The sequence below is a fragment of the Hakea prostrata genome, chromosome 2, assembly GCF_041222555.1.
Source record: "Hakea prostrata isolate BN-2017 chromosome 2, UWA_Hpros_2, whole genome shotgun sequence".
NCBI lineage: Eukaryota > Viridiplantae > Streptophyta > Magnoliopsida > Proteales > Proteaceae > Hakea > Hakea prostrata.
This window is the reverse complement of record NC_142601.1, coordinates 53,343,323-53,414,648: the sequence shown is the minus strand read 5'-3', so window position 1 is coordinate 53,414,648 and position 71,326 is coordinate 53,343,323. Positions and strand designations below refer to the sequence as shown.

At 36.5% G+C, this 71,326-nt stretch overlaps 5 protein-coding genes and 2 pseudogenes across 6 annotated transcripts; 1 reads left to right on the top strand and 6 right to left on the bottom strand.

Annotated features, from left to right (window-relative positions):
• Positions 1-1,520: 1,520 nt before the first annotated feature.
• On the top strand, positions 1,521-2,673 carry LOC149024880 (uncharacterized; annotated as a pseudogene).
• Positions 2,674-3,924: 1,251 nt separating this feature from the next.
• Positions 3,925-5,183, bottom strand: LOC149024879 (putative aquaporin NIP-type). The gene is made up of 5 exons (XM_089143015.1): positions 5,061-5,183; positions 4,759-4,980; positions 4,423-4,620; positions 4,256-4,317; positions 3,925-4,135 (listed from the first exon to the last, which is right to left on the bottom strand). The coding sequence occupies exons 1-5, from the start codon at positions 5,181-5,183 to the stop codon at positions 3,925-3,927; spliced, it is 816 nt and encodes a 271-aa protein (XP_088999141.1).
• An 8,627-nt stretch (positions 5,184-13,810) lies between these two features.
• LOC149024878 (U-box domain-containing protein 17-like) lies at positions 13,811-17,899 on the bottom strand. Of its 2 annotated transcripts, XM_089145073.1 has the most exons (4): positions 17,754-17,884; positions 17,463-17,539; positions 16,968-17,263; positions 13,811-14,797 (listed from the first exon to the last, which is right to left on the bottom strand). In XM_089145073.1, exons 2-4 carry the CDS (start codon positions 17,514-17,516, stop codon positions 13,921-13,923), a joined length of 1,227 nt encoding a protein of 408 aa, XP_089001199.1. In that variant the 5' UTR covers positions 17,517-17,539; positions 17,754-17,884; the 3' UTR covers positions 13,811-13,920. The 2 variants fall into 2 exon arrangements, with proteins under 2 accessions (XP_089001199.1, XP_089001200.1); XM_089145074.1 differs by lacking the exon at positions 17,463-17,539 and having other exon boundaries at positions 17,754-17,899.
• A 13,472-nt stretch (positions 17,900-31,371) lies between these two features.
• Positions 31,372-34,113, bottom strand: LOC149024877 (uncharacterized). Its single transcript, XM_089143014.1, has 5 exons — positions 33,055-34,113; positions 32,811-32,915; positions 32,660-32,725; positions 32,447-32,512; positions 31,372-32,363 (listed from the first exon to the last, which is right to left on the bottom strand). Exons 1-5 carry the CDS (start codon positions 33,673-33,675, stop codon positions 32,235-32,237), a joined length of 987 nt encoding a protein of 328 aa, XP_088999140.1. The 5' UTR covers positions 33,676-34,113; the 3' UTR covers positions 31,372-32,234.
• Positions 34,114-44,990: 10,877 nt separating this feature from the next.
• On the bottom strand, positions 44,991-47,650 carry LOC149024876 (auxin efflux carrier component 3-like). Its single transcript, XM_089143013.1, has 6 exons — positions 46,515-47,650; positions 46,140-46,439; positions 45,958-46,043; positions 45,589-45,746; positions 45,150-45,226; positions 44,991-45,057 (listed from the first exon to the last, which is right to left on the bottom strand). The coding sequence occupies exons 1-6, from the start codon at positions 47,648-47,650 to the stop codon at positions 44,991-44,993; spliced, it is 1,824 nt and encodes a 607-aa protein (XP_088999139.1).
• Positions 47,651-59,847: 12,197 nt separating this feature from the next.
• Positions 59,848-61,795, bottom strand: LOC149024875 (auxin efflux carrier component 4-like). The gene is made up of 5 exons (XM_089143544.1): positions 60,858-61,795; positions 60,676-60,761; positions 60,192-60,349; positions 60,023-60,099; positions 59,848-59,914 (listed from the first exon to the last, which is right to left on the bottom strand). Exons 1-5 carry the CDS (start codon positions 61,793-61,795, stop codon positions 59,848-59,850), a joined length of 1,326 nt encoding a protein of 441 aa, XP_088999670.1.
• A 1,388-nt stretch (positions 61,796-63,183) lies between these two features.
• Positions 63,184-64,136, bottom strand: LOC149024874 (pentatricopeptide repeat-containing protein At2g36730 pseudogene; annotated as a pseudogene).
• Positions 64,137-71,326: the final 7,190 nt, after the last annotated feature.

Below are 71,326 nucleotides of genomic sequence, written 5' to 3'. Positions count from 1 at the left end.
ATTTTTTGTTTTTAAAAATTATTTTTAATATTGGGGGGAGACAAATAATAAAATTTCACATGCCGAGTGAGAAAAATAAAATAAAAAATAAAGAAAATAATCCAATTGAAAGAGGGGAGGGGGCAAATAATAAGTATGAAAAAACAATTAGTTTAGTAATTAAATTGGAAAAAAATCAATTGGTTCATTCCTTCTTGGTTTTCCAAGATTTTCTAAAAAGAATACTAGAACAATTGAGAGAAATTTAGGAGAACTCCAACGGTCTACTGTTTTTCCAAATTTTTCCTAATTACCTGAGCCATTTGTGAGAAGTGTGAGGAAAGAAGAGAAAAAATAAGAAATAAAAGAGGAGACTCAAGGAGAATAAATGAGAATAAACAAGAATAGAAATATAAGAAAATAAATAGGGAGAAATTTATGGACAATTAATCCGTTTCTAATTTAAATTTAACTTTTTGTTCCTTGAAATTAGGAGTTTAATGATAATGATTGAGAATAACATATATGTTATTCATTTAAATCTTAAAATTTATTTTAACATTGGAGGAGGTAAATAATAATATTTCACATGCAAAGTGAGAAAAATAAGAAAAAAAAATAATCAAATTTAAAAGGGGGTGGTGGCCTCCTCGGCGGTGCCACTTCATACAAGGAATGAAGTCTCTGCACTATATACACATTTATTTTTTAATTAAATCCAACAATTGATTGATGAGTTAAATCTGAGTTAAATCAGTTGCTTGTTTATTCGTTTATTATTTTTTTGGTTTTTATTTTGTTTTTGTTTTTATTTTTATTTGTTTTTAATGGGTTAGGGTTGCTTTCTAAGTCAATATCAAGAGGTCAATTTCAAACATTGAAATGATGCATGAGGCGCCATTTCCTTGCTTGACAATGAGTGAAAGAAAAGAAGGTACAAAGTATGGAGTGATGCAGATTCAAATTTAAATCTCATACCTGTGCAGTCTCTATATAAGATATTGCCATCTCCATGCAAGGACCGTCACTTCTTATTAAATCAACAAGATAAATATCTTCAGCTTTTTGTTTTTAAGTTTATCTACATAATATAGAAGAAAACAAGGAAAATAGGAATCTAAAGCTAATAAATGTTTGTTTCCACAACCCCAGCAAAAAAAAAAAAAAAAAAGAAGGCCCAGTTGGATTCTTTTTCTTCGTAAAAAACCCATTTACTGTAGTTATGAGATATTATTGTGTTGGTTTCACATCCTCTACAATTCTCACTCATTGCAATTTTCTGTAATTCATGTCTAGGATTGTGGCACGTGACAATCAATAATCTAATGGTTATAATTAAAACCCAATTAGGAACTAATAATCTAATGGTTATAATTAAAACCCAATTAGGAACTGAATCTAATAAATCCTTAAAATTAAGCTTAAAAAAAAAAGAGGAGAGATGAAATTGGGAGAAATTTTAGGAATTCATTAGATTTATTTTTAATGCATTTTGATTGTGATTGTTGGATTATTGATGGCCACGTGTCACAATCTTAGATATGAATTACAGGGAATTGCAAGGAGTGAGAATTGTAGAGGATGTAAAATTGATTATGTTTACCATTGCAGGGTTGCTCGGTTAGTAAGATCAACACCTCTTAGTGAAGAGGTTGTGGATTCGATCCTATATGATGGTATATTATGTAATATCCTACCCCTAATATATAAAAAACACCTATTCCAATAGAGAGGGGGGAAAAAAAAAGAGAGAGAGAGAGAATATAATCACGGTTATCTTACTTTCGGAGCTGAGGGAAAGTATAGAAATCCAGTAATTTGATGGCATATATATAACTGTCAATTACAAGCTGAATTAGCGTGTAAACGAAAATGAACTTTGAGCTTTCAATCCTGCTCGATCTTGGATTGCTATGCCTTTATCTTTATCCTTTGATTGCCTATTTGTATATAGTAATTAAAGAGGTATGAGTTACATTAACTTAGTGAATATTATAAAACAACTATGTTACAATGAAGGTCCGACAGGTCGGTTGGTGTCGCCGTGTCGATGGCTGGCGACACCACCTGTCGACTAAAGTCGCCATGTCGGATGAAACATGGGAACCAAATCCTAGTAGTAGCAGAGCAGAGCAGAGACAACTTCAAGAGTAGTAGTTGCAGTGGTAAAGAAACATAGGAACCAAATCCCAAGCAGAAGCAGAGACAAGGGAGGAAGAAAGGTTAAACACAAGATCCACAATGCCACCAAAGCTCTCTCTGTTCTCAAGAATTCCGCACCGTCATCTGAGCCTTCTGCACCAACAAGCATGTTAACCCCACCACTCCGAGCTCGTGCTTCTGTTCCTTTTTGTTGGGAAGAAGAACCAGGCAAGCCCCTTCACAAACGTTGCTGCCATAGTTACTGCTAGATGCTTGGAGCTCCCACCACGGCTGCAAATGGCGGATTCTTCTGCTTTCAATAGCAAATTGTTCAGCAGCAGCAACCGCAATCTCTCTCCGACTATTGTTCTTGATGGCCCCTATGTGGGTCATGGTCGCTGCTCCTCTTTCACTTCTTTCTCCTTTAGCAGAGACCCTCTTCCTCCTCCTCCTATAGAGTCCTTTCGCAGAGGAGAAAGCCTTGATGATACTGAAGGTAATGGGAATCTCCTCCAGCTTGGTTCCTTGGTTCATGGGCAGAGAAAAAGTTGAAAAAGTCGATGTCGGCGATATATCACTGACTTATGGTTCTGTCGGTGTCGCTGGGGGGTGTCGTGTAGCCCTCCAGCGACAGGTCGAAATATCGTCTCATGTCCGCGATATATTGCCAACACGAGGAACCATGGTTACAATTGAAAAAACATTACATGTATATACTTCAATAAAATATTCAATTTCCTTTCAAAACACATGTTAATCGATTGGCCGGATTTGTACATACCAATAACTTCAACCTTTTTGACAATTTTTTGGTCGTTTCTGGGAATTTTTATACATGTACAAATGTAGGTTTTCGAGTTCTCTTTTCAATTTATCTTTAATCATCCAATTCCAAACCATAACGAAGAAGTTATGGTCATTTAGTACTGCTAGTTCCCAAAAAAATAATCAACCGTAGTTGGTCCAAAGAGGAATTTGGTTCAACATATTTGGACAAGATTGAGAAAATTAAGTTGAATAAATAATCAGGATAAATAAGTGTGAACCGTAAAGAAAAATAACTAGTAAAATTTGGAAGATTGATCCATTCCCATGATAGACTTTTTTTTTTTGGAGGTTTGCTCATGATGCTATTCCAGTTCAACATCTTTCGTTTGATAGGAATGTAAGTCCTTCACCTATTTATATGTTTTGTGACACATATATTGGAAACCCCATCCATATGCTCTTCCATTATGTGTATGCCCAACAAGTTTGAAGATATAACCATTTTCGATGGGGTTAGTTTTAAGAAATGGTTTGATTTCCTAGATGTGCAGTTCAGCAATTCCAACCAATTGGAGTGGGTGATGGGTCAATAGCATTTCAAGTGTTGTTATTTGGGTAATTTGAAATATGTTACCAAAAAAAAAAAAATAAGCAAAATAGGTTTCTGTTTAATGGCATCTTGCCATCTCTTTCTCATGCTATGGTCTCTCTGAATAAACTTTTAGATGACATTTCAACTCATATATCTTTAAATGTTGTAAATACAGATCCCAGATGCACTTTCATTTATGTGACTGTAGAAATTAGGACTTTTCTGCTCGGGCAGAGAGGATCTGTGTTTCCATCCTTTTTCATTTGCACATTAATTAATTGAACAAAAGCTAAGATGACAAAAGTGAATGCAAAGACAAAATTGCCGATTAACTTGCTGTAAATGTTTTGCTAGGACTAGCTATACATGCCGCATTGCAATTCCGCCTAAATGGTGGATCCTAAGCTTAAAGGAACATAGAAGGAAAGATTTTTGGCCAAAAACTACTTTCTGGAGAAACTCTTGAGAAATGATTTACTGGATGCTATCTCTCGCAACGGTTTGTCTGTGAACCTTATTAGGTTATAGCATAGAGCTCCAAAAATGGTGCCCACAAGGGGTCCCACAATGTAAACCCATATCCCTTTGTAGTTGTGCATCACAATTGCTGGACCAAGACTTCTCGCTGGGTTCATCGATGCTCCAGACACCGGCCTGCAATTAAATTTCCATGCATGGGCAAGCATGCATGCCCAGATGGCTTTTTAGGTGACGAAGGGAGATAAAAAAAAAAACAAGAAGAAGAACAATAAGAAGAAGTTGATGAAGAATTACCCTGCAACAAGTACATTTAACAATATTGTCATTCCAACCGCAAGTCCAGCAAGTTCTCCAATCTGCAAATCAATGATAAGATTCAGAGTTCTCTTTTAACAATTTGAGAATTATTAAGAGAAATAAAATCCCAGTTGTATTAGCTAGGGTTGTGGGGAGTTGCTAACCGCTCTGGTATCTGTGGCAACGCCGGATATGACGAACATTAAAAGGAAGGAGATGATAATCTCAATCACTAGAGATTGAACATCAGAACCAGTAGGATTAGTACCGAAGAAATGCTGCGATTTGACGGGTAGAAGTACAATCAAGGTAACGCTTGCCAGCAGTGATCCTAATAGCTGTGCAAATATGTAAACGGGCACCTGAAAACGTATAAAAAACAGCTTCAATTCGACATCAAAAATAGATCCCATTTGTTTGGCTACCATCATTGAGCGTTCTTGCTCAAAGTGTTGCAGCAAAATGCAAACTTCCTAGTGAAGACAGGAAGAAGAGCCGACCTGAGTCCAGGGAAAGTGTTTGAAAATGGCAAAGGTGATTGTAACGGCGGGATTGAAATGTGCACCGGAGATGTGACCAACGGAATAAACCATGACCATGACTATTAGTCCCCAAACCACACAGATCCCAGGAAACGATACCATTCCATAGATCTTATTAACAGCCACCGATCCACATCCGGCGAATATCACATAGTAAGTCCCGATAACTTCTGCAATAAACTGAAAGCAAAATTCATCAATTTTTGACTATTCAGACAGAGCTGCTAAGGGGATATACACACATATATATATATGCCTACCTTTTGAATCAGAAGCACAGTTGCGCAAGATGAACCCGGATCAGTATTTTGTTTCTGGGTCACAGCTTTAGATTGCTTTCCTCCTTCAACATCGTAATTATCTTCTTCAATACGATCGGCCATTTTTATGAGTTGTTGTTCCAAATATGATAGACAACTAGATACAAAGACACCTATAGATATATCTCTGACACCCTCTCTTTCACTTTCTGCGTCTTTGTGAAAGGTTGGGTGGAGATGTGAGAGAAGCAGAACGGTTGGTATTTCTAGTGGATATTTGTTTTTTTTTTTTTTTTTTTCAGATAAAGAAAACAAGATTGGATGACCTGGGCAGAGCTTTTAACCGTTTAATGCGGCGTAAGACTTTAATGATCTGAGAATGTAATCCACAGCCTCAAACAACTTTCTTTTATTAGATACAGAAATGGAAAGGTGGAAATACATGTGGTAAGTGTTCATAGATCTAAAACGGTGGCATAAACTCAGGATAGTGCTTGGGAGTAGCACTTCTCACGTGGTCCAGATTCAATTTGGGGTCCAAAGCAAATCTGGACAGTTGAACAAACACTTTATGCAACGGTCCAGATTTGTTCAGGACTCCAAATTAAATCTGAGCCTTTGACTATTGGGAGGAGCGCTGCTCCCAAGCAAAAATGAAGTCATACCAATCGTCATTTATTACACCCGAAGTCAGGGCTAATTATTTTGCAATCCAAACCCTCGCTTCAGGTTAAAGAGTCGGACCGGACTTGGGCCAGGTTGGCTATAGGGTTTAATTAACCACATGGAATGGACACCACAACTACCACCTTGGCTTTATTAGGCAGGTCATGAATAGTATCAATATGCCTTGACGAGTTCAAATTCTCTTCTTGATGTTGAACAATTCCCAGCCACAACTAGCCTTACAATGAGAGAGTTCAAATTCTCTTATTGAGGTTGAAAATTATCTCTTGAAATGTGAGAGGGTTGAATGGAAAGTTCACTATGTAATGCATTAAAAAAGTGGTAAAAAAAATAAAATTAGATGTCATCATTCTGTGTGAGACAAAATGCACCGAACATCAATTTATCATCTCAAAAATAAATTAGAAACATTGATCTCATTACCTTTTCCAACAGCCATGGGAAGAAGGGCTGAAAGGGGGGGGGGGTGCATTCATAAGACCCTCTCTTCAAGCTGCCTTAATACACACAGACCTATCTTTCATCGCGATCCAACTCTCTACACATGTGAAAGAATGGATTGCTATTTTTACCTATGCCCCCTTCCTATTCAAATAGAAAAAGTTTCTGGGATAAAATTCTCTCTTTTGCCTCTCCTATTCAAAAGCCCTTCATTCTTATGGGAGATTTTAATGAATTAATCAAAAATGAATACAAGCTTGGCAATGTTTTTAAGCCCCACCCCCTCTCTCACCCCTTTTCTTGATCTAACAACCTCTCTAAACCTCCATGAAATCCATGCCCATGGTGCCTACTTCACTTGGTCCAACAAATAAAAACCTCCTCACCTTGTTAAAGAAAGAATGAACCACCTTTTTGGGTGTCCTCTATGGGTTGCTATACACCCGAATGCCAATCTGAAAACTCTTCCGGCCATTGGATCGGATCATAACCCTATTCTCCTCACCACCGAACCACTAGTAAAGAATAGAAGAAAATTATTCCAAATCCAAATACTTGGTGTTAGCATCCATAATTTAATATTGTGGTTCACATTGCCTGGATTGAAATAGTGACCAGCCCCCATGGAATCCAAACTTATCAACCTCTTTAGATTCTTACTATGAAATCCCCGAGATTTCTACCCCTTTAACCCGTGGTTTTAAGACCGAGAACCTGGGCCTTGATTCGGCGACAATTGTGGACCATTCAATTCGAACCTGAAGGATTGGAAATTAAACAAATGTTGGTAGATGACCCTTATAATGACTCAAAAACTCTCTTAGAGTTTAAGTGAAGAGAGAAGATTAGTCTCGATAGTGTAAAAAGGGTAATTTTGTAATATCTGTAGATCAGTGATGAAGAATCCGATTGACGTAAATAAGATATCAAATCGAAGATCGTCGAAAGACCTTTCCAACGAGCCAAAGATCATCAAAATCGGAGTTCGTTTGGGGGTCCAACCACGAGCCAGAAGTTTGAGCCGTTTAGGTGAACCAACCCCCACCCTATTTTCTATTTAGGGGCAAAATTGGAAATTCGGATTTTAAAACCCTATTTATGCTTTATCTCATCCGTAAACGCATTTTTGGAGGCTAGAAAGAGGCGGAGGCTTTGGAGAAAAGGAGAAACAAAAGAGAGGAGCGATTTCCATTCTTCCGAAGATGTCTGTGATCTGAATCTTTGCAGAATCATTACGAAAGGTTAATTTTCTTTAATGCTTCTCTTACTCACAATTTTGTGAGTATTTTCTCTCCTTTCTTTTTGAGGAATCTTGAAAGGGAAGGTCGTTAGGTATCTTGGTTGCTTTCCTTTATTGTATTAATGTCCCTTCCTAATTTGTGGGAGTGATATCTTTTCTCTTCTATTGTGGGATCTATAAAAGGGAATAATGATAGGTACCTTAATGCTTATATTTTCTTATATTAATGTTTCCCTTGAGTTTGGGAGTAATGCTTTATCCTCTTGCAAAAGATTTTAGAATTTGATTCTCTAGGTCACCCACGGGTGATTTATGAGAGCCAAATTTGGGGCATTTTGATTTTGGTCAAATTTAATAAAATTGAACGTACCCGTAAGATCCTTTTGTTGTCAATTAGTTTTCCCCAAAATTTCGTTTCGTTTAGACTTCGAATTGGTGACGAATTAAAAACTATTCACTAGTGAGGTTGAGAACTACCTCTTTTTAACATAGTTTTCAGATTTGGGTTTTTTGTGGGAAGATTTTAAGATATCATTTGAAACCCAAATTGGTTCTAATTTGTGATAATTATTTCTTTTGCATAAATAGGTTAATATATCTTTAATCACTAATTTGTGGGAGTAGATTCTTGGATTTGGAGGAAGAACAAAGTAAAAGGTGAGGAATATACTTAACTTTTTATTACATGTGTAATGATGTCAGTTACTTTTCATTATTGATATCTTGTATTGCTTTAGTATTATCTTGTGGTTATTTTATGTCTTTTGTTACATATGAATTGCTATGATTTATGTTTATTATTACTTCTGATGTTGCTCCTTGCTTTGAAATCAATTATTGTTGTTATGAAATGGAATGTGATTGTATGAGAGGAGAAATATTATTATTTCTTCTACCTTGTATTTTCTACTAGGGTTGTGGGTTCACCCATTGCCCTACTGATATTATATGATTGCTTATATTGTGGTTGGGAATGGGGAATGCCCTTTGGGCATTTCTGCCATAGGATACCAAAGGAGGCGGTATGGGACGCATTCCTATGGTGCCCTTGGCTCTTTCCCGATTACTAATTTACATATTTAGGGCATGTCTAGAAGTGTTTGGTTAGATGACCTCATGAGTACTACTACCCTTTCGGCGGGGGTATTGAAGCCGGTTAACCCGTGATGTTAGTGGTGGGGCCCGTGGATGTCAAGCAGGCCCACTATCATCATAGAGAGGTAGGGTTGCATATAATAGATAAGGGCTCATGGACACTCAAGACCGGTGAAATGACCCGGGGAGAGGACATGGAGATCATCCTGTCCATTATATGTGGATGACCACTGGGTTAATGAATGGGGTCCAACAGATGTCTCCATTAAGGATTCCATTCATAGGTGGGAAGGTATTGAACCAACAGAGCACTAGGCGTGAGGGGAAATATCCGGACCATATGTAGTACGAGACTATATGACTTTGCATTGGGCCTAAGATTATCCTTGACACGCGCCAGATCTTATACCAATGGTGATGTGAGAGAGTGGTGACCTAATCCCCAACCATGGCTTGACAGGACATTACACAACAACCGCGGAGAACCCAACAGATGTGCTTGAGTGCCGTGAGGGAAGAGTGATGAGACCGCCCAAAGAAGACTGGTGTATGACTTAATGCGTGTCTACCATAGAGACTTCATGATAGAGTTAGGAGCATAATCATTCACATATCATATCATTGTCATTAATTACATTATTGATATTCATGTTATATGTGTGGTGTGAAATCTTAAGAATGAATGTGTGATATGATGTTGAGTTGACCTCACCGGAGTTCCTGGTTGAACTCATTCCTTTTATATGTCTTTTTCTATTAGATTATACTGCAGGTTATGAGGACTTCTTCCAAATGGAGGATTCGTTGCTAGTATATATTCTTGAAGGAGTGACCGAAGAAGAAGTGGACGCACATGGAGCTTCATGCCAGTATCAAGACTGTTCTTTTGGATTGGATTCCATTAGAGAACAAGTTTAGTTTATTTTTCCGCTGCGAATAAAACTACTCTCTTTTCTTTTCAAAACTCTGATGTTATACCTTTTATTTTGAAGTAATGGATGACTGTAACCATTATTTCTATTTTGATAATTTATTACTTGAACTTGATTTATTCTTGTCCATTTAATTATGCTATATCATGTTTTGTATGGATTTGTCACTGAACCTAGATCTTGCGGTGTATCACCCCCACGGGCATTCGGGTATGACCGGATCCGGCTGGGTGGGGTGTGACACTTACAACACTGGAACATAACCTCTTTTGGCAATATTGACAACCTTTTTGACAATCTCTCAATACAAATTGATGCTCTTGAATCTTCCCCCTGCCCAAGCCGAGAACTCATTGCATCTATATACTTATGCCTAAGTGGGCTTTACAAGCTGAAGAATCCTTTTGGTTCCAAAAATCTAGACAGATGTACATCTCAGATGGTGATAGGAATACATGATACTACCATGTCGGATGCTCTCCACACTGTCTTTCACTTTCAAGGAGTATTCTCTAACAGCTTTAGATCATAATGACACATTTTAGAACGAAAACACATTAAATAGGGTTTCAAAAATTAAATTTCCAAAATTGCCCTTTTTCACAGAACTAGGTTGGTCGCTTGGAGCGACCAGGGCCGTCAACCAAACCCTAGAACTTTTGTTCTAGGAGAAAAACCAAGGCCTTGAAAGCCCAACTTTTGTCCTAATTCCTATTCTAAACTATAGAAGGTCCTACTTGATTTTCGGGACCTTCTACACGTGTCATCACAATAAACTTGATTCATCTACCAATTCCGCCTACGTTCGAGTTAGATCTCCTTCCAAACGTGACAAAACTCCCAACTTAGTATCATCTCCATCTAATCCCATTGGTTTGGAATCCAATCCAATGGTCTCTACCTGGATGGCCCACAGTTGCTTTCTTCCCCCACTCCGGATTTTTGGATCTACAATAAAGATTTCCGAATAAGGATTTTGGGAGATTTATTCACAAGTGAGCTCTTTGATTTTGTAAAGAGTTTCTTCACTCCCTATCTTTACCATTTGGAGTCAACCATACCCTCCTTTGCTTCATTCTTAAGAAAGACCAACCATACCCTACTTTGCTTAATTCCTAAGAAAGACCAACCAAAAACTGTGTCTGATTTTCGACTAATCAGTCTTTGTAATGTCAGTTACAAGATTTTGGCAAAAATTTTAGCTAATTGCCTCAAACCATTTCTCTCAAGTGTATTTTCCCTTTGGTAAGGAGCCATGTGCCACATAGGCAAATCACAGATAATATCATGATGGCTCAAGAAATTTTCCACTTTATGAACAAGATAAAGGGAAAGGTTGGCTATATTGCCCTAAAACTTGACATATCAAAGGCATAAGATAGGGTTGAATGGAGCATAATCACTAAACTATTTGAATTATGAGGCTTTGATGCACATTGGTGTAACATGATCCACACAATCATATGTTTTGGCTCCTCTATAAAATTAAATGGTTGTCCCCATATGTGGTTTACTGGAACTAGAGGGCTACGATTGGGGTGCCCACTAAGCCCCTATCTCTTTCTTATTGTGATGGAGGTCTTCTCTAAATTTCTATCATTGTACATGAGGCTAGATATGTTTCATGGTATTAAAATTGCTAGAAAAGCCCCAGAAATCTCTTATCTTTTCTTTACAAATGACAACTTTCTTTTTTGTTGAGCTGAAAAAAAAAAAGATTTGTTGGCAATAAAAGCTATCATTGAGCTCTTCTTAGACATCATAATACAACAAATAAACTTTGAGAAGAGTGGAGCTTTCTTCTCAAAAAATGTAGAACCAGAGTCCTGTCCATATTGGGTATAGCAGAAATGAATAAAAGTGCAATCTATGTTAGTACAAGCTTATTATTCCATGGCAGGAACAAACAAAAAACCTACAATTTCTTCTTATAAAGATGAACAACAAACTATCTACTTGGAAGGCCGCAACCCTATCATATGCATGAAGAACTATACTGATGAAAGTTGTACTTCAACCACAGTCACTCTACTACATGCAATGCCTCTGATTCCCCAAAATCTTTTCGAGAAAATTGGACTCGATATGTTAACAGTTTTGGCTTAGAAAACCTACGAAGACCAACCCATTAACTCTCATCTCGTGGGACAAATGCTACAAACCAAAAGAAGAGGGAGGTCTGGACTTCAAAGAATAAAGGATATAAATTGCACTCTATTGCTAAAACAAGGTTGGAGGATGATCAATAATCCAAAATCTGTATGGGTGAAACTCTTGAAAGCTAGATACTTCCCTAACACATCACCTTTGATTCCAAAGTAAAGAAGAAGAGAGGGTCCTAGACTTGGAAAAATATACGCAATATACTAACTATGTCCAAACTATGATCCTAAGAAAAATTGGGAATGACATAACCACATCTTTTTGGTTTGACCCTTGGGACAAAACAATCACCGACTACATAGTGGGTCAAACAAATTTTCGAATTGGCTCTACTAAAGCAATAGTGGAAGATGTAATCAACTCTGAAAGGCAACAAAACATGGAGTATCTTGTCAACTTTAAGTCTTTAACTCTTCTAATCCTACTTCTTGATCTACTTTTTTTCAATTCTTTCATAAGCACAGTCCACTTGACTCAAAACCCATGATAAATGACAGTCTTTAATTTCATCCTTATCAAAAAACCAAGGAAAGCCTTGGGAAAATTAAAGAATCACAACATGCAGAATGTTTAATTAAGATGGTGGAAATTCTTTTGAAAATTACCATTTCATCCTAAGTTTGAAAACTTTTTTTGGCGTCTTTTGAATGCAAGGCTTCCTGTGAAGACAGTCATTTCCAAATGGACGGCAACCAACCTAGTTTGTGAATTTTGTGATGCTTCTAATGAATCAACTTAGCACATCTTCCTTTCTTATGAATGGACAAAGAGGATTTGGGCGGTAGGACCATTGGGACTTCGAACGGAGTTCATCTCCAATAACTCCTTCATTCAACTTTGCAATTCTTTCTTTTTAAACTCAAACTTGGATACACAATTTTAAGAAATGGTTCTTCTTTGTTTTCGTAATAATCTGCTACTTTATATGGATTGAAAGAAACTCTAAGGTTTGTAACAATAAATGACACAATCCCACTAGAATCCTACATAATGTAAACAAGTGGATAATTGATTTACATCTATACCATGACTCTACTACAAACCTTGATGATAACCACATGCAAAGCACAAATTTATGTATATGTGACTATGTAAAATCTTTTTGCTCACCCACTTTTGGCGGCTTTACTAAGCTGGACTAACCATAGTTGCACTTGTATTGCCACCTCAACAGATTTGTGCTGTGCATTTGGCAATTGGTATTTGGTTCAACAGCATTTGATTGTGTCCAAGGCTACATAATGAACTTCTAAACAAGATAGATTGGAGTGTGGGACTTTTTTGGAATGGCAAAGTCATTTTTGTAAGTTTAGGGAAAATAGAGGCTAGATCAATGCAAGAGGCAATGGCGGGATTTTGTAAGGCATGAGCAACGTGAAGGATCTATGAGTACAAATCAAAGAAATCTGGAGCTAGGAAAAAGAAAATCTATCCCCACGCTCAAAGACAATAACCGCAACATATGGCCTCTAAATTTGATACCCCTTTTTGTAGAATTGTTAAGCGTACTAGAAACCTCAAGATGTGCAAACTTTGATCCCACCCCCTGGAAAAATGGTTACTAGAATAGTCCAATCTACAGAGCAGGTTTAGTATCCCACGATCGCCCCATGACCCGCCGCGCATCCGCCCCATGAATCACTAACATTGCCGGCGTCATCCGCGGTCCTTAAAATCCCCGCCGATCTCATCCGATCTTTAACCTGGTTGAGAACAACTATATAGGACTTTTCACTCTTAATTGTAACTGTAAGCACTATTTTAACTGAATGTATTTTCTCCTTTTAGCATAAATAAATAAATAAACAAAACAAAACTAGCCTTACAACAGAAATGAAGACAGGGGAGACCGAGGGAACTAAGCGGTTTATAAAAAGCTTCAGATATCATAAGCTAGGTTTCCCATGAAGACCTCTAACCTCTTTCAATTGTACTCTTTTGCTTTGACAGTTAGTGCGTCTGACTTAGTTACTAGATAACATCATCTCATTTGTCTTCCATCTCTGAGACTTTACATGTTTAATGAATGTAATCCAATGGATAAGATATGGCACCTGGAGAACCAGACAGAAAGAAAAGAAAGAACCATTTAACTACTTGATAAACACTTGATACAACATTTTTTTATTCTACACATAAGGAAAAATAACCATGCTTACACTTTTTAGGTATTGACAATTACCAGTCACCAGATACCCTCCTGGCCTGGACTGGCTTTTTTTTTTTTTTTTTTTTTCTTTTTTCCTATTACCATTCTTATTTCTCCATAATGGGAAACTTGATCTCCCACACAATGAAAAACTCAAATGTGACTACCAGAGCAATCATTTTGAAGAAACTTTGGAGGTACAGCCAGAGAGACACCTCGACTGCTTGGAGTAAACACTAAAGCCCTCTCCTCCAAATGTCTCAAGCTCTGTTCCATGCTTACTTGCACCATCTCAGCTAGCATCTTCTGTGCTTTTCCTCCTCTGTCTTCACCATCAATCTGAGAGACAATATTGCTCACAATGTTCTCCAGTGTGTCAGCTTCAAAGTCAGCTCTGCGGTTGGGAGAATCTCTCAGCAACTCCAATAGGGTCCGGGCTTTTGCCTGAGATTTTAGTGTCCCCTGGATGGTGAGCTCAAGAAGACCAGGAATGACACCTTCCCTAAGAATTGGGTCTCTATACCTACACCGATCGCTCTTACACATTGTCAGAAGTGCACCAACTGCGTGTTCTCGGCTTTGTAGTGAACCACCCTCTAGTACTTCAACCACAGCAAGGATTCCACCTTCTTCAGACATCAATGCAGTTCTCCCCTCATCATAATTTAACAAGGATTCCATGAGTGCACTACACTTCTCTACTGCTTTTGAAGATTTTTTGCAACATTTAAGCAAGTTAACGAGAGGAGAGATGGCCTTTGCAGCAAGAATGATGCTGAGATTCTCTGGATTGGTGGAGAGGTTATACAGTGCCATTAATGCTTCCACCTTCGCTTGTGGACTGCCATCTCTGAGGATATCAACAAGTAGAGGGATGGCACCAGAAGCACTGATTTTCGGCTTGTTCATGGCAGAAGCAGAGAGGGTGAGTAAAGCCGCAGTTGCATACTCCCGCAGATTTGAATCATTTGATTTTAGAAACCCAATAAGAGGTTGAAGGGCCCCAGCATCTACAATTGCAATCTTATTCCTGAAAAATGAGAAAATCACATCTTTTAAGCATAAACTAAGTTCAACGAGTATTCAGTCTATCATCTCGTTATGATGAGGATCAGATAACACAGTGAAAAAGGGAATGAAAAAGGTAGCTGAACACTGAAGAATTAGCAGCTCCTACATGGAAACATCCTATGGTTTTATTACTCAAGGCCTCAGGATAACAAAAGATGTATCCTTGAAGCAGGCTTTTGGTTTGAAAAGTTTTACAAGACCAGAAAAATATTTAAAACATTATAAATCAATTCAGTTAGAACATGTGTTTCACCATACCAAGCTGCACTTTCCACTTCAAAATAAAAAGAAGGGAAAAAACAAAGGAAAATGTTACCACAATCAGATAAAGCTGACAATAACAGAAGTTGCATATTTTAGTACAACACGGACTTCTGATTAAGTAGTAATGACAATCCCTCTACATAAGCTTTTAGGAATTATAAATCTGAATGGCTCTCATAATTGATGCAACAGATGAATTGCTACATTGAATGACACACAAAATTGGTGAAATGCATTCCAAGGCTACTTAAAGTTGCTTAAAATTTTGAAACTAAAAGATAAATACATTCTGAGTCAATACTATTTGCTAAGCTCGTGCCAAATACCCTCCCAAGCACTAAAACAGAAACCATTCCACGTACATTTTTGTCATAAAAGTGGAAGGTTTGGGCGGTTGGGCCACCAAGGTCAATGCCCATGAGTCTTGAAGGTGGTCACTTTGCACAGAGAAATCAAAGGTTTGGCCTCCCACAATAAAACATGTCTTTGTCCTCCTTATGGAATGTGCTAATCATTTGAATCCTAAGCAGGACACTGTGACTGAAAGGACAAGAAGGATGGGCCTATATATGAAATAACCAGGTCTGCACACTCGAGATCAATTTACACAGAAACAGAACCTAAGTACATGGTGGTTGTCAATTTCATGGGTTATGATACCCCAAACAAATATAGGACAAATTAAGGATGGTACAGAACCCAGAACACTCTAAAACTAGCTTGCTTATATGATTTTGCGACTATCACAGTCAGTAATTGTTTCAACGGGGAATACACCCTGTATTACAGAGCTGAAGATTACCTGTGGATGTCATCCAAACACTTTGATGCAACCAATATAAAGCAAATAGATTAGCTGCCTAATCATTCAACTTGAAATGAAAAAATAGATCTCAGTTCTGATTATTTTCTTCTTCTTCTTCTTCTTTTTCTATTATAAAATCTAAAACCAAACAAAATTATTGGCTACTAATCTGGAAGATGAAAGCTGGCACAGATCATATATGATGTAGGAACTGGTTATTGATATAATAGACCCCATTGTACATTTAGTAAGTTCATTGGCCCCAGAATCTTGATACCAGACAACTGCAGTTAACCTCCAAGTCTAAGTAACAAATTTCATCAATTCAATAATGCAAACATTCGGATTCACATAGAGGCCTATGCACATGGATCCAGACATTGCCTCTGCACCCAGATTCGGACATGGCCTATGAAAGTAAGCCAGTTATGGATATTCAATTATTAGTTGCCATGAGAAACAGGGTAATAACAACTTTCCTTTTCATGGTCCCCGCACCACACACCCAAAACCCTGGGGGAAAACTTCCCCAGAAATCTAAATAAGGAAAATGATTTCATCTTCATATGTAATTCAATTTACTTAAAGGTTCATCTTTCCAATGAATTCTCTCTGAGTTCCAAAGAACCAAATCACTGCTAATCAAAATATATCGGTTAAACTGAACTGACTTCTGATGGTCGGATGGAACAGGATCAGCCGCTGATTATTAGTTAAGAAGAAAAAGAAGATTAGCAGAGAATCCCCCTACTTCGCAAAGTAGAATTCCAGTTAGACCATATAAATCCACCAAAAGAAGAAAATTTATTTTAAGGGAAAAAAAGGCCGAAAGGGGCTTAAATTGAAAAAGGAAAAGAGAAAGAAGATAAAAGAAGTAAAGAACAACAACCTTTGAATCTCAAAAACCCAATACTAATAAAACATCGATTTTCATTATTAGATACAACCAAAACCAAATAAAATTGCTCATAAATGTAGTTAGTATTAATCAGCAACAACAATAATTCAAATTAAACAAACCGAAACGAATTGAAAGAGGGAAGAAAAATGAGAAACTCACATCTCATCCTTGACGGCAAGATTAAGCAGCGCAAGAAGGGCAGCTTCGAAACAATCCGGTGATTCAGATGTAAGCATAGCAACGAGACTGTCGATTGCGCCGGAAAAGTGACGACGGTGCTTCTGAGATGTCTTCGTGAGGCGTCTGATTTCTCTCGCAGCTTGAGTTTTCAAAATCGGCTCGTCTGATTGAATAAACTCCAAAATCTGCTTTACATTAGCAGGAACTCTGGTGGAATTAACACCAGTATCATTACCGGAAAACTCGCTGTCTGGCTCCATAACGTCTCTTCTCACCTTCACGGCCACCAAAGGAACAACCAGAGAGATGGGTTCCCGAGAAAAATCAAAAAGCCAAGTGGGTTATAAAATCCATAGAAAAAAGAGAGTTGGGTTTGAGAAAGAGAGAAAACTGTGGCTTCAAGCAAGAGTTGAAAACTGGCCTAGTAAGAAAGAGAGAGACAGAGTTAGTTCGATTTTGTAGAAAATACAGAACCTCTCCTATGTTCTTGTCTACAGAAATCAAAAGGATACGACATGAAAGAGCCATTGATGAGTCACGTCACCCGTTACCTGTAATTATTTGTATAAGAAAAGCTGGAAGGGAAAGGATTAAAAAGAAGAATCTCTATAATCAATCTTCTTTCCTTGGCTGCTACGTGAAAAAACATTTGTGTGACTTTCTATAATGGATATTACCTAACTGTAGGTTTCACCAACTAAATTACCTAACTATAGAAATTGAAATATACTAAGAACAAAATTAACAAATTTGTTAATTGCTTACCTCAAAAACATCTACTTTTTTTGCAGTTGATGATGAAGGAAAATCCATTGATAAACAGGTGTTTATAGAAGATCCACAAACCTTACTTTAAAGCTTCAGGCCTACAGATAAAAATGTATCTTGTGATCTTCAGATTTTCTCATAGGCACCGACACTCTTCTATTTAATTTCTTTTTACATTATGTGCCAAATCAACCAAGACCACTCTTTTGATTCAGGTTCCCAACAGAAAGGAGCCTCTTATTCAAACCTCCCAAGTTGAGCAGCAAGGGAAAATGATTACTTTGCAAAGGCATCGATCCTTAGAAGGGAAACATTTCCAAGTGCCTTTTTTTCTTTATAATTACAGAAATAAGGAGTGACATGGCTAATCAAGAGTTCAAAATTAAAATCCTAATTAGGGTTGGCTCAGTTGATAAAAGACTAATAACTTTAAAAGAAAGAGGTTATGAATTCGAAGCATCAGAACGCCTCGAGTTCCTTCTTCAATTAGAATTCCTCACCACCCACAAAAAATTTACTTTAATACGATACTTTTCTGTTCAAAAAATACCTTTCAACAAAAACTTAGTGAAAGGTACATGGCACGAAAGTAGCTTGAGAATTGATTAAACACGTGAAGATAAAAGTAACATCTAACCCTTTTTTTTTTCTTGTATGAAAGTGAGACTTTAACCTTAAGGGGTTGGCTCAATCGACAACACTAACATTTTATTAGTTAAAAGTCAAGAGTTCTAATCTACTTCGTGCCATAATTTTTCTCCTTCAAAAAAAATCTCAACATAAAGTTGTTCAAGGTGCATATATATATTTAGTATTCAAAGATGTATATACATACAAATATGTGAAAAGTAGTCTTTTATCATATTCTTTTCTTTTCTTTCTTCAAATTTACTGCAACTTAATGACATCTTTACAAGTAAGTGGACAATTTTCATATTTCTTCTATTTCCCTTTCGAGAGAAGTGAAATTGTTACATCACATAATTTCTAGTTGAATCTTTCTCAATAGTAGCTAATGAGAAAAGATTTAAATACATAATAGATATAGATATGATTGAATTTAAGAAAAATATTGATAGCATATACCAAGATTCTCACTTCACTTAAATCTATTTTTAAATAGAAAATAAGAGATAATTTGAACACGTTTATTTTCAAGTAGAAAACTTGTGAAGTGTCACAGACAGGATTTTTTTCTTCTTATTTTATACTAATAAAATACATAAAGTAATCAATTTTAAAATATAATTTCTTTAAATGATATTTACACCCAAACAAATAGAGTTTTTGTGAATACTGTATGGAAAGGTGCCCAGTGCTTGCTTTATATAGAATTTTATATTTCTTTTCTTGTTTGTGATTTCATTGTCCACGAGGCTCTCTATAACATCTTTTTTTGTTCCATCTACCTTTCTTCAAAATAAAAACCAATTGTCAATTAATTGGTCTACCTACCTCTTGTTCCTCTATAGCTCATGAGGTTCTATGAAGCTAGTATTTTTCTTATGTCTTTTGGATTATTATAAAATTTTTAAAAATTATCCTCAATTAGTTTTCATGTTTTGCAGGGTTATGTTCGAAATATTAATCACTCTGTTGTCCCTAATTGAGATTATGCTATAGATTAAAAATTTTAATATAATAGTAATGTGACAAGGGAGGTATGAATACCAACAAAAATACGAATAAAAATAAAATAGATCAAAGTGATCCGTCAATTTGAGGTAATTCATAACACTAGTAATGCATTGGTCAAAGTGACTCATTGATTTGAAGTGATTCAGTCGGTCGAAAGAGACTTTTCTTTCGTAAAAAAAAGAAAATTTAATAAAAATCTCTCAAGAATACCTAAAACAACCTTTCATGTTGTAATAAAATCCAAATTAAGCAGAAAGATCTAAAAGACAAAAGAACATATAAATAATCCCCCAACTTAGTTTATTTGTTAATATCATATTATAGATGCAAAACCCATTTTTTTGTGTTCAATCAATAGATATTCTTTTTTTCTTTTCCGTCAAGAAACAACTTATGAGAAAATTGACCCAAAGGCAATGGAAGAGACATTTAGAATAAAGAATGGTGGAGACACAAAGAAAGAGTCATAATTTTCAAAACGGAAACACAAATTTGATGCAGAGACTAAAGATTTCTCTTCCTATCATTTTAGTCGATCAACCGTTAATTTAGTGGTCGGTGAGTTGTCTTTATCTTTTCCTTTCCAAAGTTTTCTTATGACTTTCTACGGTGTGGGTTGAGAGAATAACTCATATACATAATGAATAAAATTAGCTGGAAAAGCATCTGTTCAACTCCCAGAGCTTTTGGACATACATAATCAATTTAATGGTAGAGTTTCAAAATGAGAGAATCTTCTTCAACTTGCAAGCCCTAATGTGGATTCTTGTTTCCATTCATTTGGAATTGTTTGAAACCCTAGAAAATGTATTCATAACTTACACAAACATATATATAAAACACCTCCATATATACATCTCTAATCTTTTGGGAGAAAGATGCATGAAGTACAAGAGCTCACCATCTTTCCATTAATGTCCAATAAAAAAGCAGTCAAACAGTCATAAGGGTGAAGACTGTCTGTTTGTCTTTGTTAAGTTGAAGTGGATAATTTGAAATTAGCTTCTGGTTGTGGGAATAGAGAAAGCGAAGGTGGCTAGAACCCATGCCAAAAGTTGAACGAGTGGAGTCGGCTTTGCCATCTATTAGAGGAACGCCCATTAATATTAACTTTACACACCAGGGGTCATGGTTCAACTTCAGTACTGCGCATTTAATGCACAGCACTGTGTTGTCTATGACAAGACTTCCCCTGAGTGGTCGAGGTTGAAATTTCGACCACTCATTTTTTGTTGAAAAAGTAAAAAGCAAAAATACAAATTGGGTAGTCAAGATTTCACTCTTGACCACCCATTCTATCTTTACTGTACATAGTTCAGTGTTACGCATTTAATGAGCAGCAATGAAGCTCCGTCCCGAGGGGTTATTATCGGAAAACGATATGTCTCCCCTAGATGGAAATACGTGGCAGTTTAGACCCATTTTTTATTTGTTTGGCAATTTTCCTTGGGGGAGTGGGACCCCATTTTCAATTTACTTGGTTTCTTCTTTTCTGGGAAACCCACCCCATTTTCTAATCTAGAAGCTCTGTCTGTGTATTTGAAAACCTTAAAAAGGAGAAGGATTTGAATGATAAGGTTGTGTGTGATGTGTGTTTTTTTCCATCATGTCTATCCAGCAATTGGGAATTTGACACATCGACATAATTAACGTGTAACGTTGCCGTTGCTTCCCCTTCGCTTCGTATCTGTCACTCTTATTATCCCGTTGGGAAACATCAAGCGAGTCCAAGAAGTGTCCCATCGAATGATGGTGACAGGATAAATAATTTACTTACAACTCTGAAGAAGATGATCAACTCAAAAGATGATTAGGCGAGACAACCGACGCGAGAGTCTATCCAGAGCTGATTGGATGAATCCGGATCATCACCCCCATTGGGGAGCACGGATAGGCGAGACAATCGATGCGGGAGCTTGTCCAGGGCTGATTGGACGAATCCGGATCATCACCCCCGTCGGGGAGCACAGATAGGCGAGATAATCGACGTGGGGGGCCTTCCAAGGCTGATTGGATGAATCAGGATCATCACCAGAGTGCTCCTCGACGATTTACCACCACAAAATTGGTGGGCCCCACAGCTGAAAAATATTTTAAAAAAAAAAAAAAACCTCATCACCCATCCCCTGGGCTCCCTGTATTCTGGGGTGGAAAAGCCGTCGGGACGCAAATCTGGACTCTTGGACCGCCATTGTCGGAGAAACCTATCTACCATCATAAAAGATAACCTGTATTTTATTTAAACAGAGACTCACTCCTCCGCTAAGCAACGAACTTATTCTTAGTAAACTCCTGTGTAGCTCTTGTACGAGATCTTAACTTGATCATTGTTTGATTTAGCCATCGGAGGCGGTTACTCGGCATCCTAGCCGGCCCGCGTCTGACTTTTTTTGCAGGACTCATCGTCTCTGGACGGGGGAGGGCATTCAGGTATTAGTGCGACTTAGTTGGAACTAGGATCAGTATTGAGACAAATCAGTCCGAATGAACCTTGGATTAAAAAAAAAAAAAGAAAAAAAAGATAAATAATTTAGTTAGAGCTGTAAATTGCATTCTTATTTATTGAAGTGAGTTCAAATTCGAAAATTTTCTTGCTAGAAAATGTTTGCATCCATCCAACAACAAGTAATCGAGATTTGAATTTGGATAATTACTTATTTTGCATAGGATAAAATTGTATTTAGAGTATTTAAATTTTAAATAGTATCTCACCAAGTGACATTTTAATCCTCACAAAGTCTGAACTAATTAACTCTAATGAATATGTCAAACTCACCCTAAACCCATCATTTAATCATACATTCATACCCAATTAGCCAACCTAATTTTTCAATTCATTTAGGTAAAATTGTTTGTTATAATCTTTTCCTTCCTTTATGAGAGACATTTGAAAGCTTCTTGGTTACTTGATTGATTTGAACTTTTTCATTTTGTCTTCTGGCAACTTGTTGATGAGGAATGGTTTCATCTTCTTCGTTGAAAAAAATAAAAGGAGGAGTCATTTCTGTAATCAAGTTCTCATACCTTGAATTGTAACCGAGTAAACACTTTGACAATTAAGAATGAATTAGAATGTTGATTTTAGACTTCAATTTGACTTTGGAACAATGAGAAGTATTTTTCATCGTTTGGGTTTCTAGTTTTTCAAACATTGCAGAGTCAGTTTCGTTTAACCGAAATCAGTGGTGGTCAATCTTGATTTTAAATCAAACTTATGTTAGTTAATTGCTACATTTAGGTTGAATTAAGAATTTCTGAAGTAGAAACAGAAGTTGATTTAAGTTTCTAAGGATGACAAGTTTAGAGTTAGGCCTCTTCCACCATTAGCCATTAGCATTAGCAGGAAAACTTCAAAAGAGTTGGGAGATCTTCCATTATAGGCCAGAGATTGTTGAGTAGAATGGAAGTAGTCCCGAAACATGGATTTCAAATCGAAAATCTTAATAGGTACTTGTACTTGGTAATTTTACATATAATTTTTTATGTGTGAGTATATTTAGTGGACAACAAAATAATGTTGGGTCCCCTTTGTTAGGGATAATTGATGCACAACCACGACGAACAGAGAATGAACACAAGCAAAGCACATAAGGAAAATTTAAGGTGGTTCGGCAAAACCATGCCTACGTCCACCAGAGAGAAAAATAGTTTCACTATTTCCAGGAAACCTCACATCACTCTCACACCCACAAAGTGTTATTCTTTGTTTGCCCTCCATCCTTATCAGGATGGGTACCCCAATTTCCTACAGGGATTGATTTTCCAATCTCCTACAGTGATTGATACCTATAAGTTATCCTACAGAGACTATTTATAGGGAAACCTTGTTGGGTCCCTTTAGTGTAATATATTACGTATAGTTCCTAACCAAACTAACACCGTTATTTGCCATTAAGTATATTCAAATTTCAAAGCTAAGGGACCAAAATGCCCCTCAAAGAGGATTGTTCGCTTATGGAAATATTAATCGTATTGGAATTTTCAATTACATGAAGGATTAATGTTGGTGGCTTTAATAGAGGGATTGGGCATGGTGTTGGTTGATAGTGATTGCTCATCTTTAATATAGATGCTTTAGAGCCAACAGCAAGTGTCTCATCAGCTCGAGCATATTTGTAGATTATATTCTTCACCTCTCTTCTTATCATGAATATCTTTCTTTTGTTGTTCATTTTGTAGCTCGAAAGGCCGTTACTTAGTAGGAAAGTGTGACTCGCTACATTCCAATCCATGGTTGTGAGACTTTGTGTTTAGACTTTGGCCGTAGTTAACAACGTCCACAGAGAATCTCTCCCAGAAAACATCTAAGAGAGGGCTGATTGGTATATCAAATCAACCAAAATAATTAAAGTGGATGTAGGATTATTCTCCTTGACAAGCTATATCAAGCATCAATGAATCTAAAGTGGTAGAAAAAATAGAGAACTTAGATTTCTATGCATTTGATACCAAAAGTCCTAAATGAAAGAACACTTACTTTTAACGATACCAATTCCCAGAAAGAATGTGTAACAATGGCTGTTTGGGACATCTGTATTATCTTTACATGAAAGTATGAAACTGAAGCCTTGGGATTCTTGGAGTGAAATGGAAGACTCGTATGGTACTAGAATTTTTGGTAACCTAGCTAACCCAAAAGCCCCACAAGAAGAAGAAAAGGTAAAGAATAATGTAATTATTTATGGGAATCGCCCTTTCATGGGATATGGGTCCAATAATATATATACATACCCTAAAACTTAACATCACACCTAATTTTGCCCTAAAATATGGATTGACTTGCCTTGAAGTTTATGCCAATTATAAGGAATGATTTATGGATCCATTGATATCTTCCAAAGAAAGATTTTGTTGAATTTGAATTTTATAGATTTTCGTTTTATTATTGGAAATCATATCATATTTTACAACTCAGGTAGAAACATAATGTATTGATGTATCTTATTTTTCGATATTTCTAAGCTAAAGTAATCTTTGGTTCTGTCATTTTTAAATTTGCTCCTTGGAGTGCCAACAAAATTCCTGACTTCTTATTTAGGTTGTTAGGCCTTTTTTATTCAACTTTTGGAAGTTTGGTTGTTATCTAATATTTGACTTTATAATCTTTGCGTTGATAAAATGTTTTCCTAAATCAAGGGTTGATTCAACGGTTCAGTTTGTTGTTGTGGCCATGCCAAGACGCGTCTTCTGGTACAAATCATGAGATTTACTGGTTGGGGGGAAAACATAGTGCAACTTTGTAGGTGAGGGAAAAAGGAGCAATTTCATTCAGTGTCTTTGGATTTAGAGGAAGAAAGGAAAATCTCACAAAGTAAGCAAAAGGAGATGGCATTTGAAACAATGACAAAAATTGATCGACTCTTCTTGGATAGAGAAGCAGGGGCAGAACCAAGATTCAATATTAGGGGGGCGAAAAATGGAAGTCCAGATTGGAGAAACACCAATGGTTTTTCGCCATACATATTGTGTGGGTTCTTATAAGATCCATGGGGGATCCCACCTATGAATTATTTTATTATATTAAAAAATATGCTCACATATATTTTGTAGGGCCCACACCTATTTGATATAAATAAGTAAATTATTGATAATGATATTTTTTTCAACAAAATAAAAAAAAAAAATTTTAAGGTAAGAGATGCAAACCAATGATACTTAGTTACCTTACTAACTATAGACATTTTATTTACAATATAAAATCAAATAGCAAAAATTATAGACGAAATAAATAAAAAAAGAATATAAAATCAAATAAAAAAATAACAAAAAAATGAAAAAAGAGAAACAATAAATAAATTGATAAAAAAAAAGAGTACCTAATTATGGGGAAGATTTTTTCCCAAATTTTCTTTAACCCAAGTTTATAAAAAGGGAAGAATAAATAGGAAGAAAAAAATAGAAGAGAATTAATAGGAAAAAAAAAGAGAGAGAGAGAGAGAAGAGATATGAGAGAATAAATAGGGATTGAGGAGTAAGTTTCTAATTATAAATGACATTTTGAATATCTAATAAGATTTTATTTTCAAAATTTTCCTTTAATCCACGTTTATAGAAAGAAATGAGAATAAATAAGAAGAAAAGATGTGAGAGAGAAGAGTGGGGAGAATAAATAGAAATATGGGAGTTAATTTTTAACTAGAGATGACTTTTATACCTATTATTTTACATTTAAAATTTGTTCTCAATATTAGGGGGCCAAATAATGACATTTCACATGTGAGAAGAGAAAAAGTGAAAAAAATGAAGGAAATTAATATAAAAAATTCAAAAATTAAAGGAATTAATAAAAAAAATTCAAAAATCCGGATAATAAAAATTCAAAAATCCGGAGGGGGGCATGGCCCCCGCCCCCCTGGAGAGAAGACAATGGAAAGAAAAATCAAATTTAGATCATTGGCTCTTCTGATAGGAAATGGTTTTTTTTTTTTTTTAATCTTTAAGTATTTTAGGTTGATTTTTTTGGAATATTAGAGCTGTGAGGTAGAAGCCAGAGATGTACCCTGCAAATGATGTCTTGTTAATGCTCTTATCTTTTTTTTTTTTCTTTCTTCTCAATTTAGTAAAATCACCTTTTTTAGTGAAAAAAAAATTAAGAGAAAAAAATCTTTGTAATTCATATTTGTAACAGCTCAATTTCTCATTGAATTTGCCTCTTACCCAAAAAAAAAAATGTAAAAGAAAAAAAAGATAACACTGCTACATGCAAAACATAAAACACCTACCTAACAGTAACTTGATGGTGATCAACATCCTCCAAAGCATGAGTTTGGATCACCGGTCTCTACGGAAGAGGAATGGCTTCACATTACACGATGGGTGAGGATCCTACTTCTAAGACCATAGGTCCCACATATAGAAGTGGGACCCCACCTTTGTGTGTGATAGGGAGTTGTCCCTCCTCTCCCGCTGTGTTAGTTATCTATATACCTATATTAATTATAAAAAAAAGCTTCTCTGAAGATGTAGTCGAGATCGCGGAAGCTGGCCCGAGGTTTATTAAAGAAAAAACCCCGTAATCTACCTATTGTGAAACTGGGCGTGGACTATATGGGCTTTAGTTAGGGTAGAGTGGAGGGTTTTTTTTGCTTCACATATAGGCCCAGCCCAGATCTTACATCGAGGTGATTTTGATCGGCCTTTTGGGTTTTGGGAAATTAATGAAGTCACGCTTGGCAATTACTCTAATAAAAATTGAAATTAGTGAGGTTGTTATTTAACCTAGTATTAACAATTTTAGATCTTCGCAATTATACTAAGATATTAACAATTTTGGAAGCAAATTGTGCAATACTTGAGGTGCATTAGCATACAATGGACATAATTGTTTTTTAACATTTTAATACTATGATAAGCATGTAGTATGTAATGAGGATTTGCTATCAAGATTTTTCTAAGCCATGTACTAGAGGCGAAAATGCGCACAATCCAAGAAGGGGTAAAGGTAACGTTGGATATGGCTTATGGGAGCATGGCCACTCCAAATAGAACTAGATTCACTAAAGGCCATAAGGTTATTAGACCCAGAAGTTAATGAACAAGGATCGATGGAAAAATTAGATGCTGAAATTCGTAGCCTATATGTTTCTCGAGGCCATGTTAGATTTGATCTTGTGAGGCGTCAAAATAACATGGGTGTTGATTAGTTGTCTAAGAAGGGGCTCTTTGGAAGAGAGGGTCTGATTTTTTTCAATGAACCTTGTAAGAAACGGCAGACATCCTCAGAAAGGATTTTCTCAAGAGTTGTGTTTTAGTTTGATTTGGTTTTGTATTCTGGGTCTTTTGACCCCGTTTTGTAACAAAATAAAAAATTAAAAAAAAATCTTAATTAACTATTTACTAAAATATTCTGGACATACTTGATATATATTATTAAAAAAAAGAAAAAAAAATACTTAAGTTAGTTGTAGAATTAATTATAGGTGAGCGATGAAGAAATTTGGGTTTAAGAGGTTTTAGAATTGAGTGAGATTGCCAAACTTATTAGCAATTTGTATCTAAAAAATAAATGATTTTTGGATTGGACCATGTTGTTTTATTATTATAGTGATATTGTGCATGAGTAATTCATTAAACTATTATTGTCGTTATTATTTGAATAATATTTCAATTGTTTACACTTATTTGATAAGTATTACGATTTCTTAATGGATGTATAAAATATTTTTGAATTTCAAAAAGAAATTTTAGGAACTTATTTTTTTTTACACAAGAAGTAAATAATGTTCAATTTGATTTACATTCAATATATGAATATTGGTCCCATCTAACTTATACAGTTGAAGCCACCACACCACTTTTTATTATTTATTATTATTTATTTGATGCAGGAATTTTTATTTTATGTTCAATAGAATTGTATTTTTGGATGTATTCGAAAGAAAAAAAAGAAGAATTGTATTTCTGGACCATTAAAAAAAGTCAATTTAGGCCAAAATGAATGGCTTCTTACGGCTTTACCTCAATAATTCTTGCTAATAAATTCTTTTGAGGCCTTAACCTCGAGCTACAATTAGTGGTCCACTGACTACTGAGTCAAGACTCGCATCTTTTTTATGAAACCCTGCTAGATTTAAAATTTAAGGGAAAATATCATTATTTTTTTTTTGCGAAAAAAAAAAATCACGACTTTTCTAATTCTTAAAATTAAAAAAAATAATAAAAAAATTATATAGTTATACAATATTATTAGTAGTGTGCCAAGGTCTAATTGCAATTCCATACTTTTTGAAGGTGCTATATTCTCAATTTAATTGCGAGTCTCAGCCACCCAAACTGACTATATAGAATGACAAGTAATCTTGGTTATAATTTTTAATTTTTTTGTTAAAGAATCCAAATCATAATTGAAATGGGCCTAAACCAGCATTAAACTAGCTACGTGCAGGTTGTTTAGGAACTAATTATCTCCTTATGAATTCGTTGTTTAGATTCCAATTGCAGCTTAAGTGGTTAATTAATCGAGTTAGACTTCATTCTTAAAAATTGATTTACAGTGGTCCAACTCCATCTAATCACTAGTAGAGAAATCAATAATACTGGAAACCTAGCTATGAGCATTGCTTGCTTTCAGGGTTTTGTTTTTTTAAATCTCTGAAACATATGTTGGAGTCAAAAGTTTTAGGGATTAATTAATGTATATTTAGAATATAATAATAGTCTTGTTTATCTAACTATAATCTCTAAGAAAGTGACCAACCCATTCCTTTGAGGCTCTAGACCTTTGTAATCCATTGGGTCTCATTTGGTTGTTAGAGAGATTAAAGGGGAGGTAATTAGTGAGATTTTCATATTAAAGAATTTAAGAGAATTTTATTTAAATAATTTTCTTAGGTGTCCACTGGGGTAGTATGCAAATCAATCTCGGCAAGTACTCTTATCTTTTCGAGATTCCATCTCCATATGTATTTGTTTCGTTATTATTGACACTTCTGCCTTGTTATTATTACTCTATTGTCTTTTGTCTTGGTAGAAGGCAATTTCATGCAAAAGCAAGACAAGAAAAACACAAGGCGTCCTGATGTCATAAGTCCAGAAGTCAAGGATCGGAAGGAAGCTACAATGTCCCACTTGCCAAGGACAAGGCTCTCCTAGCTAGAGCATCTGCAGTAACATTTGCAACTCTAAAAATACAAGAAAAAGTACAAGATGGAAGGAGGAACAAAAGCTTCTAATATCTTTCAGATGCCAACCAACTCCAAGCGGGGTTCCACTTCCAACTCGGAGAAATTAGGCCCCTCTGTCTCAAAGATAAATTTCATCCTTTGAAATGTTCTACACTTGTTTTGGGGCATACATATTTTCGGATCACAAAAACATAGTGTTCACTACGATAATTTTTTACTTCTGTTCCTTTTTAACAATTCAGTGCTATGAAAAGAGAGTCTAGATCACCTCTCCATCGTGAGAGTAGTATAAAATTTCTTGGCATTTTCTCCCACACATATTATACGGTGAAGAAACGTCATCCTCCGTCAAGAAAGTCATTCAGACTCGTGAAAAGAAGATGTCGAATTGTGTAGGTCGGAGACCTAGATAAGAATGAGTAACATCATCATTATATCTAAACAAAATAAAATTCATCTATATTAGCTCACATTGATGCAAAGACGATATAATAATTTGCCGATCTGTTACCCTAAAATTGATTTACAAAAATTTTAAAAATGCTAATGGCACCACCAATTAGTGCTGTTCTAAGAGGTCCCCGAGTTCTTTTCTTTTGGGTATAATATATATGAGTTCTCCGAGTTCATTGGCACAACACATGCATCTTGGTTATTCAGATTATAATGAATGAAAATATATATATATATATGAAGGTTTCAATCATTTCTCACAAGTCACGCAAGAGTGATCACCTCAACATCGTCTTTGATTGCCTCTGCATGGAATTCCCAAATACATAATGAAGATTACTGAAATCAAGAGGTCAACCCAATGAAATGCCAATTAAAATATAAAAGTATCATTAAACAGCTCTCTTAATTAAATAACATTATATATTATATCATCCCCTCCACATGTCGAAGAAATAATCGTGAAAGCTGGATTTCCTGTAGGTCTGCACTGGCATCCACGGCCAAGAACACCTACTTTCTCCTTGTGGTTACACCCATATGGATGGTGTGCTCTTTGGGTTCTCATTTGCTTGAAGGTGAAGCAATGGGTATCAGAGAGGCTCTTTGGTAGCTGTTGCTGAAGGAATTGCCTATTTGTTAGTGGAGAATGATTGTTTAGAGCTCATCAAGATTCTTCAAATGGAGTCTCGGGCTCTCACTAGTTTACTGAATATTATAGAGGACATTAATCATACTTTTTATTTTCCTAATTTTAGTTCTTGTAATTTTGTTGTTAGTCTTAGGAAGTGCAACAATGTTGCTTACTTGTCGGGTTATGAAAAACCCAAAAACCACAGGCAAGAGAGAAAACTCTACTATAGTTAAATAATCATACAAGAATGAAGATTTTGGGATTAATTACATGTGGAGGGGAGGCATCCTTTTATAGCCTCTCTTCATCCTACCTTCTTCTACATCTACTCGAATTGGGACTAAAACTCTCAACAAACTCTCACTTCTTTTCGATGTGGGATAACAACTCCCGCTTCTACTAGATATGGGATTAAGACTTTCAACATTACTCGCTAGTTGGAAATGCAGTTATTTTGGTAGGAAGGGTTAACTAGCTAAGTTCCACTCCTTGGTTGTTAGATTTATGTACGTCTGACAACTTGCTGTGTTCTTCCAGAAATTTATCCGGTCCATTTCTGATAATTATAGATGTGTGACATGTGTTCCAACATCACACTAAATGGTTGAAATCCATTTATAAGTCACATCAAAGAGTTGTGATTAAATAAATAAAAATAATAATGTGACTTGTAAATAGACCACAATCTTTCAATATGATGTTGGGACACATGTTACACATCTACAAGAAAATTGGACTGGATATTGGTCCGAGTTCTTCTTGTTCTCTTTGAATAATTGAACCAATTTTTTTTATCAGCCCCTCTTCTTGTATTTAGTTTAGAGTAATAATGGATAATGTTACATCTAGAAACCCCTTCATTGGATTGTCTTTAGCAATTTGCATGGGTCTAGGCATGTGGTTCACCATGTAAGTCTGTGAACCTTCATTAAAGTCACAATGATAGTTAATTTCTAATTGATTTTTCTATTAACTTTTCACAATTAAGTAGATTCTGATTGTTTATAGATAAAAACTATATAAATTGAAAAATGTCAACTAGCCACCTTATCTATCTCATTTGAACTAAATAAAAAAAAAAAGAGTAAATTAATAAATTCTTCTACATAGTTTTAACAAAAACAGCGGACCTGGAGCAATGTAGGTTCACTCTACTGGTTATGTTAATTTCTATACTTTACTAAAGCGGTTGATTTTTTTTTAGGTAAAGCGGTTGACCGTTCACTTGCAGATTACTCTATACAGGAATGAAATTTGTAATTGTATTCAATATCTTAAATATTAGATTTGAATTATGGCCATTCAATTGGCATCTTTAAAACATAATTAATATATAGGATGAGATTGGGTGCTCAAAGATTACAATTTGATTGATACACTGTTCATTAAGCATTCTTATATTTAAATTGTATGTAAAATCTATACTAGAGGATGTAGTCAAGGTGCACCTAAGGTGATCTGAACAAATCTTAGTTTCCGAAAAAAAAAAAAAAAAATCATTCTGTTTTGCAATCTTTCACTTATTGATCTGAATCTTCCATTCAGTATTTCAATCTTAGTTTGAAAAAAATGGAAGCCTAGTTTATGATTAAATCCCACTTGCTTACTACATTTGAATCAGTGAGTTGAAAAAGCAACATTAGTGGCCTTCTTGCTAATGACATCATTAAGTAACCCTAAGTGTGGTTTTATATCCTCAAATTGTACTTTATGGTCACAGAAGAATTGTAAATTGTAATACTGATCACAAAAGCAACTCGAGAAGGACCCAAAAGAGAGCATAATAGAATCTAAAATTGGAAATGGAATAATGTGAGAATTGAACCTTTTGTCTTCATCATTTCTGTTACACAACAAACTGACAGCAGATCTCCATAAAGATAAACTTTGGCCTTAGCTGCAGCCTTAGATGTCCACACATTCCAGAAGTTTCAAGGAAAACTACTACACAATTACAGATCTTCAGAGGAAGAAGATAAGAACAGCTGAGAACCTTCTCTCACTAAAGTCAAAAGCCAAAAAACATTTTTTTTTAGGCCTGTGATGTTAGAGCTAGGATCTTCCTTTTTTCTTATTTTATTTCTTGTATTTGATTTCCTTCTTCTGGGTTTATGTCTTAACATGGATCTCTTACTTTGAGCTTGAGCTTGAATTTCTGTCTTTATTTGATGAGAGAATCGCATCAATCACATCCTTTACTTGAGAAGCCTCAGGAGCTTTTCCACCTTGAGCAGGCCAAAATTCATCCATAGCCAAAACCTGAACCAAAGAAAATCTTATTAGATTGCTATAGGTTGAGTATGAGTGAGTAGTCTTTTGAAATAATGGAGTTTAGCACTCACCTTCACTTGCAATTGAAGAAACTTAACATAGCTGATGGCTTTCTCTAACATGGTAACCAAATCAACCTAAAGTGATAGGATCAAAGAAAGGGAGAAGTGCAAAAATTATCATCACCTCCAAAGACCTAATGCAAAAATTAAACTTAAAAAAGAAGAAGATGATGATGATCTGCAGTAGGTAAAATTAAAGAGCCAGACAGCTAGTAATCAAACCTTTGCTCCATTGGGAACTAGATCCTGCAATATCTTCAACCTCTCACTGATTCTTTCTCTCCGATTCTGGAAAACAATTTAAGTATTGTGAGTTTCTGTACATGTGAATATTGTATGAAATTTCATTTTGGTTTGAAGTAAAGAAGCAGACCTTAGCTGCAATACTCTGTGGATCCTTGGATGGAACTGATGACTTGAATTTGGGCTTCTTTGGCACACCACTGCACTGCCTCTTGAGATCTTGCATTTCATCACCCTGCAACAGTTTTATTGATTTAATGTCACAATTGCTTCAAGTAACTTGGAAGTTTAAAACACAAATTACTACTACTAAATAAATAAATAAATAAATAAAAGAAAAAAAAAAAAGAGAGAGGAAATTCTGCTTAATATACCATGAAAGGACGTTTGTGGGAGCCTATATCAAGCCCTCCAGATTGTTCATGAACACTGTAACTACTTGACATCTCGAAATAACTAGGATCCTCAGACATGCGAGATTCAATGCTACAGTTTGGATTAAGTTGATTCCACATGTTACTCTTGTCCATGGCATCTGCCCAAATCGAGTACTCTTCTTGCTGATGATTAATTTTTGGGTAAGTACTGTGGTTGAAAATCCGGTCACCGGCTTGTTCGAAGCTGAGCAAAGACTCACTTGGTCGTCCCAGCCAATTACCATAGCCAGTTTTGAAGTTGATAACAGATTGAGCCTCTTCTGGTAGAGAACTACTTGTGGGTCCGAAAGCAAAGCTTGTGCTACTTGAAATTGAATTGCTGGGAGCAGAAAGAGAAGGAAGACGACCGAAAGCGAAATTCTTGACAGAATCACTGCCACTTGTATTGTCTGAGCACTCCCCTTGATCTTCAAGCATACTCTGACCATCACTCTCCAAATTGAACAAGCCTTGAGAAGAAGGAGCAGTAACTTGTAATGAAGGTCCTTCCCCTCCTCCATAGATGGAACAAGCTTGAAGAAGCGCCATATGGGAATCCTGCTCCTTTGCAATTTCCATCAAAGAAGGAGCAGCTAGAGCTTCAGGTGCACCTACACCAGCTAAAGAAAAGCTTAGGCTCAGGAGAAGTAGATGTCTAGGAGGAAATTCTCAAAGAGGAGCTTGCATGAGAGATGGGTTATAAAGAGCTAGCATGAGAGAGAGATGGGTTGAGTTAAAATCCATGGCTTGGATTATGAGATCAGGAGATAGATAAAGATAGATATGGGAAGTTGCAGAAAAAATAATATATATATTTTGTTTTCCTGTGGCTTCTGGGGATTGTTAGCTGGCAGAGTTTAATGGGAGGTTTGAAGAAGAAGAAGAGATATTAAGAGCAAAGCAGCAGAAGAATCGCCGGATCTTTCGCACACCCACGTCTTAGATTCCTCACATTAGAGAAGACTCTCTCTATAGCTTCACTGGAAACTGGACCCGGCCATTTAAGAAGACTGAAGCATCTCTAGCTTCTCTCCTCTCCTCTCCCTGGTTTCCTTCTAGCTTCCAAGCCTTGAAGCACGTGGAATTCTTATAAGCTTGTGTCATGCTTGGAACAGTAGTATACTAGTATTAATATTAATTAATCTAATCTTAAGCCATTAATTGACTTGACTTCCATTAGAGGTCCCCTCAAACCTTACACAACTTAGAGTGGGTCTAACCCCTTGTGCTTCATCATTAGCAACAGAGTTAAACTAAAATAATGGAGTACTGGAATTTGAACAGTTATTATTAAATGATGCTATATATTCCCTTTTTAGTAACCTTCTGTGCTTGCAGTACTGTGTTTTTGAGATAGCTAGCTAGATTGGTTTTTAATGAAAGCAAAATATATATATTGCTGAGGAGTAGATATAGATATATTCTTCTAAGTCCAATAAAACTCAACTTTAACACACAATCTCATATATATAATTTGGGCTCTATAGGCCCTATAATACCTAGTATATAACCAATTCCTATCTAGGGTTATTAATTACTCACAGGACTCTTGAAATTTTGAACCTAATGACAATAGATATATCGGTGGTAGTAGAAGGGACACGTATGCATAATAGTTTTTTTTTTTTGTAAGGTAAGAGCATAATAGCTTTTTTAGGGTTCTTTCATTCATTAATGCTTAATTTCCATAAGTAAATGTATGTGTGTGGCACCATGCATGATTGAAGAATATTCTCAATAGTATAATTTTTCCATCTCAATTCTCCTATCTTTCACAGGCATTTGATGTATTAAGAAATGGAAGAGGAAGTTGATAGACATCAAAGTTTGACATGAAAGGCCTATAATTGAATGGAATGATTTTTACTTTTTTATTTTTATTTTTTGGTTAAGTGGGTTTTATTGTGACTTATCTGTAATAATAAACAACAACAACAACAAGTTTTGTTCCAACTAAATGGGTTGGGTTATATGGATTATTATCTTCCAATCAGTTCTATACAAGCTCTAAGCTATGCATGTTCTTTCTCATCACTTCTCTTAAGGTTATCTTAGGTCTGCCCTTAGTTCTTCTAGTTCTTTTTTTTTTTTTTGATACATAAACGGGGTTAAAAAACTCAAATCAATTTAAAGAGACTGGTCAAACGATCCACCGAAGGAACTCCTCTATCCTTGAGGGGGTTCCGAAGAATGCGTAGGAGACTCCAATGTTGTTGTTCTCTTGCCATCCAATCGGCACCATATTTGCTTCTCTATTAGTATGAGTAATGATGATATTTCCATGCAAATCTACCAACTCTCGAATCGCCACAATAATCCTTGTCATCCTTCCTTGATTTTGAGCACTCAGTTTCAAACAATCGATTGCTTGTGAAGAGTCGACTCACGTAACGGTGCATATTTATTTCTCCGCATAGCATATGCCTACACAAATAGCATGGAGCTCAGCTTCAAGAACACTTGTCTTGGGGATTCTATGCACAAAACCTCCCAAGTACACCCCTTCTGAGCTGCGAAAAACCCCTCCAATTTGATTGAAATCTTCTTTACCAACTGCAGCATCTACATTGCATTTTAGCCACCCTTCCGTTGGTCTTTTCCACTTTGCCTTTCTTCTAACACTTCGTGATAATGATTGTGGATTATTTTCCGGGTCCAAGCTCCCCCTCGTGTGAGTAGTATTCTTTTATCATTTCCACCCCTCCCCGTGGTCGAGTGAAGTTTTCTTCATGAGTATCACGATTTCTCCAACCCCACAGTAGATTTCATGGCCCTTAGCTCTTCTAGTTCTTTTAATTTGAATTATATCACTTCTCCATACATGAGCATTTATAGGCATCCCTTGAACGTGGTCGTGCCATCTCAAATGACTTTCTCGTAGCATATCACTTAAGAAAGCAACTCTCAGACCAATTATAATATAATCATTCTTTATCTTATTTATTCTAATTTTGTCACTCATTCATGTAAGCATTCTTATTTATGTTATACTGAATTTATCTATATGATTCTTTTTAAAAGTCCAATACTCTGCATCATACATCATAGTTGGTCGGACGATGGTCCTATTAAAATAGGTGTAAACCGTTATATTGTATTAACTCTAATTCTTATAAATTTCTTATTGATGATATTCTTAGGATATCTCCAGGAAATTCTACAGTGAGAGACCATCTATCCCTGTCTTTGTTTGTTCTATGTTTATAGGTCTCTAGTGCTATCCTCTAAAACTAAAACTGCAATATTGACTTGTACTAGTTAGAATCTAAAATATAGTTATCCCTTTGATACCTTGCTGAGTGGATATCGAAAATGCCCGTGTTGTTGAAGAATCCTTGGTATTCTTTTCAGATCTACCTCTGGTTCTTGAGGGCCGATACTGCAGGCAGAATTCCCTGGTGCTTTCTTTGAGTAGTTTGTTTTTCTTTTCTGGACAAATATAAATACACATCCCTCTTAGACATTAATTACTAGTTGTAGATGAATGCTTGGTGTTCTTTGATGTGAAGCTATTGGGGGTTCTAATTTGAAGGAACATCTTAACAAGTAGATCAGGAAATCAACGTGGTTTTTGAAGGAAAAAAAAATAAGAGACTCAAAAGACAACACGCGTGAAGGGGTTGTTTTCTGAAGAAATGCATGCATGAGTGTAATATATTTTGCTTTCTATAACTAAGTGGTTTACCATTCAGTGGTGCATATTCTTCCATACATGTCCAATAAACAAGGCCCACCTATAACCCATTTTCACTTCCAATTGGATGAATTGGAATATAAACACTATTTATTATTGGTTGTATCGTTTGATCGAACCAGTTTTAAATTGCTTTCCTTGGTTAATTCAGATTTGAAATAGCCTATGATCTCCTCCATCAAATTAAGGATCATCAGTTCATCACCCCAAAAGACTTGTCGATCGAATAATTAATGACTCAAGACCTTCTTAAAAGGTTCTAAACACCAGCATTATCTGCAGTTTATCATTCCCTATGCCCGATGAAGATCATGAACCACATGTTTGGTCTCTTTCAAATAGAAAATGGGAATAGAAAAGTACATTGAGGCATTGAAATGTGAGCGATTCACTGTTGAAGGAGATCTCCTTGTTCCATGCTATGAACTTGGAGAACTATTCAACCAGAAAACCTGCATGCTGTCGTGGCCATTCTCTTTGTCCTCTAACTAATTTAGTAATAGTAACTGGTTTTTTCTCCTTAATTAACATTAAATTAAGCACTGTTCTAATCAATAACAATCACCATTTTTCCTACAAACACCAGTTTCAAGATCCTTTCCAGTTAACATGGACAAGAAGATCTCAAACAGGTGCGCACAACAGTTGTGATGAAGGGGCTAAATATTTTGTAAATGGATTGCATATGATCTTATGGACTAATATTAGTACATACATACATGTTGTATGATTAATGTGAGCCCCTTAAGTATATATTTCATTCCAAGTCACGAGTTCATGAGAAGAATATCATAATGTTTTTTGAGTCTTTCCAAATATATAAATTTTTTGTTATAAATTTAACGTAAGAATTCTTTTTCTGTTATGCAGTTGAAGAGACGTGAGGATAAATGAGTGGCTATATATAATTTCATTAATGATAACATGCAAGACAAATTTTCTCACATCAACATGGACAATCTTATCAAATTATATATTCCATCTCCTTTTCCTTCTACAAGAAACAATAATCCAATTTTTTCTTCTTTGTTGTAGTTTTCCATACTTCACTTGCAAAATGCATCTCTCAGAACCAATTACTTGACTATAGGAATATTACCAAAGAAAAAAAAAAATAGAAAAGAAAAAAAAAAGAAGGGTTTGAAATATATAGACTCATGAGAATGGGTCGTCTTATTTATCTTTACTTCCAATGGGTTTAGATATTTTTTGGCAAATTCTCTAATGTTTACCGCTTTTGCTTCAGTGCAGCGGTTGCACCTGCAGCCAATGGCTGAATGGGCAGCTGTATTCTCACATTAATCCGAGCCATTTAATTCAACGGCTCAGATGTTGTATAGGTGTACGGTTGCCCATCCTGTGGTTGGCTGCAAGTGCAGCCGTTGCACCCAAGCAAAGCCCGATGTTTACAGTATAGCCACTTAGACTTGCTAGTATGCAAATTGGAATCAAAATATATGTAATATAATGTATTCTTCTCACATGGATAGAGACATACCCATATGGTATTTTAATTAATAACTGCTGAAATATTATTTCCTTCGTATTAAGTATAGGGAGCTGACTTGATGAGGATATGGCATGATTCACATGATTCTAAAGTTGATTAAATTACTCAAATGTAAGACCTTACATGCATATTTATGATAAAATTAAGAATATATTACTTTGACACTTCAAAATGAAGGCCTTAAAATACTGACACCCAACTTTATTTTTGGAAATTGAACACCTAAGTCCGATCGATGTACAATGGTAAAGTTTATTGTACCCATGAAGAGATTGTGGGGGTGAAAAAACCCCATTTATATTTTTTCATTAGACTTACTCTCCAAGAACTTTTGACCAATCTTCTCCTCAAACACTATCTTGTTTTGAAGCTAAGAACTCCATTGTCGAAGCTCAAATCATATCATTAAGCAACCACTAAGAGCGGTGGCAACAACCACCAAAATCGAACACTATCAACTTTTTTAGCAACCGAACACCAACAATTCTTCTTCTTGCCGGTAATAAGCGAACCTGCAAATCTTCAATTGGATTAAACACGGTTGAACCTTGAAGTTCAAATATTTCTATTCCAAGTTTTTGTCTAACGAGGACAAAGAGAGACTAAGGTTAGGGCTTCAAGCAGTTTTAGCCAATTGATGAATTTCTTTCATCTTTTTTCAGCTCTTGTGCTCCCCTAATCACATATCACTAGAATGGTTAGCTTTAAAATTTTAAAATAAAATAAAATGATGGTTTAATGGCATTGAGCAATGGCGTGGACTAATGTGTTCTAGCCAATTCCAACTTTGGGGTGTCTTTACTTATAAAATGCAAGATGAACTGTCAATGTTTTAAACCTCCATTAATTTTAGGGTGCAAAACAATTTGCTTAAAATTAATCTTATTAGTTACATAGTTGGAAAATCAAATTTAACAATTTTTGAATGGTCCCTCTTCAAAACTTGGGAACTAGGCAAGTCAAACTTGACGAGAGAGAATTATGTGAAAAAAATATTCAAGCACATTTTAAACCATAATATTGGAAAATAGAATACTAACTGGTCGAATGGTTCTACACAAACACTCTGACATGTAAAATTACCATCATGCCCCTCCCTCCAAAAAAAAATAATAAAAAAATTGATATACAACCGTGAGGCCCACAATCATTTTCTTACCCGGCAAAAAAGGCCCACAATCATGCATGTGTAAATGAATTGTGTGGGATGTGAAATGAACATGGCAGAATGGAGAAGCAATTGGTCCCCGGCGCGGCTGGATTTTCAGCTAAGCACAGCAAGGCATGAACATATGCTCCTGGCCGGCTAGCTTTTGTCTATCCTCCGAATCTTTTCCTTCTTTATCTTAAATATTAAGTTTCACCACCACTGCAAGTTTGATATTGATGGCCCTAACTTGCCCAAAGCCCGTCCTGAGCACATGTTAGGGTCAAAATATTCTGGCCTTGACTAGGCCAAGGGCAGGTCTAGGATTATTCTTTGGCCCTCTAGGCTTGTCCTAACATGTTCATAATTTTTGGCCTTGACCTTAACCTTGATTTTGGCTCTAATTCTGGCCCTAATCTTAGTCTTAATTTTTTCTCTGATGCTTGATCTCAATGAATTAAGAATATGAATAAGGATATGACCAATCAATACCAGGGCTAAGTATAGGGTTAATTAGGACAAGGGCCAATTAGCGCTAGGGCTTGAGATAGGGCCAATCAAGGCTAGGGCTTGGGACATGGCCAATCAAGGCCAGGGATAAGGCCAATTAGGGTGGGAATGGACTTGGCTTGACCCTATAGCCGCTTAACAACAATAATCCTTGGCCCTGAATTAGGGTCAGACGAGAATGGACTTAGATTAGAATATACAATATTGGGCTTGGGATTGCAAAAGTCCAGCCCAGCCCAGCCGTGTTGCAATCCTACCCACCAGATCTTTTAATGGCCATGTCTCCACTTGACAATTTGTCTTATGGGCTTTAGAATGTAAATCTATATACTCGTGATTCATATGTTTTAAAATATAAATCCACATGCTTGTCACAATCATTAATATTAGAGCACCAAAATAGATGATCTAATGGACTAACACCCCATTTTAAATTTCCCTTTTTCTGTTAAAATAGTTGGTGTTAGAAACGAAAGTTCCAATACACCCTTTCAGAATTAAATGAAAAAGACATTTATAGCCATTCACAGTCTCACATCTTCTTTTTTTTTTTTTTTTTTTTATGAGGTTCATCCTTCAGGGCTAGCTTATGCGCACCACAATTACATCCTCAAGGGAGATTTTATATATATATATATATAACCGGCGAAGGGTGCGAACCCAAGACCTCGCCTAGGAAAATTGGACCTTTAACCGCTCTAGGAAGATTGCAATTAATCTCATCATGCCTTCTGCAAATCTCATCTCTTCCATTCGCTGGGAAGATTTCCATGTTATACCATCCTAAAACACAAAGAAAAACCACGGCCACTGGCTCTTTATCAAACAGTTGAATCCCTTCTCTCTCTTTCTGGGTTCGGGCAGGGGGGCACAGCCCCCCCCGGCCCTGCTTGGGGCCAGATGGCCTCCTTCCTTTTGGGTCCCCGCTAAATTATTTTATTTCTTTATTTTTTGGGGCCCACCCATCATTGGCAATTATGATAAATTATGATATGTTTTTTTCTTAGGTAGTCTCTCACATCTATTGCAATTAATCTCATCATGCAGTTCCACTGTCTGAAATCATCATCTCTTCCATTCGAAGCTGGGAAAGATTTCTGTTAAACATGTTATACCATCCTAAAAGAAAAAAAAAAAAAAAAAAAAACCAACGGCACAAGTAAAGAGCTCCTTATCAAACAAGTTGAATTCCATTACTCATCGCACTCTTTCTTGGGTTCTTCTTCTCAACTCCAGAGGCAGCAGCGGGGGCAGCAGCAGCACTGCCTCCAGAACGGCAGCACCCCTTTTGTCTCAGACAGTAGGAAGAATGCCAAATTTATGCATTCCACACACCACACTCTGAATACAACAATGTCAAAAATTTCGTATGCAAGATCAACTCCAAACTAATTCAGATTTAGACGGAAAGTGGTTCCCACCAATAGTGACTTCGTACAAATAAAATTCAGTCATAAGAGCACTAACAAAAGAATACCTGTTGCATTCAGCAACACCACCACTGCCGCCGCTTTCCACCACATTAACGATCTTCTCCGCCGTGACGGAATCCTCCTTCTCCTCTCTCACTCCCCTTCATGCACTAACAAAGAACTGCAGTTACACAAATTTTTCTTATGCTTTAGACTTTTTGTCTCTATTTTAATCTGGAGAGGAAAACAAAATGAACTTCTCTTCGTCACTTAATTGAAGTTTAATTGTCTTTATTTTATTTGTAAAATAATTAAAAAAATTCTTCAAAAGTAATTTATGAAAAAAGAAAGGTAATTTTCATCTGGACCCCTAAGGTTTGGTCCATGTCACTTTTAGTCCAAAAAATGTTTTCCTTTCCATATGGTTCCCCTAAAGGTTTCTAGAAATGACTAATTAAATACAAATTATAATTTTGATGACCAAAATACCCTTATGGTGCAATGGTCAAGATTGTATCATAAATGCCGTTTTGATTTAACGGTGTACGTTAAAAAGACAAATTATAATTACAATTTTAACCTTTTATTTTATATTCAAGGGTTTTTAGATTTCAAATTTACAAATTTATACCCTTATTGAAACTCAATAAAATCCCATTTCCATTCTGAAAGAAAAGAAGAACTACACTTCCAAGAATATTGAGATCTACAAAATATTAAGATATTTCTTGAAGGTTCACCGCTTATTTCGTCATAAATTTATAATACTTCTTTTTAGGGTCGAGATTTCACATACTTCCTGGTAGCAATTGTGTCTTTACTCTTTGCATGTCTTAAAATAGTATGTGAAATCTCTACCCCAAAAAGAAGTATTGTAAATTTATGACAAATTTTGTTCTCACTGAAAAAACAATGTTTGTCATATGTGATTAGTTTAACAGAATTTATTGAATCTTAAGTAATATTTTTATGAAAAAATAAAAATTATTTAAATATAATTTTAGTGGTCGGAATGTGTTGGAGACAGATGCACAATGTGAACAAGAATAATAACTACATATAAGAATTACGTGGAAAATCCCAAACCGACGGCCCTTATCAAAAGACAACTAGAAAAAATCACTATGTAAAAAGTAGTTGTTTTTTCTGGGTACTTAATAAAAACTTCTATTACTTAGAGAAGCAATTACATAGTTTGGTAAAGTCTACATCAGCAGTAGTATGCTGATATTCTATGGAGGAGATTAATGCAAAATGATTAAACCAAAGTTAGAGTGTTGGTTGGTCAAAGTCCTTTAGGTTAAGGTCTTTAATATTACATATTAATTCTACCAAAATCGGGACATAGTTTATTGGCCATTTGTGTTGGTTTTCTATTAAAAGTATAGCTAGCACATTCTTGTCATTGCACCAAACTTCATCTAGAGTGATGTTCCTTTGTTGTGCTTGTTCTAATCCATCTTTCATTCCAACAAGTAATGCCTTCATTAGCTTTCCTTTCCCTATGCCTCCAGTCTTGACATAGTTTAACCTTCCTTTCAAAAAAAGGCCAACACTCCACCCGACGCTATTTAGTAGTGAATTTTGTACCCCTGCACATATCAAAAAAGACATTTTAGTGGGTTGAGTTATCAATTTACAAAAACAAGTGTTTGGTTAGTTACTTGTTAGAGGAAACTCGCTTTCTGTTGATTCAAAAGAATCTGAATTTGAAAGCTTTAAATCATTTATCCAATTTAAGGTGTTATGTAACACTTTATGGGGGTTGGGAGTTATTTTGTTGAAAACTTTTTTATTTCTTTTTTCCAGACAAAGTAACATGTCATAATAAAGATCGACAACGTCCACTTTTTAGTAGCTCTGTCTATCCCTGGATCTATAATGAAAGAGCTGCAAAAATCTGTAATAGACGAGTGTCTCCAACTTTCAGTTCTTCATCGACCAGCCGCCCAACTGCGATTCTTTTTGCCCAGTCGCACGAAATGAAGACATGCGATAATGATTCAACAGTTTTCCCACACATTTCGCAAGTTGGATCCATCGGCATCCATTTTGCGAGTTCCTTAATTGGTAATCATGCATTTAAGAGATGCCAGAAGAACATCTTAAATTTGGGATGAATGGATAATTTCCAAAAAAAAATCCCACCATCTTTCAAAGTTGTTTGAAGTTTGAAAGTGTCTATTCTGTGAAAGATGTCTCCCAACCAATTTCACAAAGAAGTCTCCATTGCTAGAAATAAGAGATATCCATTCATCAGACTCAATATACAGGTTTATATTAGCAATGCCATAAATTTGAGAGACTTGAGGAAGGGGTAACTCCTCTGCAGTAGGCCTGTGCAACTATTGAGTTTCTTGACCAAATCTCTGTTGAAAAGTTGTTACAATACAATTCTCTCACAATCCACATGCCCAATATATCCAGTTTAGTACAGAATAACTCATACCTCATATTTCTTAAATAATAAAATAAATAAATAAATTTAACTAGAGTCAAATACAATACTTATAACGCGTACTGATTTGGATGTGTAAAACTAAAGGCTTGATATTCTTATATATGGAGTTCATTCTTGTCTTCTTTTCTTACGCTTCTTATGCAATATGGAGGAGAAAGAAGAAGGAAAAAAAAAAACAAAATATCTTCTATTTTTTTAATGAAACTCAACTAGGTGAAGAGATTCTTCCTTCATCCATCTTCTCAAATAATAAAACACTACTAAAAAAGATGATCATGAGTAACAACACAAGCTTTTAGGAAAAGATATGGCAGGTATTGTACAGATAAAAGTTCCACCTAAAGAAAATCCAGTGGTTCTTCTCTTCCCCTTTGGAAAGTTTTACCACATCAAAATTAATGTTCTACAAATACCTGATCACCGATGGAAGAATCACAGATTGAATTTACCGATATGAATGTCTCATTAAAATATTAAATATTACAAACATGAGATATTGGGGCCTGACATACATCTACTTTCTAGATTTCTAATTTGTACTACCTTCGACATATCTTGATCATACGTTGTAGAGCTGCATCTACCAAACCCATAACAAACCTTTTTGAATGTAAGAAGCTCATGTTTCCAGATTATTTTTATTTATAAATCTTAAAATGTATTCGTGTTATAATACTGTCTCTAAATACGATCATTACAAAAAATCTTACCAAAAAAAAAAGATCATTAGAAAATCCATGTATATGGATATGGTTTAAAATGTATTCAGGTTATAGTACTGTCTCTAAATACGATCATTACAAAAAATCTTACCAAAAAAAAAAGATCATTACAAAATCCATGTATATGGATATGGTTAAGTAGTGAACACCTTTTTTCTTTATTTCTTTCTTTCTTTTCTGTCTTCCACTTTGCGTCTTCTTCTCCCTACTTGTTTGGCCATTCTCTCTCATGTCTTCCTAGATCTCTCTGTTTAACGACATAACCAAGTAAGAATCTTCTATGGGTTTTGTCGTGGATTTCAATCCATAAGATAAAACACTCTTCACCTGACTCAAGCGTGCGGTGACTCATTTAACTAGTTTCAAATCTTCAAACCCTTTTTTTGACGTTTTGCACTATTCGTGTTCTTTGATTTTCCTTCTGGAACTCTTCAAGACTTATAGTTCTAGAAGAAAGTAGTAAATAAGTGTGATCGGCAATGCAACTAGCATCCCAAATATAACCCTACAGAAAGAAGCAAGCCAGAAACATTTTAATCAATATAATATAATTGCAATAAAATCAACTAGAAGCTCTTTCAAAGAAATTTTACTCACAAAGTACTGAGAATAGTTGGATGGACGTTATACTCTTTGGCGAACACGAATGGGACTATCCCTTGTGGCAATGCTGCCTGCAACATCCAAATTAATCAAATTTTCTTGCCATGAAAAGAAAACTCGTGACATTTAAATTGAAAACCCAAACCATGAGACGCAGATTTTTATCTTGAGTGGACTTCCATTTCCTTTTAAATGAATGACACATGTTTATGGGTCATATCAAAGGGCTGAAGTTAGATTTAAAAGATAAAATATATATTTTTTAAATTTAATATTAACCCTTTAATGTGACATATGAAGATGTGTTATTTATCCATAAGAAAATAGACGGTCAATTTCTTTGTCAGAAATGAAGGGGATAAAATTATGAGGATTTAGATTGCTAAACTCATTTTCATTTCCGGCCATGGAGAAGAAGGAAGAAGAAAAATACCTGAACAATTGCTACACGGAGGAGGTCACCACGACAACCAACTGCAAAGGATGCTGCGGCCATGACGGCCGGGCCGGCAATGAATCGGAGGACCATTCCGAAAGCTGCAGTCGACTTCCCACAGGCGATTATCTTCGGTTGTAAAGCCATAAAAAGTCCTGAAACAACAACATAATACAACCCAAAATTACATGAGAAAAAAGCCCATCAAAGCCCAAGCCCAAGCCCAAGCCCATTATGGGCAACTGCCCTTGTTTGGGTCGATCCATCCCCAGTTTATAGCTTTAGCTGATACCCTTTGACTCCTCCTACATGGCATTATTTAAAATGGAATCTTCTATCCCATTGGGTAGAAGTCCTGAAACTCACCTAAGCTGAACATAGCCATTCCGAGACCGGCGTCAGAGAGAATGGCGATGGACTTGTCGATAATTTTTGGCATCGTCACATCCCACCTTCAGTCACAATCAGAAAGGAATTCTTCGTAAGAACAAACAGAATCAATATTTCCTCTCGCGTTTGAATTAATTGCTTAAGAAGATTAGTCTCACCTGAAAGAAATGAGAGACCAAACGACGCCAAGGAGGCTGGAATACGAGTTGGGATTGCGAATAAGCTTTCTCCACACCATAATGAGAATCAAACGGGTCACAACATTCGCCGGAAGCATCTGTTTTCCGGCACCGGAATCTCCCGATTCGGTTTCTTTGGAATGCATCTCCACCGTTGAGCTGGTCAGATCAGTTTTCGCATCCTTCTCGTCCCTAGTAGTAGTAGTAGTAGTATTCTCTTCTCTCCCAGAAGAACTGAAATTCTCTACGCCAGATTCCTCAGTACTCTCCGTTATCGCCGTTGCTTATAATAAGAAATTATTTATTATTAAAAAAAATAAAAATTTAATATGAGGAAGAAGAAAAGGAGTTAATTCGTGTGTACCTGTGATTCTCCTGTTTTGAGGGGGATCAGCAACAGGCACTACTAACACCGAGATCTCATTTACGCCATGATCAGAGCGTCGAGATTCTGTCCCACTCAACACGTTGGGCCCACATCTTTCCGACACTGGCGAAGCACTGGAGCTCCATACGAGCATGTCAATCTCCTTCGCATCATCATCATCATCATGGTGGCTCGCTGTTTTGCTCTGTTCTTCTCCTCCTCGCACATTCGTATTAGTTGTTGCAGTTTCTGGATTTGGCGCAGGATAGGATTCACGGCTAGGAGAGCTGATAGCATGCGCTCCGGGTGCAGCACTATTCTTCTCGAAATTTGAAGGTCTGGAATTTCTCGCCATCATGGAATGGAAATCGGAGTCGTTGAAATTGGAATGCCTCGGCGTCGGATTCATGGAGGAATTCAAGCTGTAAATCTCGGCTCCGCTGAGATCGGATCGCCTCGGCGTCGGCGTCAATGCAGACGGCCTTAACGCATTGGATTTCCTTACCGTAACGTGGAGCTTCCCATCTTTGCCGACCTCCGCGTCCGTCTGCAGGAATTCATGACCGTCGAGGGAGACGACGTCGGCGTCGACCTTGAATGACGCGATGGCGGCGGCGGATGTTCCACGGAACTTGTCGGCGATCAGCATCTTTGCTCCGCGGAACTCGAAGAAGAAGATTAGAAGGGTGTACCATACGATACACTGCAACACCACCACCTGAACCATGAGAGTGGCGTAGGATTGGCCGTACATGGCTCCAAGAAGAGGAACTCCGACGATCAGCGTGTTTGGGAGGGTGGAGAGAGAGAAGATTGTAACCACCCAATCCAGGCTTCCGTACCTGGCCAACTTCATCGAGATGCCTACAACCACCAGAATGATTATCTTTTGGAGCGTATCAGCGGCGATGAAGCGGAAGTTCATGGTGTAAGGATTGTTGCTGGAGATGAAGCGAAAGGATAGCAGAGGAACGGCAAAAATGGCCACGAATCTGTTGATGCCGGAGCACTGATCCGGCGTGAAGATCTTCCACCACCGCACAGAACCATAAGCTAAGATCATTGCCACATAAAGCGGAACAATGGCCGTGAACACCGCGTAGAGATCTTTCCCAGTAATCATTTTTCTTTTCCCTTCCTTCCCTTCCCTTACCTTCCTTCCCAGTGGAAAAGAAGCTAATAGAGAAGCGAAGAATGCAGAGCAACTAATCGGAGAAGAAGATAAGGAATTATTAATTAAAAGGGAAGATTGGAAGAAACCGTTTTCTTAACTAACATTGTTTTCTGTTCTATGTTTTCTGGTTTTCTGGTTGGATGAAGAAGGAGATGCATAATGGATAAAAAGAAGAGAAGCTTAAAAGAGGGAGGGATGGGTGATGGGTTCAGTCGTGAAAAAGATAAAAAGAAAATCCAAGTAAGAAAGAGAGAGTGTCAAATAGGAATCCAACAGAATACGGCAACGAAGTGCATGAGTTTAGGATCTCACACCGTCACACGCTTACGAGTGTGAAAATGCCGGCTCAACTTAAATTGACGTGGTAGGTGGAAGTATCAGCGACTCAAGATACGAATACAGCCGTTTCGGCCGGTATCACGATATTTTGCTATTTTGGGACCTTTAATGGTATCAGTTTTCATCTCTCTCTCTCTTTTTTCTTTTTTCGTTTTAAATCCAATTTTTATTTAAAAGGATCGAAAAATTCTTCAAAAATCATATATATATATTTTTGTACAAGTTACTTCAAATTCAAATACAAATTGACGGTATAATAGTAATTCAAATACAAATTGACGGTATAATAGTAAGCGTACATTATTTTATGAAAGCCCATTGTTTTTTCACTCCCGAAGCCAACGGTGCATTTTGTAATGGGCCAATAAACAGTTTTTTGTAGTCTTTGGTTCTTAGAATGCCAAAAAATGCTAGAAAATTTTGGGTTCTTTCATTTTTAGAAAACGAACCGGTTCAATTTTATTGTCTAAGAAGGTTTTTCACAAAACAACTTTGACTTGTTTCATTGTTCTCAAATATAAAAGGCACATCAAAATTATGTCAAAAATGGATATTCAACCCAAAATTCATTCACTGCGATTTCTAAGACTTCCCCCTTTATAAGATTTTTTTTTGAAAATCTCCAACACCTCAAGTGTTCTCAACACAGATTTTACCAAGCGATCGAATTGTACTTAGACCGCCGTTCTTTGATAAAAACACTAAAAAACGACTCTGCAAAGAACGTCATTCTTAGAAAGGATTGTTGCCAAACGTGCCCTAATAATATATTCTCAATTTACATTAAAATACTTTTATCAATTTTTATTTTGTCATATCAAATTTTTTGTTTATTTCAAAATTTATTTTGGATAGAACTTAGAAACCCCATTTTATATTTTTGACCATAAATGAATTCTTATAATCATTAATTTCTTTTAAAAATGCAAAATAAAGTTTATGAATTGATACCATGAAGGGAAGGCTACCACATCAACTTAAAATAAAACCACTTCGTACTTATCATCAAAGGGTTGATTCGTTGATAATGACCAACAAGTCTTAGGCTATTTATTAACTAGATAAGTTCATCTTATATGAAGAGCATTTTGGTCAAGCGTGGAATGTATTGCTGCACAATCCCGTTCGTCCCTTCAGCCGGATGAACCTGCAAGAATGAGCTTGATCGTGGAGGTCGAGTTTTCACCTCCGACGATCTAGTTAGGAATCCCATTGAGGAAGACAAGAAACATCTTACAATCCCCTCAAAACTAAAATCTTACAAGTGCACCTCCATCCTTCGAATTGTTAGTTAGTTGAGTACACCATAGGAAGCGTAAACCCATGACCTTCTCACTAAGAGGTGTTTGTCATTACCAACTTCTATGGTAAGTTAAGGGATTAATTAGAGGTAATTTTTAATTGTAATTATTAGATAATAAAATGCAACATGTCACATCCTAAATAGGAAAGTGAATTACAAAATATGTGAATCTATTGGTTCAACTAATGCATCAGATCATGGAACTCTAGCCCCCTGAATGCAACAACAGCAGACATTTCTGAAGAAACTAATTTTGGAAAAGAGAGTGAAGAAGATCAAATTAAATTTGTTTTTTATTTGCTGGTTGTGAAGAACTGCTAAACAAGAAGGGGAAAAAATCAATCTAAAGTAGTACGTAGGAAAAGACTACGTGAAGTCTAAAAGTTGGTTCCTGTTGTTGAAAAGCTCAAGTGAGGGGAAATAAAAAAGGAGTGATCAGGTTCAAGTCATACACTCTGAGCTAGCTAGCTCCATTTCAATTTATCAGTCCCTACTGCATCTGTTCAAACATAGTTTGTTGATGCTACTGAAACTTTTTCTTTTCAGTAATCAGCGACGACAGAGAGAGAGAGAGAGAGATCTGTATACATAGCTCACTTGATATGTTGAAAACAACAATGAACAGGTTTCCTATTACCAAGTATTAATCTTTGAATCATTAATCTTCTTGATAAGAAGTTTATGGTTCTCATTGAGATTGCTTTTAGAAGTGTTTCTGAGATCGATGGCAACCAGTCTAGCCTTGCCTTCTCAACTGATATTGTTGGTCACCTAACTTGTACTTTTTTGTTTTTGTAAAGAGGATATATCGCTTTAATTATTGGGAGACCAAGCTAGCTAGCAACTCCATAAACCTCCTTATTGATGATATGACTTCTCTATATAAGCATATGATCAAGAGCTTTGCCATAATATGAGACTTACTTGAGTTCAACTTCAGTGCTGTGAATGGTCGAGATCCCGATCTTAACTGTCCATTTCTCAAAAGTATGAAAATCCACTTTTCAGAAAGGGACGGTCGAGATTTGGATCTCAACTGTTTGCTGCAAGTGCTGCGCATTAATTGGGCAGCACCCAAGCAATTTTAGACTGACTTAGTTATGAATGCACAGCAGCCAAGCAATTTCCAACTTACTTAGGTACGTAGGCTATGTAAGGCAAGGTAGTATACCATGTTAATTCCGACATGCACCATGCATATGAAAATTCTTTGTTAACTTAATTTAGTTGAGAATATCTGCACCCCACGATCATTTGAAGTTATGACATATACATTCGACCATTGCTGATCTAACTGGAGGGTAAGACCGTAAAGTTCAATTTTCAATAAAACTTTTTTTTCCTTATTAAACTAATAAAAAAATAAAAAAAAAGTTAGACAAATGGTAATTTAATCCCCAAAAAGTGATGATTGAAAGATGAGAAGACCTTGTAATACAAAATTAGAAAATGATGTATAAGATGAGAAAGTCATTTGGCTTCCCTTTAATTTGCTTTATTAACATCTATTCTAGTCAGTGCTAGCTATATTTAAGGTTTAAAGTATCGGTATAGAGTACTATGTCAGTTTTTTTATTTTAAGAGACATGTCACTCTGTATCGCATATTGTATAACATTAATCAATGCATTTTAGTGTAATTTAATAAAGAGACGCATAAAATACATATCGTATCAATTGTCTCTAATATGGATACGTATCAACTAGTATAGTTTCGTGCCATGGATACTTAAAAAACTTGGCCAAATGATCCAGTTAATTCCATTGGTGTATTAAGGACCATTGAGGCTTTGGGACTTAGGGTTTTTGTGAAATGGAAACATGATGAGTCAAAAGAGATGTGCCCATAGGGTGCCCCAACACCATAACCCAAGGGGTAAGGGGCAAGTACAAAACTCTCCTTCCAATCAAAACTTTCAAACACCCTAAAAGCAAATTTAGCCCCATTTCCTTTCTTTTCCCTTTACAATCCCTAAGCCCACCTGACAAACATTTTTGCTCTTGTCTCATCTTTCTTTAATCTGCACTTCTCAAGTCTATCCATCGTTAATTTAAGCCTCTCTAGCTGTTTTCACCTCCCAGGAAACTAGTTTCGTTTTCTTTATTCCCATTCTCCTTTCCAAGGTGGACAACTTCCAAAGCTAAACCCAATATGTTATGCTTTTGCAACAAAGAGATGTAGATGAACAATTATCTAACTGAAAAAGGATACTAAAGCCATTTGGGTTGCCGCATATCCCTACATTTGAAGATTAATTTGCTTGGAGACTGAAGATAATATATATTTACCTTCACAAGATTCTTATTAATCTACAGGAGTAGTAAGTGAAAGAAATCCAAAATTTGTACAAGGGACCAATTATAACAGAAGAAAAACTGGAAATTAAGGACATTTTGAGAACAATTGCTGTAGTTTCTTGCACCCGACTTGATGCAATCAAAAGTGAGATTATACTTGTTAATCACTTGTTTCTGTAATATTCATTAGACACAGCTAACAAGTTCATGTTGACACAAGTTCCAAAAGTGACATGAAGGTGAGTAAGCTTTTTGAGGGACCAGTTTCAAATGCACAGCAATGCGGGCAGATCATATACTTATTGACACATGGTGGAATTGCTCCGGTAAAGAGACTGGGTCATCCTCAAGCTGTGACCATGGCCATGAGAAGATACAGACAAGGTTGCTTGCAATGAGGAAGAAAATAGGATTCATCTTATACCGAGACCAAGGTTTTCTGCCGTTTGAAGTTGTTATTTCTTAAATTTTGCTCCATTGATGTCTGCAAAAACAAATCCCGCGTTGTGGAATAACATTCTTTTTGAGGTTCTTTATCTATCCTCACATAGGGGTGCAAGTTTGGCCCTGGTGGCCTTGACCCGCCTTAAGCCCGCCCAGAGCCCGAATAGGGCTTGGGCTAAAGATTTTGACCCTAAGGGCAGGTTAGGGCCAAAATATCCTAGCCTTGAACTAGGGCCAAGGGCGGGCCTGGGATTACTCTCTGGCCCGCCCAGCCCATCCTGGCCCGTCGCTGATTTTGGCCTTGATCTTGACCATGTTTTTGACCATGATCTTGGCCCTGATATTGGCCCTAATCTTGGCTTGATCTAGGCCCATGATTTTGGCCTTGATTTGAGTCTAGACCCTCCATCCATATGGAGAGGAATTAATTATAATCCACATAGGTGAATATTTGACACTGTCAAATTTTAAAAACATGATCATGTTTTGTAAAAAAATTAATAAAAATAAATTATATCTTCATTACCAATGTAGTATCCACCTGATTTTGGCCCGACCCTAATTTTGGCTCTAGTTTTAATGTTAATTTGACATTGATCATGTAGTAAATTTTTACCATAATCTTCGCATTAACATTGATATAACTATAATTATCGATTTTGACCTTCAGTCATTTTGATAATATTAGACTATGATTTCACTTTTTATATTATTTTTAAGATAAGTTTTATTTTTTGAAGTAAGTCATTTTTAGTTTCAAAAAATCATTGATTTTTTTTTTGACTAAGGCGAGATAATATATTATAAATAATAAAAGCTAGTATATAGAGAATTCATATCTAACAAATCTACACCCCAACTTCTCATCATGAATATTGACATCTTTCTTTTGCCTCCAATGTGATATTTTAGAGAAAAAAACAAAAAATCTTATTCAGCACAGATAGCTATGTTTGTAACTAAAATTTAATTTTCTTTAACTACGAAAAAAAAATATCAATACTAAATTATCGTTGATTTACTTGTTACCAAAATTTTGAATTTTTTGTTTGTTTTTGGGAATAAGGATATCAAAGGGAGGGGTTTTCAATTTCCATCATCAAAGCAATGAGAGACTTTTAGAGATTAATATAGAATTATGGAGTATGAATTTATTTATGTTTAAAGTAAAACTATCAACTTATTGATTATTTTATCATTTTGTATGAACTTAAATCATTTTATATTTCTATGAATTTTATTTTTAGTTTACTTATGATACTTTTATTTTTTATGAATTTACATTTGTTATTTTAGATCAAAAAATATGTCCAATTAAGGCTAGGGCCAAGATACGGTCAATCAAGGCCAGGGACAAGGCTAATTAGGGTTAGGGCTAATTAGGGCCAATTAGGGCCAACCCATCCCGATCCAGCCCAATTAGGGCCAATTAGGACTAGAATGGGCTTGGCTTGGCCCTGTAGGGCTTAGGGCCAAGGATATAATCATTGGTCCTGAACTAGGGTCAGGTAGGAATGGGTTCATATTATAACATATAGGGCTAGGCTTGGGATTGCAAAAGCCCGGCCCAGTTGCAGCCCTATCCTCACATACCAAAACTGAGAGCATTTTCCAAGAAACAGATAAGCTTTTTTTTTTAATCTTCTTAGGGTGGATGGGTATTATCAAATAATGTAACCAAAAGACGAGAGTTGGGTTTTTCCTTGAACAGACAACTCCATGAACTTGTAGTTTCGAACGGAGTATAATTTGGATCCAGTACGTAGTATCTAGGAAACTTAAAAGAGGAAAAGGGTTTGAAGGAAAATGAAGGGAAGTTCACTCATATGGAACAATGAAGGACGTAGAGAAAAAGGGAAAGAGGTACAGGAAAGACCTCTTTACAAGATAATGACAGAGGAGAAAGTTTAGTGATAGAAGTGGATTTCCATCAACTCAGTAAAGAAACCATATACCTAATTTGAAGACCCCATCCTTAATTAATTAAAGGCAAGTTAGCCTTTTAAAAGGACTTGATCAGTAAGAAACTAAAGCTAGTTTGAGTTGATCAAACTCTATCTCATGTAACTGGATCGATCGATTTTGTAAAGACTCCTGTGTTGTATCAAACACCCTTTATGCAATTTATACATTGCATAAAGGCTCTGGAGAAGATGTACCACTGGGAACTACAGTGGAAGAGACTGACCAACTACAAAGGAGTAGTAAGAAGGTCAAAAGAAGTAGAATAATGCAGGATGGAGGCACTCAGAATGATGAACTGAATGGAGTAATATATGCAACCATGGTGTCGAGAGGACAACAAGGCCATGGCGTCTCTCACGAAGAGACAGAAAACTCCGATGAGGATTTGGACAGCGATGGATTCCTCAGATTGGGATACTGATAGTGATGAGGAAAGTGAGCAGGGGGAGAGTGCTGATCCATTTTGTCCAATTATTTCTCTGTCGAAGAAGGAAAATGTACGATTACGTCGGCCATGGCGACATTCTCTCATCATTAAACTGGTTGGTAAAACGGTGGGATATAATTTCTTATCAAAACGCCTGAAGACTCTGTGGAAACCAAAAGGCACGTTGGATCTTATAGATGTGGGCTATGATTACTATATTGCCAAGATAGGGGCTGTTTAGTCAACGATTTATTTCTATTCCAGGAAGGCGTGAGCAATCTAATGCTCAACGGGATTTGAATGCAGATTTTAATATGGCTAATGAAGATGACACGCTGCTGTTTAGGCAAGAGTTTTAAAAGGTGTCGCAAAGATCAGGAACGGATTCCTTATGTAGTACTTGACAATATTGTTCATGCTAAGGAAAGAATCTTTGGTAATAAAGATGACACGCTGCTGTTTAGGGAGAGGCTATCACTGATTGAGCAGAGCTGATGTGCTTATCAGGCCTTGCATTCTGATTAGTTGGGTCAGGCGTGAGGTTCTGTACCTGACTCGGGCCATGCCATGAGAGTTTCCTTCCATCTCACCCATAGTATTCTTCTCCCCGTTGCTGAAGCCACCTCCTTGGTCTCCTCAGCTGATAGGATAATATTTGCTATCTAAGTCAGACATTCATCTTGAATTGCACCACGTAGTTCAGCATTGAATCTTGCCATAGGACCTTCACTGCATTTTTGTTTTGGGTTACAGCCATGAATATTTGCATGCTCTTGCCAATCTTCAAACCTCTTGGTACACCATATTTCCTCATGCCCTATAAACCCACGGTAAAAACAATAAACAGGTGGTTGTCATATTTTAGTGGAATAATAGAGAAATCTCCTTCCTGTCTATGAACCTTCACTGAAGGCTTCTGATATTTCCTGGTGTCCACCTGGATTCTTGCTCTCACATAATGGACTCTACTACCAAATTGCGTCCCTTCGATTATCATGATACATTTGGCTGGATTTTGAAATGGGGGCAGTGCCTACGTGGCACTGCTCCAAGCAGCGAACAGCTAGATGGAAAGGAGTCATGAAATTTTAAATCCTGACCACACAATATCAACATGTGCAATTTAAAACAACTTAAGTGAACAACTTCGGTTTTTCCACTTAATCCAAACGGTCCAGGCAACTCAAACCAATTCATTTTGAACCAAGACTGAGCACGACCTGACGAATCATAGACGATCCTTTCGTTTGCTTTCACTTCTTGTCTTCTTCGTTTCTCCATTTTCCCTTTTCTTGCTCTGCTTTTTTCTCTCTCTCACGATAGAGAAGACCAAACCCCCAACGTCTCCCAAATTTCTGATGGTATAAATAGGAAATATTTTTTCAAAAGAAAATAAATAGGTCAACAGGGGAGGAGAGAGATAGAGGGATTTTCCGATAATAATTTTATCTTCCATTAATTGTTCCAGCCTTCTGGTGGGAATGAGATGTAGCCATAGTTTACCAGCAGAGGAACGAGCAGAATCCAGCAGGAATGCGACTCGCTTTGAGAAGACTAAAGCTTTCTTAAGAAGAAGGAATTGAATCTTCTTTCATAGTACTCAAGGAATTTGCTGAAGCAAAGGTAAATTAACACAGCAAAGGTGATTCTCAGAATCTTCCCCACAGAAGTGATCTTTCAATCAGAACTTCAATTTACATTGCCAGAATTAGGAAATGACAAAAATCCTACATGATAGCCTCTATTCTTCAGCCAAAAAAAAATCTAGTCTCCTAACCCAGACCATATCAAACTAGAATAATCGATGAGTCACATTTCCACTACATAATACCAAAACCTCCAAACATGAAAACCTCGAAAACTACTGGGTAAAAACCATCCATCCAACCAAAAAACAAGATCAGTTACCATCGAGATTACGCTTTCCATTTCCAGATCATATCAAATCAGAAAGGCATGGTAATTAACAGAGCGGAGAAGAAGAAGCCATGCCTTTTGGTGAAAAAGAAAATGTAAATAAGAGAGTGTAGATTTTGATGGGAAGAAAAAAGACGGAGGACCTCCCTTCGTCTGTGGCCATAGAAGTGAAGAATTAGCAGCAGGCCTTGAAGCTATTCCAGCGGCGTTGGCCATCGTCGGTTCTGCCACAGACTTGACGAGGTACCTCCCAAACCTCCATTAAAGCCCAAACTGGCAACTTTGGCCGCAGCTCTCATGGCTCCTCCACCTTTGATCATCACTACTTCAGAAACTGCCAAGAAGAAGTGAGTAACCTCTAACACCGATTCAGATTTAGGAAAGATTTATAAAATGTATTTCAAACTGTCATCATCTTCATCGATGTTGCAGGCAAAGTCTTTTGCCTGCAATTGATCCAACTTAGAACACAACTCCTTTGAGTTCTCTGTTCTTAGGAGGACCTCAGTCATTTTGGAAAGACACAGGTGGTGAAGGTCCTTATGCTCAGTCTTGGTTCAAAATGAATTGATTTGAGACGCTTGAACCGTTTGGGTTAAGTGAAAAAACCGAAATTGTTCACTTAAGTTGCTTTAAATTGCACATGTTGAAATTGTGTGGTTAGGATTTAAAATTTCATGACTCCTTTCCATCTAGCCGTTCGCTGCTTGGAGCAGTGCCACGTAGGCACTGCCCCCAAGCAAAATCCCATTTGGCTACTCCTAAGCCCTTAATAATCTTCTTCAAAATGATGGAATCCATCAAATCAACCGGACTAGCATGTAACTGAACCCAAAAATCTGTGAAATAGAAATCCCATCTTTGTTCCTTATTCCATGGTTCGAGGATCATAAGGTTTCTAGCAACAGACCACAGCCCCTCAAAGAGCACATTATTCTTATCCATAGCATGGTTGAAATGAAAGAGAAAGGTGCGTTGGTCTATAGGTGTGATGTCTACCTCATGTAGTGAGTTCCAAGCCAATAAGAGTCCTTCATAAACTGCTTGCCTTCTAAAAGGTCTCCCCTCCAAAATGTGACCTGCAAGGTGTTTTCCCACAGTTTAGCCACCTTGACTGTATCAGCATTATCGAGTTACACCTCTCCATCTGAGTCCATTCCATCGTCCTCAGAGGAGATGGAAGTCACTGGAGATGGTCTTCGTGGATGGGTTGTGGTTTAGGGGCTGTGAGAAAGGAACAAGGTCTCCAGGTTTTGTGGTTGAAGGTTCTCCAGTCGAGGAAATGGCCACAAGGTTGAAGTTGAGGAGGAAAATCAGTCACTGTTGAAGAAGAAGAGACACACGCCACGCAGAACGGAAGACACATGCCACTAAGAGCGGAAGAGGTTGCTGCTTTTGCTCAATTACAAGCAAGCGACTTCACCTTAACCATGATCTTACTGAGATGGGCTAAATAGGATCACGTCAAACATTCAATAGAATATTGACTTTGATCATAAAATAGAATAAAAACCTAAAATTGTATGCTTTTACCAATTTTTGCCCTATATTTATTAAAAATATTTTTATTGAGTTGCATGACTGCCTTATATTTGAGGAAAATATAACTGAACCAGTGCAACACTTAATCTTAACTTTTAATTTAGGATTAAAAGATTTTGATCCCAAGTCAGTTGTAGGATAAGAATTTTCAGTCCAAACTTTGTTTAAACTCAAGAAAGGTCAAGAAAGGTTTAGACCAGTAATGTTAAATATGCATCTTTAGTTGAGATTCATCCTGATTAGCTTATGTGCATCTTGACTACATTCTTAGAACAACAATTCTGTAACTATTTAGATATATAATAAAATTTTGCCCCTTATTTAAAAAATATAATAAATTAAATTATTAACTTCATATTATAAGACATTGATTTTTGTTGATCGAACATTTCCTTGAAGTATTGTAAATTTATGACAACTTTTATTCTTATTGAAAAAACAATGTTTGTCATATATGATTAGTTTAACATAATTTATTGAATCTTAAGTAATATACTTATGAAAAAATAAAAATTATTTAAAAATAATTATAGTGGTGGGTGTGTTAGAGACTGATGCACAACGCAAATAAGAACAATAACTACATACAATAATTTAAATTCTCTCACAACCCACATGCCCAATATATCCAATTTAGTACACAACGAGTCACGCCTTACATTTCCTAAACAATAAAAGAAATAAATGAATTTAACTAGAGTCAAATATAATACTTATTACGTGTATTAATTTGAATGCAAAAAAGATTTCATCTTCTTTAATAGGTGAAGCTTTGTGTCTTCGTGATGCTCTTTAGAATGCAATTTGAAGTGGATATAGACGCATCCAGATATGTTCTGATAATCAATCGATTTTCCATTTCTTAAATTGCATCAATTTGTTTTTAAATTGAGATGTTAGTCTTATTTTAGGAGATATTTTAAAATTATGTCAGGATATTGATGTCTGTAATTTTCTTTTTATTTCAAGAGTGTCTAATGCTTTAGCAAACACCTTGGCTAGGAGGGCCCGGTTAGTGCCGAGTTTAACTGTTTGGCCCGTTTCCTCTCCGTAGCTGGTGGATTTCTTACCTCCAGGTTGTTCAAAAAAAAAAAAAAAAGAATGCATCAAATTAAAGACTTGGAACTTCTTATATATGAGATTCATCATTGTTTTCTTTTTTTAACATTTTCGATGTAGTACGGAAGAAGAAAAAGAACTTTCTTATCTTTTATTTTTTAATCAAACTCAACTGGGTAAAGAGATTTTTCTTCCATCCATCTTCTCAAATGATGAAACACTATTAAATAAGATGATCATGAAAAACAACTAAAGCTTTTAGGAGAAGATATGGCAGGTGGAAACGTAAGCTTAAGAATGATAAATCAATGGAGCTTGCTAATAATTTTACGTGTCCAACTGGAATTAGCAAAAGCATATTTAAGTGCTAGATTATCCAGACATCCAAGATTTCACAGATGAAAGATCTACCTAAAGAAAATCCGGTGGTTCTTTCCCTTCCCCTTTGGAAAGTTTTACCACATCAAAATTAATGTTCTACAAATACCTGATCACCAATGGAGGAATCGCGGATTGAATTTTTTTTTTTTTTTGAATCCGAAGAGTTTATATATAGGGTGGAGAAATATTACTAATATAGGTGCCGCCGGATGGATGCGAACCCAGAACCTCCCCTTGAGAAGTTGGGCTTTTAACCAAGATAGTTGAATTTACCAATATGAATTTCTCATTAATTAAAATATTGAAGAATACAAACATGAGATTTTGGGGCCTGTATTACATCAAAACACTCTTCACCTAGTCTCTGCTCCCAATGAATCATCTAATTAGTTTCAAAGCTTCAATCCCTTGTTCTGACTAACTTTTTACACTATTCGTGTTCTTTGATTTTCCTTTTGGAACTCTTCAAGACTTATAGTCCTAGAAGAAAATAGTAAATGAGGGTGATCGGCAATGCAGCTAGCATCCCAAATATAACCCTACAGAAAAAAGTAGAAAGCCAGAAAAGAAACATTGTAATCAATATAATATAATTGCAACAAAATCAACTAGAAGCTCTTAAGCTCTTTCAATGAAATTTTACTCACGCAGTACTGAGAACAGTTGGAAGGACGTTATACTCTTTGGCGAACACAAATGTGATTATCCCTTGTGGCAGTGCTGCCTGCAGCAACATCCAAATTAATAATTTCGAGGATTTGGATCCTCATACTTGTTTTCATTTCCGACCATGAAGAAGAAGAAGAAGAAAAATACCTGAACAATTGCCACACGGAGGATGTCACCACGACAACCAACTGCAAAGGATATCGCGGCCATGACGGCCGGGGCAGCAATGAATCGGATGACCATTCCTAAAGCTGCAGCCGACTTTCTACAGGCGATTATCTTCGGTTGTAAAGCCATAAAAAGTCCTGAAACAACAGCATGATACAATCCAAAATTACGAAGAAAAGCCCATCAAAAGCCCATCAAAAGCCCAAGCTCTTGTTGGCTGATACCCTTTAATTCCTCTCCTGGTTGCCGATTTCAAAGGCTTTGTCGACTAATTTCGTGTTGACCCGGGTCGCACATCCGGCTGTGGTGGGTCAAAGGCTTTGCCCTGACTAATCCCGTGTTGACCCGGGTCGTACACCTGACTGTTGTGGGTGAGTCTCTCAGATATATATATAGCATATATGATGTTCTTGTGGACCATTCAAGAGATAAAGTGTGTAGAAGAAGTCCTTCTGAAACTCACCTAAGCTGAACATAGCCATTCCGAGACTGGCGTCAGCAAGAATGGCGACGGACTTGTAGACAATTTTTGGCATCATTAAATCCCACCTTCAGGCACAATCAAAAAGGAATTCTTCGTAAGAACAAACAGAATTAATATTTCCTCTCGCATTTTAATTAATTAATTAAAAATATTAATCTCGCCTGAAAGCAATGAGAGACCAAACGAGGCCAAGGAGGCTGGAATACGTGTTGGGATTGCAAGAAAGCTTTCTCCACACCATAATGAGAATCAAACGGGTCATGACATTCGCCGAAGGCATCTGTTTTCCGGCACCGGAATCTCCCGATTGCAACTCTTTAGCAGTAGTATCGGAAGAACTGAAATTATCTACACCAGACTCCGTTGTCGCCGGGGGAGGGGGAGAGGGAGGGGAATCAGCATCATGCACCAACACCGAGACCTCCTTTACGCCATGATTGGGATTGGGTCGCGTCGGCGTCGACGCATTGGATTTCCTTATCGTAACGTGGACCTTCCCATCATTGCCGACCTCCGAGTCCGTCTGCAGGAATTCATGGCCGTCGAGGGACACGACGTCGGCGTCGACATCGAATGACGCGATGGCGGCGGCGGATGTTCCACCGAACTGGTCGGCGATCAGCATCTTTGCTCCGCGGAACTCATAGAGGAAGAGTAGGACGGTGTTCCATACGATACACTGCAACACCACCACCTGAACCATGAGAGTAGCGGAGAATTGGCCGTACATGGATCCAACAATAGGAACTCCGACGATCAACGTGTTTGGTACGCTGGAGAGAGAGAATATTGTAATCATCCAATCCAGGCTTCCAGACCTGTACAGCTTCTTCCAAATGACTACAGCCACCAGGATGATTAACTTTTGGAGCGTATCAGCGGCGATGAAGCGGAGGTTCATGCTGTAAGGGTTGTTGCTGGAGACGAAGCGAAAGAATAGCAGAGGAACGGCAAAAAGGGCCACGAATCTGTTGATGCCCGAGCACTGATCCGGCGTGAAGATCTTCCACCACCGCACTGAACCGTAAGCTAAGATCATTGCCACATAAAGCGGAACAATGGCCGTTAACACCGCGTAGAGATCTTTCCAAGTAATCATTTTTTCTATTCTTTCCTTTCCTTTCCTTTCCCTTCCCTTCTCTTTCTTCCCAGTGGAAAAGAAGCTGTTAAACGAAGAATGCAGAGCAACTAATCGGAGAAGAAGATAAGGTATTATTAATTCAAAGGGAAGACTGGAAGATTGAAAGAAACCGTTTTGTTAACCAACATTGTTTTCTGGTTTGTGTTTCCTGGTTTGTGTATGAGTGATGAAGAAAGAAATGCAAAATGGAGAAGAAGAGAAGCTTAAAAGAGGGAGGGAGGGATGGGTTCAGTCGTGGAAAAGAGAAAAAGAAGTAAGAGAGTGTCAAAACCAAAAGAGGTCAAATAGGAATGATCAAAATTAACTACAATCACCAACAAATACGGCAACGAAGGGCTTTGACTGCTTGAGTTTAGGATCCCAGACGCTTACGAGTGTCAAAATGCTCAACTTAAATTTACGTGGAAGTATCAGTGACACATGATACGAATATAGCTGTTTCGGCCGGTACCAAGTTATTTTAGGGCCTAATTCATGGTGTCACTTCTCATCTCTTTTTTCTTCCTTTTTTATTATTTTTCTAAACCAATTTTTATTTAAAAGAACTGAAAATTTCTTTTTTATTTATTTCTTATTTTTGTTCGAATACACTTAAAATTCAAATACAAATTGACCGTATAATAGTAAGCGTACATTATTTTATGAAAGTCTTATTGTTTTTTCATTGTTTTCACTCCCAAATCCAACAGCGCATTCATTTTGTAGTGGTCGGTCAATAAATTGTTTTTATTATTCTTTTATTCTCAAAAGGCCGAAAAAGACAAAAAATTAAGTATTTGGATTCTTTCTTTTTTAAGGAAACAAACCGATCTAATTTTCTTGTCTAAGAAGGCTAACTTTGATTTGTTTCATTGTTCTCAAAAATAAAAAATAATTTTTACTTATTTCACTGTTCTAAAAATAAAAAAAGGTATTTCAAAATTATATAAAAAAAGAATATTCAATTTTAAATTAATTCATATGCAATTTTAACTCTACCCGCCTTCGTAGGAGTTTGTTTGGTTTTTTCTTTTAAATCTCCATCAAGTCAAATATTCACAATACACATTTTACCAAATAGTCAAAATTGTGCTCAGACCACTAATTTCTTTGATAAAAACATTAAAAACTATTCTACAAACAACGAAAAAAAAAAAAATCTTCTGCTGTGCACAGCAGTGCAACACCACAACTTGACATGTGGCATATTCTTAATAAATGGTTCAGATTAGAAGGCTAGGTTTTCAATGAAAGTAACCCATCTTTTAAAAGAAAAAAATCATTTTTTTTACCCGATTCTAAATGTGGTTTTCTGAAGATTTTTCACCCATCGTGTTGTTGCCTTTTCAACTCCATCTTCTTCCCTCTCACTGTTGTTCTTCCATCCATCTTCTTTCCCTCTCCCAGCTGTTCCTCCATGGTGTCTCTTCCACATCTCTAGCTTGCTTACTCATCTCAAGAAAAAGGTCAAGGGCTTCCTTCGCCAAACCAGAGCCAACCCCGAGATCATGGCACTCCATGTCTAGACGTCGTTTCTGTTTCTGTCGAGCATTCTGTCAAATTAGGCCGGCGTAACTTACATTACCACACTTCGAATACATGTCAACAAGAGCTGTACCCACCCGATAATTTATAACAACCCAATCTCTATAGCTTGACAATGTGCCCACTTCCCCAAGTTCAGGTTCCCAAGCTCAGCACAAACAGAGAGCAAGACAACCAAGGAAGCCTCGTCTGGTTTAATCCCATTAAGTCTCATCTCGGCAAAAGGACCATTAGAATCATCAAATTGGGATCAATCAACATAAGCGCAGATAATGGCATTCCAAGAGATGACTTTCTTAGATGCATTCTATCAAACACATAACGTGCATCCGAAATCTCATGACAACAACCATAGAAATGGATTAACGAGTTCTGAACATAGACATCCAAATCAACACCATTCTTGAATACCTCTGCTTGTATTTGCCTCCCCTAGGAAAGAGCCGAGAGACGAGCGCACACCTTAAGAAGAAAGGGGAAGGTAAGTTTATTGGGTCTTCCTCCTCGCTTCCGCATATCAAGGAAAACTGCAATGGCTTCTCTGGGACAGTCTCTTCCGACATAACCCCTAATAACATGGTTCCAGCACGAAGATGGGACAGTATCAGGGAATGAAGGAGAAGTGATCATGTATAATCTAGGCTTCTTGATGGCAACAGTGAACAAAATCGCAGGATTTCACTGATAAGAATTAATCGGAGATAAACCGAGCGGTGCAGAGATGAGAGTTGAAAGGCAACAACACGATGGGAGAAAAATCTTCAGAGAACCACATTTAGAATCGGGTAAAAAAAACGGGTTTTTTCTTTTAAAACGGGTACAAGATGGGCCACTTTTATTTAAAACCCAACCTTCTAATCTGAGCCATTTATTGAGAATATGCCCCACGTGTCAAGTTGTGGTGCTGCACTGCTATGCACAGCAAAGAGATGTTCACAGCAGACGATTTTTTTCCACAAAGAACATTGTTATCAGAAAATACTGTTACCAAATGCACCCTAATAATATGTTCTCAATTTTCATTATAATTTTTTTAGCAATTTTTTATTTTGTCCTATCAAATTTTTTGTTTATTTCAAATTTTATTTTGGACGGAAGTTACCAAACCATTTTATATTTTTGACCATAAGTGAATTCTTATACTCATTAATTTCTTCTAAAATGCAAAATAAAGTATATGAATCGATACCATGAAGGCTTCTACATCAACTTAAAATAAAAACACTTTGTACTTTGATTTCGTTGATAATGACCAACAACTCTTAGACTATTTATTAACTAGATATGTTTATCTTTAAAAGAAGAGCATTTTGTTCAAGTGTGGAATGTATAATCTATTATAACTTTTTACATGAATTTCCTCCAAATCCATCAGAAACACAGTACAATTCCCTCAAAACTAAAATACAGGTGCACCTCCACCCTTCAAATTGTTAGTTAGTGCCTTAGTGGCGTACGCCATAGGAAGCGTGAACCCATGACTTTTTCACTAAGAGGTGTATGTAATTACCAACTTCTATGGTAAGTTAAGGGACTAATTAGAGGTAGTTTCTAATTGTAGTTAGTAAATAATAAAATGCCATATATGTGTCAATGTGTCATAATCCTGACAGAATTGTATGAAAGTGAATTACAAAGGATGTGAATCTATTGGTTCAAGTAATGCATCAGAATCATGGAAAGCACAAGTGAGGGGAAATAAAAAAAGGAGTTAGGTTCAAGTCATACATTCTTGGTTTCCGGTTAGAGCACGCCACTCTGAGCTAGCTTACTGAAACTTTCGCTTTTCAGTAATCAGCAACAGAGGTATATATACACAGCTCATGTGATATGTTGAAAACAAGCAATGAATGGTTTTCCTATTACCAAGTCGTCTTTGAATCATTAATCTTCTTCATAAGAAGTTTATGGTTCTCATTGAGATTGCTTTTAAAAGTGTTTCTGAGATCGATGGCAACCAGTCTTGCCTTGCCTTCTCAACTGATATTGTTGGTCATCTAACTTGAACTTTTTTGTTTTTGTAAAGAGGATATATCACTTTATTGATGATATGACTTCTTTAAACAAGCATATGATCGAGAGCTTGGCCAGAATATGACTTCCTTGAGATCAACTTTAGTGTAGTGAACGGTCGAGATCATCCGTTTCTCAAAAGTGTGAAAACAAAATTTTCAGAAAATAAATCTCGACCGTCTGTTGCAGGTGCTATGCATTAATTGGGTAGCACCCAAGCAATTTCTGACTTACTTAGTTATGTAGCCTATTTAGGGCAAGGCAGTATACCATGTTAACTCTGACATGCACCGTATGGAGATTCTTCGTTAACCGAATTTAATTGAGAATATCTTCACCCCACGATCATTTGAAGTTATGACATATCCATTTGACCATTGCTGATCTAACCGGAGGGTAAGACCGTAAGTTCCATTTTCAATAAAACTTCTTTTCCCTTATTCAACTAATCAACAAAAAAGTTAGACATGAGGTAATTTAATCCCCAAAAAGTGATTGATTGAAAGATGAGAAGACCTTGTAATGCAAAATGAGAAAATGATGTATAAAGTGAGAAAGGCATTTGGTCTCACTTTAATTTGCTTTATTAACATCTAGTCCAGTCAAATGCTAGCGAGATTCAAGGTTTAAAGTATCGGTATCAAGTATTTTATCGGTTATGTGATTTTAAGAGACATGTCATTCCATATCCCGTATTGTATAACACCATTCAATACATCTTAGTGTAATCCAATGAAGACACGCATAGATATGTATCGTATCAGTTGTCTCTAATATGAATATGCATCAGCTAGTATCGTGTCGTACCGTTGGATCCTGTTCCATTGGAATTAAGGAAGCATTTTTTGGCTTTGGGATTTAGGGTTTTTGTGAAATGGAAACATGAAGAGTGAAAAGAGATGTGCTTCTCGGCCCATAGGGTGCCCCAACACCATAACGCAAGGGGTAATGGGCTCAAGTACAGAACTCTCCTTCCAATCAAAACTTTCAAAACACCCTAAAAGCAAATTTAGCCCACAATTCCTTTCTTTTCCCCTATACAATCCCTAAACCCACCTGACAAATATTTTTGCTCTTGTCTCATCTTTCTTTAATCTGCATTTCTCAAGTCTATCCATCCTTAATTCAAGCCTCTCTGTATTCACCTCCTAGGAAACTAGTTTCGCTTTCTTTCTTCCCATTCTCCTTTCCAAGGTAGACAACTTGCAAAGCTAAACCCAATCTGTTAAGAGATGTAGACGATCAATTATCTAAATGGAAAAGGAGACTGCTAGGGCCAATTAGGTTGCCACATATCCCTACGTTTGAAGATTAATTTGCTTGGAGACTGAAGCTAATATATATATATACCTTCACAAGATTCTTATTAATCTACAGGAATAGTAAGTGAAAGAAATCCAAAATTTTTATAAGGGACCAATTATAACAGAAGTTTTGGAAATTAAGGACATCTTGAGAATAATTGTTGTAGTTTCTTTGACCAAACTTGATGCAATCAAAAGTGAGATTATACTTGTTAATCACTGGTTTCTGTAAACACTAGATGCAGTTAACAAGTTGACACTAGTTCCAAAAGTGACATTGATGATCCCACTTAGCCGGATCCAGTCATACCTGAATATATGTGGGAGTGATAAATCGCAAAATCTAGGTTTACTGAGAACTTCATACAATACATGATAAAGTACAATTAAATGGATATGAAATAAAACAAGTTCAAGTATTTAATTATCAAAAATAAAAAAGAAAATATTACAATAGTTCAAAACTTCCCTTCAAAAACTAAACACCAGAGTTTCAAGAAAATAAAGAATGTCTAAAGTCTGCAACGGAAAATAATCTAAGGAAAACTCTACGGAAATGTAACTCCATAAGAACAATCCTTATACTAACAGGAAGAATCATATGCTTTCACTTCTTATCCAATTACGCTATCCTGATAGCCACTTGACAAAGGGTCCTCAACGAAAGTGGGGTCCTCATAACCCGTAGTGAAGTCTATAAAAACAAACAAAATAAATGAATGAGTTCATAGAACTCAGTGAAGTAACTAACATAATAGAAATTACAATAATTTATATTAACAAAAAAAATTAAAATAGCAACAAATAATTAATCCTAATCATGCAAGTGGATTAACAAAAATAAAGCATAAGTTAATTTGGGTTTAGAAAAATATCTCAAAATCTTCCCACAAAAAACTCAAATAGAAAACTAGGTTCTAACTCGCCTTTTTAACCTAAATCGGTTAAAAGTTATTATTTCACTATATATTCTAAGTCAAAATGAAACGAAACCTTAGGAAAGTCTAATTGGCAGTAAAAAGATCATATGGGTGCCTTCAATTTGATCCAATTCGATCTAGATAAAAAAATAAAAAAAAAAACCCCAAATTGGCTCTCCTAAATTGCCCGTGGACGATTCAGAGAGTCAAAATGTGAAATCTTTTGCAATGGATCGCACCATTAACTCTTATACTAAAAAGCAAACTCAACAAGAAAATTCAAGAATGAACAATAAACCTAACATGCTCCCACTATCACAATCTCATCAAAAGAGATAAGAGAATTACTCACAAAACTGTGTCTAAGAGAATGATTTAAAAAACCTACCATCCTAATGTTTCCGCAAATATCCGAGTCACACAGCACCTTCGAATGGATGAGATCCACTTTTCTCCTTGGTTTCTCCTCTTCCCACAGCCTAACCTTGATCTAGCATTAAAAAAAGCGTTTAGAAGTGAGTTAAAACATAAAATAGGGTTTTAAAACCCGAAATTCCGATTTTGTCCTGAAACAGAAACATGGGGTGGGGGGTTGGTCACCCAACCGGCCACTCGACCGGCCCTTGGTTGGGCCCCCAAATGAACTCCGATTTTGGTGATTTTTTGTTTGATAGAAAGGTCTTTCGATAATCTTCGATTGGATACCTTAATCTTGTCAATCGGACTCTCCATCATCAGCCTACAAATGTGCCAAAGTCGCATTTTAACACCACCGTGATTAATCTTCTCTCTTCTCTTAAACTCAATGAGAGTTGTCAAATCATCACTAGGTTCATCCACAATCAATAGGTCTACTTTAGAAACTTCGGGCTCAACTCAAATGGCCCACAGTTGTTGCCGACTCGAAGCCCAAGTTCGTGGTCCTGAAACCATGGGTTAACAGTTAGAAATCCGAGGGATTTCACAAACATGAAAGTGAGTAAGCTTTTTGAGGGACCAGTTTCTAATGCATAGCAGTGCGGACTGATATACTTACTGACACATGGTGGAATTGCTCCTGTAAAGAGATTGGGTCATCCTCAAGCTATGACCATGGCCATGAGAAGATACTGACGAGGTTGCTTGCAATGAGGAACAAAATAGGATTCATCTTATACCGAGACTAAGGTTTTCTGCCACTTGAAGTTATTATTTCTTAAATTTTGTTCCATTGATGTCTGCAAAAACAAATCCCACCATTTGAATTGAAAGAACATTCTTTTTGAGGTTCTTTAATTATCTATCCTCACATACCAAAACTGAGAGCATTTTCCAGGAAACAGATAAGCTTCTTCTTTTTTTAATCTTCTTAGGTTGGATGGGTATTATCAAATAATGTAACCAAAAGACGAGAGTTGGGTTTTTCCTTAAACAAACAACCCATGAACTTGAATGTAGTTTCGAATGGTATAATTTGGACCTACGTAGTATCCAGGAAACTTAAAAGAGGAAAAGGGTTTGAAGGAAAATGAAGGGAAGTTCACTCATATGGAACAATGAAGGACGTAGAGAAAAAGGGAAGAGGTACAGGAAAGACTCTTTACAAGATAATGACAGAGGAGAAAGTTTAGTGATAGAAGTGGATTTCCATCAATTCAGTAAAGAAACCATATACCTAATTTGAAGACCCCATCCTTAATTAATTAAAGGCAAGTTACCCTTTAAAAGGACTTGATCAGTTGGGATGTCCCACAGCTGAAGGGCATGTCCTATCATTTTGCATTAGTTGTAAAGCTATGGTCCCGTCCTTGGACAAGATCGAAGCCAGTCTTATGGGTTCTTTGTAAAACTGCAGAAATCCTCGCATATTGTTCTAATATAGTGGTCTAGGGTCAATTATGTCATTTCATATGTACTGGGGATATTAGGGTCTTATGTAAATGATTGTAAGGGTAATAAGGTCTTTCTACCCATTAGTATATATCATATTGTTGGCTCTAGGGTTTCATTCACTCTACACATTCTCTACTATTCTGTTGTTTGTGAGAGAGAGAGCTTTGGTTCTGCTTTGGTTGTGGGTGCTCTGGTTCAGCTCCTTGAAGGTGTTTAAGCTTGAAGAAGATGGAGTCTTCATGGCTTCATAACGTGTAGAAGGCATTGGTGCTTGTGTTCTTGTTTGGTGTTGAAGAGTGCAGTAGCTCTTGGTGATTTCAGGTGTATTTGTTCCTCACTTGTATTGTATCTCTTGGTTCATGTCTTGTGAGCTTTCATGGATAGCTATAGGGTTATAATCATTCTCTCTAATCTTGATTAGTGCAGTACATGTTGAGGTTCAGTACTCATCCTTGAATGTAGGTCTTTAAGACCGAACCAAGTAAACCTTGTGTCTTGTCCTTTGCTTGTGTTATCTCACATATTCCATTGCATATAGGTACTGTATTCTTAACAAATATCATAGCTATAGCCCCAGAAGCAAGTGCCTCCAACAAGTTCTATTCCATCTTGGCTTCCATGACATTTTCCTGGTCCCAAAGCTATCTGTTTGGGGGAAAGTGATGACTCCACTAGTTTTAAGAACAAAAGTTGGCAGAATTGGCAATTATCAACACCTCTCAGTAAAGAAGATATCGGTCAACTGGTGATATATGTAATAGTCCCCACCTCTCAATATATTATTGGTTCCCAGGGAAAAAATATATTGGCCCCGGCCCATTTTACGGACACTCAGAATCCTTTTTGTATGAATGGTCAGGTTTTGGATTTAAAATCATTTGCACGCTAAATGTAGCAGCCGTCCGCTACCCAATGAGCGCCACGTGGTAATAAATAAATCCTAACCATTGATTTCCAAATACACATTTTCACTTGTAAACCGATAAGAATAAGTCGGTTCACCACAACAACCCAACCATGAGTCACAAAAAATTTAAAAGAAACCCAAGATTGACTCAAAATGCCTCTCCTCTACCTTCGTTGCTTCCCACCTATCCATTTTCTTCCTCCTTACCTGATTCTACTCTCCTATGGTCCACATACTCTTGTAAAAGTTTCGATTGCCTTAACTGCTTCAATCACAAATTGGGTTTTGAAATGAGAACAGAATCATTCAAATATTTAACAATGAAATCTGACTTGAGAAGAGAAAGGGAAGAAATGGAGACGCATGATTTGGGTGCCATTCTTCTTGATTTTGAACAAATAGCTGGGGATACTTAAGAATCATCTAAATATTTAACAATTTTATTTTAACTTTTTTTTTTGGACCTGAATTTTGAGGAAGGAATCGATCAAGAGATTCTTAATCCATATTTTAAGACTTTTCCTTCTTATGGATGTCTCTTTGTATAACAACTTCAGTTCTGCGCTTGAGCTTAAGTCCAAGCCCAACCGTCTAATTCTCTAAAGCCCAAGTTTGAAAACTACGACAACTGAGCTGTAATATGAAAGTAAGCCCAGATTTAAGCCCATACTTCACCAAAAAGAAGATATGTGAGTCCATTCTGTTAGGATTAAAGCGATCATCGCACAATCAAATAGAAAATGAAGAATGAGGCACGGATTTTACCCTGGTTCACTTCAATATGAAGGCTACGTCCAGTATTATGTTTTTCACTATATTCTTCTCGAAAACTATTACATACAATGTTCAGTTACAAGAGAATTTATATGGGCGCTTAGAAACCCTAAGCCATAGCTATTCACGAACCCAAACACAAAACTATAAAAAACTCTAAGGCCCACAAAAATAT

Coding starts and splice junctions, on each gene's coding strand:
- LOC149024878 (XM_089145073.1), bottom strand. CDS start 17,516: ATGGCTCTTTCATGTCGTATCCTTTTGATTTCTGTAGACAAGAACATA. Junction 17,264..17,462: donor TAGACAAGAACATAGGAGAG/GTTCTGTATTTT, acceptor GTGGCCGTGAAG/GTGAGAAGAGACGTTATGGA. Junction 14,798..16,967: donor CTTGCCGTCAAGGATGAGAT/GTGAGTTTCTCA, acceptor CTCATTTTTCAG/GAATAAGATTGCAATTGTAG.
- LOC149024879 (XM_089143015.1), bottom strand. CDS start 5,183: ATGGCCGATCGTATTGAAGAAGATAATTACGATGTTGAAGGAGGAAAG. Junction 4,621..4,758: donor AACACTTTCCCTGGACTCAG/GTCGGCTCTTCT, acceptor ATACGTTTTCAG/GTGCCCGTTTACATATTTGC. Junction 4,318..4,422: donor TTGCCACAGATACCAGAGCG/GTTAGCAACTCC, acceptor ATTGATTTGCAG/ATTGGAGAACTTGCTGGACT.
- LOC149024876 (XM_089143013.1), bottom strand. CDS start 47,650: ATGATTACTGGGAAAGATCTCTACGCGGTGTTCACGGCCATTGTTCCG. Junction 46,440..46,514: donor AGAATCACAGGTACACACGA/ATTAACTCCTTT, acceptor ATTATAAGCAAC/GGCGATAACGGAGAGTACTG. Junction 45,747..45,957: donor AATGGCTATGTTCAGCTTAG/GTGAGTTTCAGG, acceptor TTGTTGTTTCAG/GACTTTTTATGGCTTTACAA.
- LOC149024875 (XM_089143544.1), bottom strand. CDS start 61,795: ATGATTACTTGGAAAGATCTCTACGCGGTGTTAACGGCCATTGTTCCG. Junction 60,100..60,191: donor TCCGTGTGGCAATTGTTCAG/GTATTTTTCTTC, acceptor ATGTTGCTGCAG/GCAGCACTGCCACAAGGGAT. Junction 59,915..60,022: donor CCAACTGTTCTCAGTACTGC/GTGAGTAAAATT, acceptor TTTTTTCTGTAG/GGTTATATTTGGGATGCTAG.
- LOC149024877 (XM_089143014.1), bottom strand. CDS start 33,675: ATGGAAATTGCAAAGGAGCAGGATTCCCATATGGCGCTTCTTCAAGCT. Junction 32,916..33,054: donor CCCACAAACGTCCTTTCATG/GTATATTAAGCA, acceptor AAACTGTTGCAG/GGTGATGAAATGCAAGATCT. Junction 32,513..32,659: donor TAGTTCCCAATGGAGCAAAG/GTTTGATTACTA, acceptor CTATCACTTTAG/GTTGATTTGGTTACCATGTT.